This window comes from Spinacia oleracea, chromosome 3 (genome assembly GCF_020520425.1).
Source record: "Spinacia oleracea cultivar Varoflay chromosome 3, BTI_SOV_V1, whole genome shotgun sequence".
In the NCBI taxonomy this organism is placed as follows: Eukaryota; Viridiplantae; Streptophyta; class Magnoliopsida; order Caryophyllales; family Amaranthaceae; genus Spinacia; species Spinacia oleracea.
The window spans coordinates 40,101,269-40,162,216 of NC_079489.1; the positions used below are offsets into that span (position 1 = coordinate 40,101,269).

General features: G+C 35.9%; 1 protein-coding gene across 2 annotated transcripts; it reads right to left on the bottom strand.

Annotated features, from left to right (window-relative positions):
* Positions 1 to 39,164: 39,164 nt before the first annotated feature.
* Positions 39,165 to 57,609, bottom strand: LOC110806031 (metal tolerance protein C2). Of its 2 annotated transcripts, XM_022011668.2 has the most exons (10): positions 57,003 to 57,608; positions 53,799 to 53,907; positions 51,235 to 51,274; positions 50,899 to 50,975; positions 48,177 to 48,265; positions 40,376 to 40,445; positions 40,046 to 40,084; positions 39,799 to 39,949; positions 39,616 to 39,705; positions 39,165 to 39,486 (listed from the first exon to the last, which is right to left on the bottom strand). In XM_022011668.2, exons 1-10 carry the CDS (start codon positions 57,454 to 57,456, stop codon positions 39,385 to 39,387), a joined length of 1,221 nt encoding a protein of 406 aa, XP_021867360.1. In that variant the 5' UTR covers positions 57,457 to 57,608; the 3' UTR covers positions 39,165 to 39,384. The 2 variants fall into 2 exon arrangements, with proteins under 2 accessions (XP_021867360.1, XP_021867361.1); XM_022011669.2 differs by lacking the exon at positions 40,376 to 40,445 and having other exon boundaries at positions 40,046 to 40,079; positions 57,003 to 57,609.
* Positions 57,610 to 60,948: the final 3,339 nt, after the last annotated feature.

Consider the following 60,948-nt stretch of genomic DNA (forward strand, 5'->3'; position numbering starts at 1 on the left):
AACATTTCCCAAGCCAAATCTTGACAGAGTTTAACATAGGAATGTCATTTCCAATAAGTAATATGTCATCGACATATAATACTAGGAAAGCAATTTTGCTCCCACTGACCTTCTTGTATACACAAGATTCGTCTGCGTTCTTGATGAAACCAAAGTCACTGACTGCTTCATCAAAACGTATATTCCAGCTCCTGGATGCCTGCTTCAATCCGTAGATTGATTTCTTTAGCTTGCATACCTTTTTAGCATTCTTTGGATCCTCAAAACCTTCAGGCTGTCTCATAAACACAGTTTCTGTTAAAACGCCGTTTAAGATAGCGGTTTTGACATCCATCTGCCATATTTCGTAATCGTAATCTGCAGCGATTGCTAACATTATCCGAATAGACTTTAGCATTGCAGCTGGTGAAAAAGTTTCATCGTAATCCACACCGTGGACTTGCCTGTAACCTTTTGCAACCAATCTAGATTTGAAAACTTCAAGTTTCCCATCCTTGTCCTTTTCAGTTTGAAAACCCATTTGCTTCCAATGGCTTGGTAGCCATCTGGCAAATCGACCAAATCCCATACTTGGTTTTCTGACATGGAGTCTAATTCAGATTGCATGGCTTCTTGCCATTGCTTGGAGCTAGGGCTCGTCATAGCTTGTTTGTAAGTCGCAGGTTCATCACTTTCAAGTAATAGAACGTTAGAGCTCTCGTTCGTCAAAATACCTAAGTACCTTTCCGGTTGAGATCTATATCTCTGCGATCTACGCGGGGTTACATCTCTAGATTGACCATGATTCTCACCAGATACTTCTAAAGATCTCTGAGTTTCATCTTGAATGTCATCTTGAGCATTCTCTAGAGTTTGTTGTTCGACTCAAATTTCTTCGAGGTTTACTTTTCTCCCACTTGTCATTTTGGAAATGTGATCCTTTTCCAAAAAGATACCATCTTGAGCAACAAACACCTTGTTCTCAGATGTATTGTAGAAGTAATACCCCTTTGTTTCCTTTGGATAGCCCACAAGGATACATTTGTCAGATTTTGGATGAAGTTTGTCTGAAATTAATCGTTTGACGTATACTTCACATCCCCAAATCTTAAGAAAAGACACTGTTGGAGGCTTTCCAAACCATAAATCATAGGGAGTCTTTTCGACAGCTTTAGACGGAGCTCTATTTATAGTGAGTGCAGTTGAATTTAGTGCATGTCCCCAAAATTCTATTGGAAGTTCGGCCTGACCCATCATTGACCTAACCATGTCTAGCAAGGTTATGTTCCTCCGTTCCGACACTCCGTTCCATTGTGGTGTTCCAGGAGGGGTCAATTCTAATAGAATTCCACAATCTTTCAGATGGTCATCAAATTCATAGCTCAGATATTCACCGCCTCTATCAGACCGCAGTGCCTTAATCTTCTTGCCTAATTGATTCTCTACTTCACTCTGAAATTCCTTGAATTTATCAAAGGATTCAGACTTATGCTTCATTAGGTAGACATAACCATATCTACTGAAGTCATCAGTGAAAGTGATAAAGTAGCTGAAACCACCTCTAGCATTTGTACTCATTGGTCCACATACATCTGTATGGATTAAACCCAATAGTTCAGTTGCTCTTTCTCCAACTTTAGAGAAAGGTTGCTTTGTCATCTTGCCAAGTAAACATGATTTGCACTTACCATAATCCTCTAAGTCAAATGGTTCTAGAATTCCTTCCTTTTGAAGTCTTTCCATGCGTTTCAAGTCAATATGGCCTAATCGACAATGCCACAGATAGGTGAGATCTGAATCATACTTTTTGGCCTTTTTGGTATTTATGTTATAAACTTGTTTGTCGTGATCTAATAAATAAAGTCCATTGACTAATCTAGCAGATCCATAAAACATCTCTTTAAAACAAAACGAACAACTATTGTCTTTTATTAAAAAGGAAAATCCCTTAGCATCTAAGAAAGAAACAGAAATGATGTTTTTAGTAAGACTTGGAACATGGAAACACTCTTCCAGTTCCAAAACTAGACCAAAGGGCAACAACAAATAATAAGTTCCTACAGCTAATGCAGCAATCCGTGCTCCATTTGTCACTCGTAGGTCGACTTCACCCTTGCTTAACTTTCTACTTCTTCTTAGTCCCTGAGAATTGGAACATAAGTGTGAGCCACAACCTGTATCTAATACCCAAGAAGTTAAATTAACAAGTGTACAGTCTATAACAAAAATACCTGAAGATGGAACGACTGTTCCGTTCTTCTGATCTTCCTTTAGCTTCAAGCAATCTCTCTTCCAATGCCCCTTCTTCTTGCAGTAGAAGCATTCGGATTCAGAAGTGGGTTGACTGACCTTCCTCTTTTCAGACTTGGCGCCAGTTTGCTTAGTTGGGCTGGCCTTGTTGCCACCTTTCTTAGCATTCCTCTTCTTTCCAGATTTCTTGAACTTGCCCCCACGCACCATAAGCACATCTTGCTTATCACTTTTGAGCGTCTTTTCAGCGGTCTTCAGCATACCGTGAAGCTCAGTGAGCGTTTTGTCCAGACTATTCATACTGTAGTTCAGTTTGAACTGATCATACCCGTTATGAAGAGAATGGAGGATGGTGTCTACAACCATTTCTTGAGAGAATTGCTGATCTAGCCGACTCATATTCTCAATGAGTCCAATCATTTTGAGAACATGTGGACTTACGGGCTCGCCTTTCTTAAGCTTGGTGTCAAGAATTTGCCTATGAGTCTCGAATCTTTCAACTCGAGGCAGATCTTGGAACATGTTCTTCAACTCACTGATGATTGTGAAAGCATCTGAGTTGATGAACGTTTTCTGCAGATCTGCACTCATGGTGGCGAGCATTAGACATTTCACATCCTTGTTGGCATCAATCCAACGATTGAGGGCTGCCTGAGTGACCCCTTCGCCTGCGGCTTCGAGCATCGCCTCTTCCAGGACATACTCCTTTTCTTCCTGCATAAGAACTATTTGCAAGTTCCTTTGCCTGTCAAGGAAGTTTTTCCCGCTCAACTTCTCCTTTTCGAGAATTGATCGAATGTTGAATGAATTGTTGTTTGCCATAATTAAAAATACAATTGAAAAGAATAAACAAATAAATAATCATTCATAGTTTCTCTTAAATTCTAGCATACATGCATAATTCAATGTTCATTAAGCATTTTATTCAAGTTATGTGTTCCGGCAGGTATGAATAAAATGATTCCAAGATCCTAAAATCCATTGAAGAATTAAGCACATTATGTATTTAGACTCAATTCTAAAATCTTTTAGGTAAGCAAAAGCCTTTTGCTAATAGTCTAGAAACTACTCTTGGTTGATAGGTACGTCTAAGAACTTATTAGGTAAACCTATCGATTTTGCCACGATATAAAAGGACTCCTTACTTATATCGTTGAGTTTCACCAAAACATGTACTTACAATTATTTGTGTACCTTACCCCTTTAGTATCGATAAGTAACACCTCGCTATGGCGGAAAACTATTACTAAGATCGATGAAGAAAGGATATCCAAGTAAGTGTTATTTTGGCATGGCACCTTTTAACTCAATTTTTAAGTTTGGAACTTAAGGCTCTTACTATGTTGGTTAGATTTTAAGTGAACTAAAATCCTTAATCATGCAACATAATCAAGCTTTGATCTCATGCATATTTAAGACATATTTAAAAGCAATAAATAACTTAAAACATGCATAAGATAAATGTGATCTAGTATGGCCCGACTTCATCTTGAAGCTTCAACTTCAAAGTCCGTCTTGAAAATCTCCGTGGGAGGCGCCATTTTCTTCAAATAGGATAAGCTATAATTAAACTAATTACAACTATTTGATGGTACGCAGACCATATTTGAATTGAAAAACTATTTTGGTACTTTAGACCAATTACATTCAAATTAATGGTACGCAGACCATATTTTCTATCCTATTTGGGCCATACTAGTCACTTCATAACCTGCAAAACAGTACATATACAATATATACCATTCACCCATTCATTATCATGAATGGCCCACCTAGCTGGTTAGTAAAACACGTTATGCATCACATAAATATTTGCAGCAATTAATCAAGGGCACCAATAATCTACCAATTATTCAGTCCTTATTAATTCTAATCAAGTTGTTTAACCTTAAAGGATTTGTAGACCTAATCAAGAGTTTATGACTAAAATTGCTCCCACTTAAACCAATAACTTTATATGCTTTACTAATTTTAAACATAAAAATGTATTTCTAGTCTAACCGGAAACATACAAATTTAATTAAAATTTAAAGCTCATATAAATTTATAATCGAATCCATTAATTAATTTATTTCAGTTGAATTAAACGAATTTAAATTAATTCAAGATTTAACTTTAGTAAAATAATTAGTATAAATAAAATTTATAATAATTATAATATTCAAAATTAAAATCCAAGAAAACAATTTAAATTTCGAATTTTAAAATTAATTAAAATCGTTTCCAAACTGAAAATTAAAATTAAAATCGCGCGCCCCGCTCGATTGATCGTAGCACAAAGCACACACAGCCACACGCCACAGCTGGCCACGCTGCACGCAGCCTTGTGCTGTGTCGCGTGTTGCTGCGCAGGCCAGCGCGCGCCAAGCGAGGGATCGCTCCCTGCTCGCGCGTTCTGCTTGCTGGCTGGGCGAGCCAGGCGCGTTGTGGCGCGGCAGTATCGCTGCCCACACGCGTCTTGCTCGTCGCTTTTGCCTTGCATTGTCGCCCTCGCCCATCGTATAGCACATACGGCACACACGCACAGGCTCCCTTGCCTTGTGCGCGCGCCATGCGCTATGTTGCTCGCTGCATTCGTACCGCACGGGCGACGAGCTCCCTTGCTCGTCGTCGCGTGCCCGCACTATACAACACCCCTTAAGGGTAACACATAGCTTCCATTGCTTTGTGCTTGCAACATTAATGAGCGTTTTCATAAAAATTTTAAATTTTTAATTCAAAATTAATGATAAATTAATAAAACATATTAATTTCATAATTTTAGGGCGAAAAATCGAAAATTTATTAATCAATTAATTTCCGATTAACATGGATACAAATCTAGGTCATAAAAATTAAAATTTTAACATAAATTAACAATTTTTATGGTGGATTTTAATCATAGATACCTAATTAAACTATTAATTAATTATGAAAATCAAATTAATTCTAAATTATTCGAATTTCAACAAATTAATCATAATTACAAATTAGGTTGTATAATTAACAAGGCTAGGCATTCAAACTTGTTAAACATATACTGTAGGTCAATCAAAAATTCAAGATTTATCAACAAGAATCGCAAATACTTAATTTAACATCTTAAATTTACAAACTTTTGCGTTCGAAAAACTAAAACCTCCGAAAAGTCATAGTTAGGCTTCGAATTTGGGAATTCTGGGTTCGGCCGAAAAATACTGTTTTTGTCAAAATTTTAGAATGCCTTTTACATGCGGAATTGACACAAAAATCACTCGATTTGGATGAGTAACGAAGAAACTGCCGAAAAACTGCGTACATATAATTAAATAAACGCAATTTGCAATTAATTAACAATTACGAAAATTAATCACCCCTTTTAATTCCTTGCATATTTGTGAAATTTAAACATGTTTATGCAATTTAGATTATAAAAATAATAAGAGGCTCGTGATACCACTGTTAGGTTATGATTCATATGACAAAACATAAATCATGCGGAAAAACCATAAAGCCAGGAAAGCATATTATTTACACATAATCATTTAGCATAGTTTAGGTGCATACACTTTGTTGCATGCCCTCCCTAGCTGCGCCCGAACCGAACAAGAACAAGTCTTTAGGACTCCAAGTGTCGTCCCTCCGTAGATAGTCCACAGCACGTCCGGATCCGCCTCAAGATTGACCAACTAGAATCGCCCTTAAGGTACTTGGATTTTCGGCTAGGTTAGACCAAGTGTATGGCTGAATTTTTCTTTCAAAAACTTACCTTTTTGAATACTTCAATTTTTTCTATAAATAATGACCCTAGGCACTTAGTTATAGAGGTATGGAAAAGGAACTGGAATCCTATTAGGATACTAATTAATTAATCTAGAATCCTAGTAGGATCTGACTTAATTAATTTATCCTTTTAGGATTAGGAATTTAATCATATCTCAAATCCTAATAGCTTTAGGATTTGTGTACGAACACAAACACATACACACGCACGGCAGCCCACGAGGGGCGCCTATGCGCGCGCGGCCTATGAGCTCGCCGCCCACGCCACGAGGCCCGCACGCTGCCTTGGCCTTGGCGCGCGTTGGGCCAGCCTTGCGGTGGGCCTAGGCGCTGCCTTGGCTTGGGGCGTTTGTGGCGCGCTGGCTTGCTGGGCGATGGCCCGGCTTCGTGCTCGGCCTTCGTCCGGCAGGCCTCGTCCGATGCTTATTCGTACGATGCGCTTCCGATTAAATTCCCTGTTCCGGAATTCATTTCCGATACGAACAATATTTAATATTTCCGATTCCGGAATTAATTTCCGTTTCGAACAAATATTTAATATTTCCGTTTCCGGAATTATTTTCCGATTCCGATAATATTTCCAATTCTGACAATATTTCCGTTTCCGGCAATATTTCTGATTCCGGCAATATTTCCATTTCCATTAATATTTTACGATACGTACCATGTTTCCGTTTCCGGCAACATCTACGACATGGATAATATTTTTATTTCCGATAGGATCCATATTTCCGTTTCGACAATATCATCGTTTCCGGTGTATTCATTTCTTGCTTGTGGCGATCTCAGCTCCCACTGAAACCAAGATCCGTCGATTCCAAATATCCATAGATGGAATATTTAATGCCATTAAATACTTGATCCGTTTACGTACTATTTGTGTGACCCTACGGGTTCAGTCAAGAGTAAGCTGTGGATTAATATCATTAATTCCACTTGAACTGAAGCGGCCTCTAGCTAGGCATTCAGCTCACTTGATCTCACTGAATTATTAACTTGTTAATTAATACTGAACCGCATTTATTAGACTTAACATTGAATGCATACTTGGACCAAGGGAACTATTTCCTTCATACGCAACATCCAGGCGTGTACATATCATAGCATACATTATTGAACCAATTAATGATGCATACGGAATCCCATTTATTCGTCTACGCTCATCAAGTGTTTTTGGGCACTGAGTCTTGCTTAGAGTTATTCCACGAGACATGGGTAGGTAGCCTCTCTTGGAGTCTGCCATTTTGAACCTATCAAGCACCTTATTGATATAAGTGCTTTGACTAAGTCCAATCATCCTTTTAGATCTATCTCTGTAAATCTTGATGCCCAATATGTACTGTACTTCTCCTAGATCCTTCATCGAAAAACATTTCCCAAGCCAAATCTTGACAGAGTTTAACATAGGAATGTCATTTCTAATAAGTAATATGTCGTCGACATATAATACTAGGAAAGCAATTTTGCTCCCACTGACCTTCTTGTATACACAAGATTCGTCTGCGTTCTTGATGAAACCAAAGTCACTGACTGCTTCATCAAAATGTATATTCCAGCTCCTAGATGTCTGCTTCAATCCGTAGATTGATTTCTTTAGCTTGCATACCTTTTTAGCATTCTTTGGATCCTCAAAACCTTCAGGCTGTGTCATAAACACAATTTCTGTCAAAACGCCGTTTAAGAAAGCGGTTTTGACATCCATCTGCCATATTTCGTAATCGTAATCTGCAGCGATTACTAACATTATCCGAATAGACTTTAGCATTGCAGCTGGTGAAAAAGTTTCATCGTAATCCACACCGTGGACTTGCCTGTAACCTTTTGCAACCAATCTAGATTTGAAAACTTCAAGTTTCCCATCCTTGTCCTTTTCAGTTTGAAAACCCATTTGCTTCCAATGGCTTGGTAGCCATCTGGCAAATCGACCAAATCCCATACTTGGTTTTCTGACATGGAGTCTAATTCAGATTGCATGGCTTCTTGCCATTGCTTGGAGCTAGGGCTCGTCATAGCTTGTTTGTAAGTCGCAGGTTCATCACTTTCAAGTAATAGAACGTTAGAGCTCTCGTTCGTCAAAATACCTAAGTACCTTTCCGGTTGAGATCTATATCTCTGCGATCTACGCGGGGTTACATCTCTAGATTGACCATGATTCTCACCAGATACTTCTAAAGATCTCTGAGTTTCATCTTGAATATCATCTTGAGCATTCTCTAGAGTTTGTTGTTCGACTCAAATTTCTTCGAGGTTTACTTTTCTCCCACTTGTCATTTTGGAAATGTGATCCTTTTCCAAAAAGATACCATCTCGAGCAACAAACACCTTCTTCTCATATGTATTGTAGAAGTAATACCCCTTTGTTTCCTTTGGATAGCCCACAAGGATACATTTGTCAGATTTTGGATGAAGTTTGTCTGAAATTAATCGTTTGACGTATACTTCACATCCCCAAATCTTAAGAAAAGACACTTTTGGAGGCTTTCCAAACCATAACTCATATGGAGTCTTTTCAACAGCTTTAGACGGAGCTCTATTTATAGTGAGTGCAGCTGTATTTAGTGCATGTCCCCAAAATTCTATTGGAAGTTCGGCCTGACCCATCATTGACCTAACCATGTCTAGCAAGGTTCTTTTCCTCCGTTCCGACACACCGTTCAATTGTGGTGTTCCAGGAGGAGTCAATTCTGATAGAATTCCACATTCTTTCAGATGGTCATCAAATTCATAGCTCAGATATTCACCGCCTCTATCAGACCGCAGTGCCTTAATCTTCTTGCCTAATTGATTCTCTACTTCACTCTGAAATTCCTTGAATTTATCAAAGGATTCAGACTTATGCTTCATTAGGTAGACATAACCATATCTACTGAAATCATCAGTGAAAGTGATAAAATAGCTGAAACCACCTCTAGCATTTGTACTCATTGGTCCACATACATCTGTTTGGATTAAACCCAATAGTTCAGTTGCTCTTACTCCAACTTTAGAGAAAGGTTGCTTTGTCATCTTGCCAAGTAAACATGATTCGCACTTACCATAATCCTCTAAGTCAAATGGTTCTAGAATTCCTTCCTTTTGAAGTCTTTCCATGCGTTTCAAGTTAATATGGCCTAATCGACAATGCCACAGATAGGTAAGATCTGAATCATCCTTTTTGGCCTTTTTGGTATTTATGTTATAAACTTGTTTGTCGTGATCTAATAAATAAAGTCCATTGACTAATCTAGCAGATCCATAAAACATCTCTTTAAAATAAAACGAACAACTATTGTCTTTTATTAAAAAGGAAAATCCCTTAGCATCTAAGCAAGAAACAGAAATGATGTTTTTAGTAAGACTTTGAACATGGAAACACTCTTCCAGTTCCAAAACTAGCCCAGAGGGAAACTGTTAGGTTATGATACATATGACAATTCATAAATCATGCAGAAAAACCATAAAGCCAGGAAAGCATATTATTTACACATAACCATTTAGCATAGTTTAGATGCATACTCTTTGTTGCGTGCCTTCCCTAGCTGCGCCCGAACTGAACAAGAACAAGTCTTTAGGACTCCAAGTGTCGTCCCTCCGTAGATAGTCCACAGCATGTCCGGATCCGCCTTAAGCTTGACCAACTAGGATCGCCCTTAAGGTACTTAGAATTTTCGGCACATATAGGCAATCGTATGATTGAATTTATGCTCTCAAAAATCACTTTGAATACTTGAAATCTCGATTTAAATTATGAGCCCTTAACTCATATTTATAGACCATGGAATAAGTAATCGAATCCTACTAGGATACGAATTAATTAAATTAGAATCCTAGTAGAATTCTTATTTAATTAATTTATCTTTTAGGATTAGGAATTTTAATCATTAAACAAATTCTGTACTCTTTAGGTTTCGTATGTGAACACAAACTCTACACGAGCATGACCCGCAAGCGTGCAGGCCATGCCCGCACACAGCCCACACGGCCGCTCGGCCCACGCGAGCTACAAGCCCACGCGAGCTGCAGCAATGCTCGCAGCCCACTGCTCGCAGCTGCGCGCGCTGCCATGGCCTGCTGGGCCTGGCCTTGCGCTGGGCCTGGCGTGGCCTTGACTGTTCGTGTGGCGCGCTTGGCTTGCTGGGCGATGGCCTGGCTTCGTGCTGGGCCCTCGTCCGGCAGGCCTCGTCCGATGCTTATTCGTACGATGCGCTTCCGATTAAATTCCCGGTTCCGGAATTCATTTCCGATACGAACAATATTTAATATTTCCGATTCCGAAATTAATTTCCGTTTCGAACAAATATTTAATATTTCCGTTTCCGGAATTATTTTCCGATTCCAATAATATTTCCGATTCTGACAATATTTCCGTTTCCGGCAATATTTCTGATTCCGGCAATATTTCCATTTCCGATAATATTTTCCGATACGTACCATGTTTCCGTTTCCGGCAACATCTACGACTTGGATAATATTTATATTTCCGATACGATCCATATTTCCGTTTCCGGCAATATCATCGTTTCCGGAGCATTCATTTCTTGCCTGTGACGATCTCAGCTCCCACTGAAACCAAGATCCGTCGATTCCGAATATCCATAGATGGAGTATTTAATGCCATTAAATACTTGATCCGTTTACGTACTATTTGTGTGACCCTACGGGTTCAGTCAAGAGTAAGCTGTGGATTAATATCATTAATTCCACTTGAACTGAAGCGGCCTCTAGCTAGGCATTCAGCTCACTTGATCTCACTGAATTATTAACTTGTTAATTAATACTGAACCGCACTTATTAGACTTAACATAGAATGCATACTTGGACCAAGGGCATTATTTCCTTCAGTCTCCCACTTGTCCTTAGGGACAAGTGTGCATTTCCTAATTCCTTTGTCGCTCGATGCTTGCTCTTGAACATAAGGTAAGAGTTGTCATCCTTATTATGTCCAGAGGTGTTCCTCGGTTTCAGAGTTCAACTGATCAAATAAACAGATAATCATAGCCCATGATTCATCTGAGCATGGCCATGCATTTCACAGTTTCTAGCTCTCCGAGTGGCCTTGTACAACTTTTAAGCATCTCATCCCGATTTGTGGGAGGACAATCCCAATCTTGCGATCTTGAGATTAGACTTCGTTTGATAGGTGATTACCTGAGCGTTGCCTTTATAGCCTCCTTTTACGGTGCGACGGTTGGTCAACGTCAAAGCAACCAGTTCTCAAACAAGTAATCTCAAATCACTCAGGTATTGAGGATTTAGTGTCTAATAATTTTAATGAAATTTACTTATGACAGATTTTCATCTCTTACAGTAAAGTTTCATAGGTCTGTCCGATACTAGTCTTCCCAAAGTAAGTATCTATGCAAATGATTATGACATTGCCATGTCCACATAGTTCAAGAAACAGAACTACTAGTCATCTTGCATTCTAGTCGTCTAACGTTTTCTATGCGTCTAATTTTATAGAAAACTCCGACTAGGGACCATTTTCAACCTTTGACATTCAAGTTCACTTGATAGACATTTCTTAGTCACAGGACTGGTCCTGACAGTCTATCTTGAATATATCGTCAAATTGAAGGGACTCATCATTTAATACTAAACCAAGATTAAATGGAATATGAAAAATACATTTCATATATGATAAATGTTCAACCCTAACGTTTTACAACCATGGGCCTCTAACCCATCTTTAAAACATTTCATGGAATTCAAAGCTATGCTTGATTTCCAGTGCTACAATGTGAGTGTTGCTTCTCACTTGTTGTATAGGTTTAGTTATCATGCTTTGCTAATCTTAATATCCCTTTCATCGAATGTTTTTCGAGATAGGATGATAAGATCTTTTGAGTTTGTTTATTATGTGATTTAGTCTTTCTTACTTAAACAGTGGTTCTACGCATTTTGCAATGAAGAACCATCAAGTCAGCAGACATGTGATCCTGCCAAGTTCAGTGAAGAACTTTTAATGTAAACAACTCAGTTTTATTGCTTCTTTAGGCAATAAGTACTTCTACTTCAATTGTATAGGTTGCTAGTGATGCTTTGGTTTGGATTTTCTTATCCAAGCAGTTCACGGATATGTGGAAGACTTTCCAACTGTATCTTAGAACATAGAAATTAATATTTAATTTCCCACGCAACAACTCATGGTCTTCAATCCATGTTGCCATTTCAAAACACGATGCTCTTTAGCTCGTCCTTGTCAATGGTTAACTCCAAAGGGTCTTGCTTGATCCTTTGCCAGTGTTTATGCGTGTAGCATCAATATTTAGCATATCTTTATTTCCTTGAATCAAGAACTATTCCTATGTGCCTTTTCAAGTACCATAAGTGTTCTTGATCTCAATCTAGTTGATCTTCACTTAGATCAATAGAGATTGGTATATGTTCGTCATGCCTAAAGTCATACGATACGTTTTTGGCGATCCTCATATTATATTATATACATGATAAATTATTTTGCAGAATAATTCCCAATTGAATTCTATTCATGTAACTCTAGCTCATTCAGTTACAGTAGATACTGAATCCAACTAAATTCTTTGACATATAATATAGGTGAAGAATCTCATTAGATTCTTTGATGTTTAACTTAGTAAATGCTTATACATAGTTCAAACATTCATTACTTAGATTTATTCATATGGATCGAATATCTCCAATGGAGTCTTTCGTGTTTGATTTAGTAAATGCCATTACTAAACAATATCATAAGATCTTTGTAAATAGATCTTAATACCCAGTATGTACTAAGTTTCGCCTTGGTCCATCATTGATGAATAATTTCAAATCTAAGTCATTAGCATTTGAATGTTAATTTACAATAGAGAGATATGTGTGTGATACACACAGGACCAGTTAAGTTTTTATGTACTCCCACTAAACTTCTTATATATCTATAAGAATCATGTACATTTTATGAAACTAAAATACATTTCTAATTCCCAATTGCTTTGCTTAAATCTGTACTTAGATTTCATAAGCTAGCTTTCTTTTTCAAGCATTTATTTGGATCCACAAATCCTATGACATACCATGTACATAGTTTTCTTCCAACATTTGATTGAGGAATATGTTTTGTCATCCAATTGCCATATGTACCAATATGCAATCATTGCTTGATTTATAGACTTGAGCATTACGATTATGCATGAGGTTTCAACACAATCCATGTCATGAATTTGCTTGTAACCTTTAGCAACTAATCTAGCTTTGTGTGTGAACACAATTTCATGTTTGATGGTTTTTATCCTTAAAACAAACTTTGCAACCAATAGGTGTGAAACTATTCTTGCAAATCAACAAAATTTCAATTTTGTCATCAAAACATTGAGTATGTTTTATGGCCTCTAACCATTAAAACATTTGAGTCTATATATGGCCTCTAACCATTTTAGGGAATTTGGGTTTCGTCATAGCTTTCTTACAAGTCACAAAGTTTAGTTTGACTGCAAGTTGTAGGTTTCTTCACTATCTAACAGAAGAATTGCATAGTTTCAGTGACCTGAACTCCATGTTTCTTCACTATCTAATAGAAGAATCTCATAGTTTCAGTGACTTGAACTCTATGCCTACAAGGGTATAGAACATCAAACAACAGAATATCAATAGCCACTTAAAAGTCCTTTGAATATTCTGTTCTCCTTGAAGCACTTGTAAAGTCTTCTAAGAGATGTCTATTCTTTAAAGCCACTTCTAAAGTCCTTAAAGAATAAGTTCGGATTTTCTGAAGCACTTCGAAAAGCCTCCGGAATGTCCGTTTATGTTTGTTGTTCGCCTCGAAGACTTTCGAGGTCTATTTTCTCCCACTTGTCATTTTGGAAACAAATCTCCAAAAGGACATTATTTCGAGCAAATAAACATTATGTTCTCAAAAATTCGTGGTAGAAACAATACCCTTGTGTCTCATTTGAATAAATCACAATGAAACATATATCTATACTTGGGCCTTAGTTTGTCGAATGACAAACACTAAGCTCCCACTGAGTTTTGCAACTCTCTAGATATATTTTATGAAAAGTTATTCTGAAATTACTTTTCAATAGCTTTGACGAATTTGGTTTAGTTTGGTGGTAGTTGAGCATTTTGTTTTAGAAATTATAGGAAAAGTCCTTATGATTCATCATTAATCGAATCAAGTACTAATTGACTTCGATTATTCCAACTAAGATATGCCATATCTTATGGACCTAGATTGTGAAATTACAACACACAATTATTGATGATCATATTTGGTCTCAAGTAATCATCAACATGATCTAACCTAGATCTTTATGATTTCTTGCCAAGTGGATTTTATACTTCTGAATCTTTGAACTATCCAAACAGATTCAACTTATATCACATTTGAGTAAATAAACCTATATTCACTCAAATCCATGTGAAATAATAAAGTCATAAAATCTTCTTTAGCTTTGAACTCTATTGTCTAGGCGTTCTAACAATAGTTCATATCTTTTGTTACTTTCAACAAGTAAGACTAGTTGTCTTAAAATGATCTAGAAATCAATCAACTTTCAAAAGTCCATCAAAATAGAGCTTTTGAATGTTAACTTGTTGATATGGTCTAAGCAACAATGCCAAAGATTAGTGGAACTCAAATCAAGGGGTTGATTTGAACCTAGTAAAGTTCTTTAAAGAGTTGTTTGTTTTAATCAAGCATATTGACTCAACCTGTAATTGACCATTTCATTCAAATAAACAAACAAACATTGTTTTTGTTTTTCTTGAATGTGAGTCTTTCTGTGTTTGAAAACAGAAATTTAGGTATGTTGATTATGGAACAAAATAGCCATTAAGTTCCAGCCTTTGAAAGGACTTAAAACAAACTAGATGACCCTACAACTAATGTAGCATTGCCATGCTTCATTTCCCACTTGTAGGTCATTAGTGTATCCTAGCTTCCATTGTTTGAGTTATTACCGAAGTAAGAACCTCAAGCGGTATATGATACCAAGGAAGTTTGATTTCTAGGTCACTTCTCTTTAAACATAAACTTATAGGTAGAAACGGAATCGTAAATTCCTTTCATTTGTTCCTCGTTTTCCTATTTCTTGTACCCTTTCTTATAGTCTTAAGAATTGAATTCTTTAGTGTTGACTTTTATACTTTGTTAGACATGTCCAATGTCACCAACAAGGTTCTTTACCATTTTAATTTATGTTGAATATTTTGTTTCAACTAGATGATCTTACTAGAAGCTTCTAAAGTTCTCTAAGCATCGATCTACTCGAATGTCTAGGGACTAGACTCATTCGAGAATTAAATGGAAAAAATATTTTAGGTTGTTAACCATTGGTAAAGCTGAGCGTTTAAACTCAATGCTTTATGATCTCAAAACTACATTGTATTTTGAATTCACAAGCACCAATCGGTTTGCCATTCGACTTTGATACTCGAAAACAACCATAAAAGTCGATATAAAAAACGTACATTTTAAATTGCTCACTTTCTCTCATTTCTGTGAATCGTTCTTGGATTCATTACCAATCGAGGAAATTTACTGTTACCTTTCTAAAAGGATTTATTGCAGTGCAAGATATTTAATTATAAACAATAATTAAAACATACATTGAAGCATGCAAAGTCTAAACATTTATCATGAATAATAACTTGAAAATGAAAGCAATCATGCAATTTAAACAAGTCATTAGCATTTTATTCGAATTATGTGTTCCGGCAGGTGTGAATAAAATGATTCCAAGACCCTAAAACCATTGAAGAATTAAGCACAGTTTGTCGACTCAATTCTAAAACATTTTAGGTAAGCAAAAGCCTTTTGCTAATAGTCTAGAAACTATTCTTGGTTGATAGGTACGTCTAAGAACTTATTACGTAAACCTATCGATTTTGCCACGACATAAAAGGACTCCTTACTTATATCGTTGAGTTTCACCAAAACTAACATGTACTCACAATTATTTGTGTACCTTGCCCCTTTAGGACCAATAAGTAACACCTCGCTGAGCGAAAACTATTACTAGATTGATGTAAAGGATATCCAAGCAAGTGTATATTTTGGCATGGCACCTTTTAACTCAATTTTTAAGTTTGGAACTTAAGGCTCTTACTATGTTGGTTAGATTTTAAGTGAACTAAAATCCTTAATCATGCAACATAATCAAGCTTTTGATCTCATGCATTTTAAGACATATTTAAAAGCAATAAATAACTTAAAACATGCATAAGATAAATGTGATCTAGTATGGCCCGACTTTATCTTGAAGCTTTAACTTCAAAGTCCGTCTTGAAAATCTCCGTGGGAGGCACCATTTTCTTCAAATAGAATAAGCTATAATTAAAACTAATTACAACTATTTGATGGTACGCATACCATATTTGAATTGAAAAACAACTTTTGTACTTTAGACCAATTACATTCAAATTAATGGTACGCATACCATATTTTCTATCCTATTTGGGCCATACTAGTCACTTCATAACCTGCAAAACAGTACATATACAATATATACCATTCACCCATTCATTATCATGAATGGCCCACATAGCTGGTTAGTAAAACACATTATGCATCACATAAACATTTGCAGCAATTAATCAAGGGCACCAATAATCTACAAATTATTCAGTCCTTATTAATTCTAATCAAGTTGTTTTAACCTTAAGGATTTGTAGACCTAATCAAGAGTTTATGACTAAAAGGGGCTCCCACTTAAACCAATAAATTCATATGCTTTACTAATTTTAAACATAAAAATGTATTTCTAGTCTAACCGGAAACATACAAATTTAATTAAAATTTAAAGCTCATATAAATTTATAATTGAATCCAAAAGTTTAATTTAATTTCAGTCGTATTTAAATTAATTCATGATTTTAATTTTAGTAAAATAATTAGAAGAAATAAAATTTATTATAATTACAATATTCAAAATTAAAATCCAAGAAAATAATTTAAATTATCAATTTTAAAATTAATTAAAATTACGTAAACTGAAAATTTCAAATTAAAAATTTCAAAATGATCTAATCGCAACGCAACAATCTCACGCATCGCACGCCCATGGGCCACACGCACACAGCCATCGCTGGCCATATGCGCGCAGCCCATGCGCTGCGTCGCATCGCTGCTGCTCACCATCGCAAGGCATCACGCGAGCTGGTGCTCGCTGCGCGCCAGCGCTCGACGCACGAGCATGCTGCCGCAGCCCATCGCTGGGCGCAGCGCTCGTCGCACGTCGCAACAAGCAAGTTGCTTGCCATCGCTGGGCGCAGCGCTCGTCGCACGTCGCAACAAGCACGCTGCACGCCATCGCTGGGCGCAGCGCTTATCGCACGCACAATAGCGCTCGCTGCGCGCGAGCGATCGATGCTGGGGCGTAGCACTCGTGGCACGCGAGCTTGCGCTCGCTGCACGCGAGGCTCCGCACGCTTGCGCGAGGTAGTGCGCGTTGTGGCGCAGCTCGCTTGTTGCCCACACGCGACTGCTCGTGCCTTGCTCTCGCCCTCGCCCATTCGCCCATCGCACACAGCCCACGACACAAGGCAGGGCTGCTGCCTTGTGCTCGTGCACCATGGCCTTGCTCATTGCATTCGTACCGCATGGGCGACGAGCTCCCTTGCTCGTCGTCACATGCCCGCACTATACAACACCCCTTAAGGGTAACACGTAGCGTCCATTGCTTTGTGCGTGCAAGTTATATGAGCGAATCGCATAAAAATTTAAAATTTATATTCAAAATTAATGACAAATTAATAAATAATATTAATTTCATAATTTTAGGGCGAAAAAATCGAAAATTTATTATTCAATTGATTTCCGATTAACATGGATTCAAGTCTAGGTCATAAAAATTTAAAATTTAACATAAATTTACAATTTTTATGGTGGTTTTTAATCATAGGTATCTAATTAAATTATAACTAATTATGAAAATCAAATTAATTCTAAATTATTCCAATTTTCAACAAATTAATCATAATTACAAATTAGATTGCATAATTAACAAGGCTAGGCATTCAAACTTGTTAAACATATACAGTAGGTCAATCAAAAATTCAAGATTTATCAACAAGAATCGCAAATATTTAATTTAACATCTTAAATTTACGAAATTTTGCATTCGAAAAACTAAAACCTCCGAAAAGTCATAGTTAGGCTTCGAATTTGAGAATTCTGGGTTCGGCCGAAAAATATTCTTTTTGTCAAAATTTTAGAATGCCTTTTACATGCGGAATTGACACAAAAATCACTCGATTTGGATGAGTAACGAAGAAACTGCCGAAAAACTGCGTACGTATAATTAAATAAACGCAATTTGCAATTAATTAACAATTACGAAAATTAATCACCCCTTTTAATTCTTGCAAATTTGTAATATTTAACCATGTTCATGCAATTTAGATTATGAAAATAATAAGAGGCTCGTGATACCACTGTTAGGGTATGATACATATGACAATTCATAAATCATGCAGAAAAACCATAAAGCCAGGAAAGCATATTATTTACACATAATCATTTAGCATAGTTTAGATGCATACTCTTTGTTGCGTGCCTTCCCTAGCTGCGCCCGAACTGAACAAGAACAAGTCTTTAGGACTCCAAGTGTCGTCCCTCCGTAGATAGTCCACAGCACGTCCGGATCCGCCTTAAGCTTGACCAACTAGGATCGCCCTTAAGGTACTTAGAATTTTCGGCACATATAGGCAATTGTATGATTGAATTTTTGCTCTCAAAAATCACTTTGAATACTTGAAATCTCGTTTTAAATTATGAGCCCTTAACTCATATTTATAGACCATGGAATAAGTAATCGAATCCTACTAGGATACGAATTAATTAAATTAGAATCCTAGTAGAATTCTTATTTAATTAATTTATCTTTTAGGATTAGGAATTTTAATCATTAAACAAATCCTGTACTCTTTAGGTTTCGTATGTGAACACAAACTCTACACGAGCATGACCCGCAAGCGTGCAGGCCATGCCCGCGCACAGCCCACACGGCCGCTCGGCCCACGCGAGCTACAAGCCCACGCGAGCTGCAGCAATGCTCGCAGCCCACTGCTCGCAGCTGCGCGCGCTGCGCGCGCTGCCATGGCCTGCTGGGCCTGGCCTTGCGCTGGGTCTGGCGTGGCCTTGGCTGTTCGTGGGGCGCGCTTGGCTTGCTGGGCGATGGCCTGGCTTCGTGCTGGGCCCTCGTCCGGCAGGCCTCGTCCGATGCTTATTCGTACGATACGCTTCCGATTAAATTCCCGGTTCCGGAATTCATTTCCGATACGAACAATATTTAATATTTCCGATTCCGGAATTAATTTCCGTTTCGAACAAATATTTAATATTTCCGTTTCCGGAATTATTTTCCGATTCCGATAATATTTCCGATTCTGACAATATTTCCGTTTCCGGCAATATTTCCGATTCCGGCAATATTTCCATTTCCGATAATATTTTCCGATACGTACCATGTTTCCGTTTCCGGCAACATCTACGACTTGGATAATATTTATATTTCCGATACGATCCATATTTCCGTTTCCGGCAATATCATCGTTTCCGGAGCATTCATTTCTTGACTATGACGATCTCAGCTCCCACTGAAACCAAGATCCGTCGATTCCGAATATCCATAGATGGAGTATTTAATGCCATTAAATACTTGATCCGTTTACGTACTATTTGTGTGACCCTACGGGTTCAGTCAAGAGTAAGCTGTGGATTAATATCATTAATTCCACTTGAACTGAAGCGGCCTCTAGCTAGGCATTCAGCTCACTTGATCTCACTGAATTATTAACTTGTTAATTAATACTGAACCGCACTTATTGGACTTAACATAGAATGCATACTTGGACCAAGGGCATTATTTCCTTCAGAAACGACAAATAATAAGTTCCTACAGCTAATGCAGCAATCCGTGCTCCATTTCCCACTCGTAGGTCGACTTCACCCTTGCTTAACTTTCTACTTCTTCTTAGTCCCTGAGAATTGGAACATAAGTGTGAGCCACAACCTGTATCTAATACCCAAGAAGTTGAATTAACAAGTGTACAGTCTATAACGAAAATACCTGAAGATGGAACGACTGTTCCGTTCTTCTGATCTTCCTTTAGCTTCAAGCAATCTCTCTTCCAATGCCCCTTCTTCTTGCAGTAGAAGCATTCGGATTCAGAAGTGGGTTGACTGACCTTCCTCTTTTCAGACTTGGCGCCAGTTTTCTTAGTTGGGCTGGCCTTGTTGCCACCTTTCTTAGCATTCCTCTTCTTTCCAGATTTCTTGAACTTGCCCCCACGCACCATAAGCACATCTTGCTTATCACTTTTGAGCGTCTTTTCAGCGGTCTTCAGCATACCGTGAAGCTCAGTGAGCGTTTTGTCTAGACTTTCATACTGTAGTTCAGTTTGAACTGATCATACCCGTTATGAAGAGAATGGAGGATGGTGTCTACAGCCATTTCCTGAGAGAATTGCTGATCCAGCCGACTCATATTCTCAATGAGTCCAATCATTTTGAGAACATGTGGACTTACGGGCTCGCCTTTCTTAAGCTTTGTCTCAAGAATTTGCCTATGAGTCTCGAATCTTTCGACCCGAGCCAGATCTTGGAACATGTTCTTTAACTCACTGATGATCGTGAAAGCATCTGAGTTGATGAACGTTTTCTGTAGATCTGCACTCATGGTTGCAAGCATTAGACATTTCACATCCTTGTTGGCATCAATCCAACGATTGAGGGCTGCCTGAGTGACCCCTTCGCCTGCAGCTTCGGGCATCGCCTCTTCCAGGACATACTCCTTTTCTTCCTGCATAAGAACTATTTGCAAGTTCCTTTGCCAGTCAAGGAAGTTTTTCCCGCTCAACTTCTCCTTTTCGAGAATTGATCGAATGTTGAATGAATTGTTGTTTGCCATAATTAAAACTACAATTGAAAAAGAATAAACAAATAAATAACCATTCACAATTTCTCTTAATAAACTTAAATTCTAGCATACATGCATAATTCAATGTTCGTTAAGCATTTTATTCAAGTTATGTGTTCCGGCAGGTGTGAATAAAATGATTCCAAGATCCTAAAGACCATTAAAGAATTAAGCACATTATGTATTTAGACTTAATTCTAAAATCTTTTAGGTAAGCAAAAGCCTTTTGCTAATAGTCTAGAAACTACTCTTGGTTGATAGGTACGTCTAAGAACTTATTAGGTAAACCTATCGATTTTGCCACGACATAAAAGGACTCCTTACTTATATCGTTGAGTTTCACCAAAACTAACATGTACTCACAATTATTTGTGTACCTTACCCCTTTAGTATCGATAAGTAACACCTCTCTATGGCGGAAAACTATTACTAAGACCGATGAAAAAAGGATATCCAAGTAAGTGTTATTTTGGCATGGCACCTTTTAACTCTATTTTTAAGTTTGGAACTTAAGGCTCTACTATGTTGGTTAGATTTTAAGTGAACTAAAATCCTTAATCATGCAACATAATCAAGCTTTGATCTCATGCATACTTAAGACATATTTAAAAGCAATAAATAACTTAAAACATGCATAAGATAAATGTGATCTAGTATGGCCCGACTTCATCTTGAAGCTTCAACTTCAAAGTCCGTCTTGAAAATCTCCGTGGGAGGCGCCATTTTCTTCAAATAGGATAAGCTATAATTAAACTAATTACAACTATTTGATGGTACGCAGACCATATTTGAATTGAAAAACAATTTTGGTACTTTAGACCAATTACATTCAAATTAATGGTACACAGACCATATTTTCTATCCTATTTGGGCCATACTAGTCACTTTTCAATAACCTGCAAAACAGTACATATACAATATATACCATTCACCCATTCATTATCATGAATGGCCCACATAGCTAGTTAGTAGAACATATTATGCATCACATAAACATTTGCAACAATTAATCAAGGGTTCCAATAATCTACCAATTATTCAATCCTTATTAAATCTAATCAAGTTGTTTAACCTTAAAGGATTTGTAGACCTAATCAAGAGTTTATGACTAAAAATGCCCCCACTTAAACCAATAAATTCATATGGTTTACTAATTTTAAACATAAAAAATATATTTCTAGTCTAACCGGAAACATACAAATTTAATTAAAATTTAAAGCTCATATAAATTTATAATTGAATCCACTTATTTAATTTATTTTCAGTCGAACTTAAATTAATTCAAGGTTTTTAATTTTAGTAAAATAATTAGAATAAATTAAAATTTATAATAATTATAATATTCAAAATTAAGATCCAAGAAAACAATTTAAATTATTAATTTTAAAATTAATTAAAATTATATGAACTGAAAATCTCGAATTAAAATTTAAAACTCGACCATCGTAACTTGACGAGCACTTGGGCTTGTGCCCAAGCCCCGTCGTGTGCATGACCTATCGCTGGCCCATGGCTCATCGCAGCAGCAGCCACGCGCAAATGCAGCAAGCCAAGCCACTCTTGCGCGCAGCCTACTTGCCCGCATGCATCGCAGCAGCTACGATGGGAGCGCTCGCTCGCTCGCGCAAGCAAGCCCTCGAGGCCACGCGTGTTGGTGCGCGGAGCAGCGATCGCTGGGCGACTATCTCTCGCCCTCGCGCGCGCGCGCGATTCTCCTCGTGCCACGCCTTCGCCCTTCGCTCATCGCCACAGCACACAGCACACACGCACAGGCTCCCTTGCCTCGTGCGCGCGCCATGCGCTAGGTTGCTCGTTGCATTCGTACCGCACGGGCGACGAGCTCCCTTGCTCGTCGTCGTATGCCCGCACTATACAACACCTCTTAAGGGTAACACGTAGCTTCCATTGCTTTGTGCGTGCAACATTAATGAGCGTTTTCATAAAAATTTAAAATTTTTAATTCAAAGTTAATGACAAATTAATAAAACATATTAATTTCATAATTTTAGGGCGAAAAATCGAAAATTTATTAATCAATTAATTTCCGATTAACATGGATTCAAATCTAGGTCATAAAAATTAAAAATTTAACATAAATTAACAATTTTCATGGTGGATTTTAATCATTGATACCTAATTAAATTATTAATTAATCATGAAAATCAAATCAATTCTAAATTATTCGAATTTCAACAAATTAATCATAATTACAAATTAGGTTGTATAATTAACAAGTCTAGGCATTCATAATTGTTAAACATATACAGTAGGTCAATCAAAAACTCAAGATTTATCAACAAGAATCGCAAATACTTAATTTAACATCTTAAATTTACAAACTTTTGCGTTCGAAAAATTAAAACCTCCGAAAAGTCATAGTTAGGCTTCGAATTTGGGAATTCTGGGTTCGGCCGAAAAATACTCTTTTGTCAAAATTTTAGAATGCCTTTTACATGCGGAATTGACACAAAAATCACTCGATTTGGATGAGTAACGAAGAAACTGCCGAAAAACTGCCGAAAAACTGCGTACATATAATTAAATAAACGCAATTTGCAATTAATTAACAATTACGAAAATTAATCACCCCTTTTAATTCTTTTAAAATTTGTAACATTTAACCATGTTTATGCAATTTAGATTATGAAAATAATAAGAGACTCGTGATACCACTGTTAGGTTATGATACATATGACAAAACATAAATCATGCGGAAAAACCATAAAGCCAGGAAACATATTATTTACACATAATCATATAGCATAATTTAGGTGCATACACTTTGTAGCGTGCCCTCCCTAGCTGCGCCCGAACCGAACAAGAACAAGTCTTTAGGACTCCAAGTGTCGTCCCTCCGTAGATAGTCCACAGCACGTCCGGATCCGCCTTAAGATTGACCAACTAGAATCGCCCTTAAGGTGCTACAATTTTCGGCAATTATGGGCAAGAATGTGACTGAATTTTTGCTCTCAAAAATCACTTTGAATACTTCAAAACTCGTTATAAATTGTGAATCAAAGCCACATATTTATAGGGGTATGGAAAGAGAATTGGAATCCTACTAGGATACGAATTAATTAAAGTAGAATCCTAGTAGAACTCTTATTTAATTAATTTATCCTTTTAGGATTAGGAATTTAATCATATATCGAATCCTGATAGCTTTAGGATTCGTATAGCACGTACACGAGCATCGCACGAGCACCGCACACTCGCGCAGGCCTTGCGGCCCACGCTGAGCGCACAGCGCTCGGCCCATGTTGTTGCCTGTGTCCGCGCGCGCGCCCAAGGCCTTGGCTGGGCCTGGCCTTGCTCTGGGCCTGGTCGAGGCTTGGCGTGTGTTGGTGATGCGTGTGGCTTGCTGGGCGATGGCCTGGCTTCGTGCTGGGCCATCGTCTGGCGAGCCTCGTCCGATGCTAATTCGTACGATACGCTTCCGATTAAATTTCCGATTCCGGAAATCATTTCCGATACGAACAATATTTAATATTTCCGATTCCGGAATTAATTTCTGTTTCGAACAAATATTTAATATTTCCGTTCCCGGAATTATTTTCCGATTCCGATAATATTTCCGATTCTGACAATATTTCCGTTTCCGGCAATATTTCCGATTCCGGCAATATTTCCATTTCCACTAATATTTTCCGATACGTACCATGTTTCCGTTTCCGGCAACATTTACGACTTGGATAATATTTATATTTCCGATACGATCCATATTTCCGTTTCCGGTAATATCATCGTTTCCGGAGTATTCATTTCTTGCTTTTGACGATCTCAGCTCCCACTGAAACCAAGATCCGTCGATTCCGAATATCCATAGATGGAGTATTTAATGCCATTAAATACTTGATCCGTTTACGTACTATTTGTGTGACCCTACGGGTTCAGTCAAGAGTAAGTTGTGGATTAATATAATTAATTCCACTTGAACTGAAGCGGCCTCTAGCTAGGCATTCAGCTCACTTGATCTCACTGAATTATTAACTTGTTAATTAATACTGAACCGCATTTATTAGACTTAATATTATATGCATACTTGGACCAAGAGCACTATTTCCTTCACAGATAACGAATTTCAGAGTTTTAGTTAAGATACACAATTTTAAGCATTGAAACCAATTAGTTAAACAATTGAATCAATTAGTTAAAAAATGAAACTAATAAGTTAAGCTTCTGAACTAATTAGTTAAGCAATGTAATAAATTAATTAAGCATGTAACCTATTAGTTAAACGATGCAACCAATTAGTGAAACACTAAAATCAATTAGTGAAGTGCGGGAAGCAGTTAGTTATGCAATGGATTTAATTAAGTTATACCACTGGAACTAATTAGTTAAGTTTGAGATTCAATTAGTTAAGCACTGAAATCAATTAGTTAAGCATTGCAACTAATTAGTTAAGATTTTATGAGTTTTAGTTAATAATAAGTTTGTTTAAAATTAATAACTATTCGCCTCATAAGTTTAACTATTTGTTTTTATACCTTAACTATTTTGTTATTCAATTAATTATGATTTTATTACTTTTAGTTATGTTTTACACTAGTTTAGTTAGTACCCAAAAAAAATTAAAAACTTTAATGTCGAAAAAAAATTCGAAAACAAATTTGAACTGAAAAAAATAAAAATTAAGCCTGAAATCCAATTAGTTAAGCTTGAAGTCCAATTAGTTAATCCTAAAGTCCAATTAGATAAGCCTGAAAAAAAAATTCAAAAAACATTTTTCGAAAAAGAAAAAAATACAAATTTTTTTTTTTTTTTTAAAGTTACAAAAATTTATTACATGTTGAGGTCAGCACATACGCCAACGGGGCTATCAGCAAGACTGCCAACAAGGCGATCTTTCCTGTGAGGCGGTCTCACACAAAAGTTTCTCTTACAAACTATTAAGTTTTACTTATATTTTAGTAATCACCCCATTTTTCTTGGTAAAAAGTATGGTACATAACAATATTGTTTTGATTTTTTTTTAAGGAGTTCTGAAATATTTTAAGTGGCATGACATTTATTATGTCGCTTATTTAACGACTTAACGTCGATACAATCATATTTTTTTGACGCGTACCGCCTACCACTACAACATAAAAGTGCTGATCAAAAACTTTTATTATGAACTGCTAAAATTCCTCTTATTGTCCATATTAAGCGGCTAATGAAATTCGAAGAGATAATTAATGAATGGTATTCAGTATTAACGACTTAACGTCGATGCAATCATATTTCTTGTAACTTCCTATCCCAAGAAAGAACTTACAAATTGATCACTTCATCATCCCATTTGATAGGAATTAAGAATTAGAAAACTTTTCAATTGATAGGAATTAAGAATTGAGTGATGATAAAGGTCGCAAGTTGCGACAACTAAAATGTTGTCGCAATATTACGTGTTGAAATTTAATTGGTATATATAGGCGACATGTAGGCTATGAGTCATCATCATATTTTACCATCAATGCAATATTTTTACTGTGAAAATGTGTAAATAAAGGAGTCGATCTAAAAAAGGAAACAAATTAGAATATTAAGATTTTCTACCATTTTTTGAAACATGTATAATAGGATATATATGTTAAATATTTTAGTTTCCTAATCATGACACAAAAGCACGCTATGTCATCATTGTGACACGGCATGTTGCGACCTTTATAATTTTCGTTAAGAATTAGAAAACTTTTTAATGGAACGATCACACCATTTAAATGTTCATGTAAATCTCATACATAGTACTAAATTCACTCGATAATATGTGAAGTCTGCTGCTACGTTTACTAGTTTTGTTGATAGTCATCCACTTTCTCATCTTTCCTGATGTTAATAACAAAATAACTTAGCTTAATTTCTTTCTATTTAGGTTCCGACTCAACTCGAATCTAAATTGTTAAAACCTAGTAAAGTTCATATATCGGGTAAAGTCACGTTATTTATGTAGGAGACAGGGGCGGAGACAATGTAGAAAGAATGGGGTCAATTGACCCCACTTGAATTGTGAAAATTTAAAAAAATTCTTTATATTTTTAAGATTTTCTTCAAAATTTGTTATAAAATTAATTATTTGAACCCACTAAAGTTTGTAATTTCTATTTTGCACCCACTAAATATTTTTTCTAAATCCGCCACTGGTAGGAGAAAATCATTCTCATTCACTATCCCAACCCTCACTTGATCAAACTATTTACTAATAGTAGAAATTGAATGTAACTAAGTGGGAGCAACAAAGTGTAAAATCATGGGAAGTTGTAAGTTGTAACTAGTTAGACAAATTCATTGGTGTTCCGTTGTCTTAGGGAAAGCAACACAACTTTAGTTTAGTGGGGAATTGAAGAAGGAGAGAGTTGCAATTCTTTAAAAAACACTAAACTTGTAAGTTGTCATCAAACACTTATAAAGTCACAACTACCCGTTCAAATCAAAGGAGATAAAGGTACGGTTCCCATTTTTCCCAATATCAATAATACTCACTTTTAGCAATAATAAAAAGGAGTATCTTTTCTTGATTCTAATTTGAATTAACTATTTAGCTAAAAAGAATTCCAATTTTAGGTAATATATTCTTAATGATTCCAAAGTCAAGTTCTTGTTCTAAGTGGGTTCATTACTATGGAACTTTAAGTAGGGAAGAAACTCGTCGCATTAGGAAGGCAAATTTGTTAAAACAACATTTTATAATCCATTTTTTGAGAGAAATAATTTTTTATTTTTTTTTAAAAAAAAGGACCTTAATTTAAAATAAACTTGCGAGAGACAACCTTTATGTCTTTTCCGGCGTTAACTACTCATTTCCGGCATTGATTTCGCCGGTTTTGCTAACCTCACCTTTTTTCCCGTGAAACCAAAGGCAAATTTGCCAAAACAACCTTTTACTCCCTCTGTATTTTAAAAAGAGATACACTTTTCTTAAACGGCTGTATTTTAAAAAGAGACACACTTTTCTTTTTTGACATGTTTTGGTCCACACTTCCATTATAATTAATATTTTCTTTTTCTTGTGGTCCTCACACTTACTCACACCATCTTTTTACTACAATAGATAATTCACCCACTACCCTACTTTCATCTTATTTTAATAAATTCAACTCACTCTCCTAAAACTATGTGACGGTCAAAGTGTACCTCTTTTTAAAATACGGAGGGAGTAGAATCCATTTTTCGCGAGAAACAACCTTTTAATTTTTTTTTGCGAAAAAGGACCTTAACTAAAAAAACTTGCGAGATGAACCTTTTTGTCTTTTCCGGCGTTGACTATTCATTTACGGCATTGATTTCGCCGGTTTTGCTAACCTCACCTTTTTTTCCCTTAGAACCAAAATCCAGCCAAAAAACACCCGAAACTTCATTCTCTATCTGTTCTTCCCCAGCTACGCCAAATTCACTTTGCTGCTTCCAAGGTAGATTTTATCTCAATTCAATCATTCTCGGCACTCTTCATCTACAATATGGTAAGTTTTGTTAATTAATTTTGTGTAATTCCTATGTAGGAATGTTAGAAATTTATCCCAATTGTTTGAATTGAATCGAATTTCGGGATGAAAATAGTATTGAATCAATTCCTAATTGTTTGAATTGAATCAAACTAGAACCCAAATCATGTTCTATAGCACCTTTTACTCCTCAGCATCCGTTGCCCATGAACATCGAATTACGCCTTAACTAGTGAGTGCATGGTATTAAGGTTTTTTACTCTTCTAAAAACATCAAGGATATTGTTAATTTGATTGGAAAAGGGTGGTGAAATTAAGTGTTTTTTCTTGTATGCGGAGGTTATATGTAAAATGCTAAGCAATGTATTTTTGTGTTGCGGAGAGGCAAGCTTGAGATTATCTCTACCATATGCATGAAGTTTGTAAAGGTAAGAGTTTCGAAATAATGAGATATCTAAGTATACCATTAATCAATTGTAATGTTCTTTTTAGGTTTTAATCAACTAATTTAATATGAGACAATATGGAGGGTGTAGACACCTAAATCGTGTCTCCCCATTGGGATGATGACGATACCATTATCCTTGCTAGGTGGTCGGAACAACTCCGTGCGGAAGTCCCAATTGCTAAAACATATTCCAAAATCCAAGATCCAAAATCCAATGCCCGAGACCATTCCCATTACGGAACTCGGTACAAAATTCAATTTCCAAAAATCAATTTCAAAATCCAAGTACAATCTCACCCAATGGACCACTCCATTGGTTTCACAAGACGTTTTCCAGTCAAAATGACACTAAGCAATCCAAATTCGGGCGCCGACCCACAAAACCGAGCAAGTCGGGCCTCGTCCCGCAAAACCGAATTCAAAAACCCGAAAATGGCTAGTTTTTAGTCGCAAACTTCCTTAACCCCCAAGCAAAGCTACGTGCCAAAATTCGTGCATTTCGTACAAAGGTACGCTCACTACAAGCCAAACGCAAGGACGGCGTCATCGTCCTTACTTGGCATCTTCTGTGCCACGTCAGCGGTGCTAGGCGTCGTTGCTGCGCTGGGCGCAGCTGTCATCTGGAGTTTAGCCAACCATTTTTCTGTTTAAACCCTGATTTTCCAGCAATCAAGGGCAACAAATTACAATCAGAACGTCGTAATTATGAAATTTTCCCTCAAAATGAAATACAAAAATCTCATACAAATCTTAAACTTTCAAGCAATTGGGAGCTCCAAGAGGAATTCTAACCTAAACCTAACTAGGTAATTCTGAATCCCAATCCTAATCTACCATGTTTCAATAATTTCTCTCTCAAATTGATTAGTAAAGTTGGCACTTTTACTCTTAAAAGTGTCACTTACAACAATCACATATTTTTACAAAATCAACACTTTTTATGATTCAAATACAAAGTTATGGATTCCATGATGTTTAAGGTTGTTTGTAATCACTTAAACTAGAATCATTTTCAAAACATGGAGTAATCAATGGTTGAGCCCTTTTTAATGTTTAAAGGTCTAATCTTTGAGGTTCAAGACTCCACTTTTCAATATTCAAGTTCAAGTTTCATTTTCAAGATTCAATGATGTTTAAGGGTGTTTGTAATCACTTCCTTAAACTAGAATCATTTCAAAATATGGAGCACATCAAAGGTGAAACTTTTTCAACATTAAAAGGTCTAATCTTTGAGATTCAAGACTCCTCATTTCAATATTCAAGTACAAATCTCATTTTCAAGATTCTATGATGTTTAAGGTTGTTTGCAATCACTTCCTTAAACTAGAATTATTTCAAAACATGGAGCATATTAAAGACGAAACCTTTTCAATATTAAAAGGTCTAATCTTTGAGATTCAAGATTCCTAAGTTCAATATTCAAGTTCAATATTCAAGTTCAATATTCAAGATTCAATATTTCAAGTTCAATTTCTATGTCCAAAATCTAAGACACTTTTGGATGAGCAACTTGTCATAAAGTTGAGATTTTTAGACTTGAATCCGTGTCGGACGCACTTATTATTAAGAAGTCGTTTGGCGTTCGGATCTCAAATACAATAGTTCAATTTCAATATCGCATATTTTCAATTATGCACTTCAATACCACAATTTCAATAATGTCTTTCAATTATGCACTTCAATATCGCAATTTCAATAATGCCTTTAAATATTGCACCTTTCAATTTCGCATTTACTATTTATGCAACTTTACTTGCCTAGTCCTAGGCAATGTGGTTTCCACCTAGTTCTTTTCTAGGTGGTGATGTATCTTTACTAATCCCGCATTTATTTTCTATTGTGATGTTGCTTTACTTGTTTATTGCTTTCATCACCTCACATGCTAAATACAACAAAATGCAAAGTTACACCACGCTTAACAAAGATAATTTCTTGGACAAACCGGCCTTAGGTTCCCTTAAACTAACTTTAAAGAAAAGTGGTCACAATACAAAGTAGAAATTCTATGTGCTCAAATTCTAAATTCAAACCCACATAGTGTCATGACAAGGGTTATTCGAAAATGTTTTATTCCATGCATTCGGATACAATTTTTAAGGCTCGTGGAATAAGCATCTCGTTCCCTTGCCCGGATCTCACCCATCCGTTTCTAAGATTCAATGCCTTATCCAATATAGAGTCAACTTTGGTCTTTCCAAACGGGACCCTTAAAATTGTTTGGTGGCGACTCCTTCGAAATCAAATAATATACAATGCTCCAAGTCCAAGCCACTCTCGTAGGGGAAATACAAAAGAGTACGAGAGAAAAATACCCCCTACAATTCTGGCGACTCAACTGGGGAGTTCCTGATTTCAAATTCGATAGTGCGAGCATGCTGTGAGCAACAAGCCACTACCATGCTCAAGTTCTGGATGCCCCTGCGCCAGACGCCACTGCCTGCATCCAGCACAGTGGCTTCCAGTGGCTGGTTGCCCATGCTGCTCAAGTTTTCGAGTGGGAGTCAGTGCTGTTTTTGAATTTCGAAGAACACTCCTAAACCTCGAAAAACGAGCCTTTCAAAATACAATATTCGAATGCGATTTTCAATTTTCAATTTCTAGGCATTTCATGCATATTTCGAAAACCATATTTGTGCAAAACGAATTTCTACCTTGCCTAATACGGATGTGTTCTACATTCTGGCTAGCCCCGGGGGCAACGAAATGGTAACTCTCCATACGGTTCCTGGCCAAAGTGTGTGACCATTTCCGCGCCTGGCATTTGCTTGACATTCCCGATGTCAAGCATGGAGGTCTTCTGCCGACACACACGTCCCATAGGTGGATGTGCAAGTTGTTGTCGGATCCGCCTCAAAGTTAAGTACCGTTTTGACACCTAAAGCCGACCACTTACATCATACAAAACTTATATATATATATATATATATATATATATATATATATATATGTATATATATATATATATTTATATATATATATATATATATAATATATATATATTATCAAATAATTTTTAATGACTAAATGTTTTTTAGGGTTATACGTTATCTTTATACATTAGCCTCGTTCGGTATCGTTTTTTGTTTCCAGTTTTCTATTTTTAACAAAATTAAAAACCAAATTATGAAAACCACAAAAAGTAGTTTTCAGTTTTCAAAATCTACATGATTACTACATGTTTGACTATTTTTTAGTTCATGATTCAATCTAAATCATATGACTTACAAAACCAAAAAACTGGAAACTGACCGTGATATTGAACGGGCCTTAACTTTTATTAAAAAGAAAAAATTATAACTACGAATAAACAACATGTATATTATATCGGCTTAACACCACTAAAAAATATTTATATATCGGCTGAACTTTTAAACATTTTCAGGTAACCTACTTCTACCTTAAAAGATTTATTGTACCCCAAATGTGTAATGAAGAATTTGTGTTTATCAATAAGCTGTTGCGTGTCTAAAATTGAAATAAGATTCTTGCAATAAGAAATTGTAATTTTTCATACATTTGAATAGTTAGTGCACCACATACGCTATCACACTCCATCTTAGATTCTTTAGTCCTTCACGAATGTACCTTTTGTAGGTACACACCGGAATGTACAATGAATTTGCGCAAAGTAGTATCACAACTCTCTCATCTCATCAACGTGATTCTCGTGAGTAACATTCATTGTCCTTAGTCGTTATGGCAACTAAAAGATCACCACTAGGAAAGTAGGAAAGCAATAGTGCAACTTGATGGCCACTGTGATTGCTCTCCGATCGATCATCTTATATCAGAAAACGAAGAAACAAAAACTGGTGGCAGACTAACTACATGGGCAACCATTAGACAAGAAAATGGGAGCCCAGGTTTTTTTCTAAAAAAACATTTCCCTGGTTCGGGTACTAATCCGACCCGTACATATTCAAAAAGGCAACTTTTATGGTTCTCAGTTCTCGATCGAATCCAAACAAACAAGCCTAAGGCAGGTCCGGTCCTGACATTTTGAGGGCCCTAGGCCAAATAAGAAATTTGCGCCCCTTCTAAAATAATACGTCTTTAACTGAAATAATATCTTTTTATTTTTTGTGAAATCCATTATATTGTTGAATTCAAATCAATAAAAACTTACTATATCTCCTTTGTAGGATCCTAGAATTTCAAAATCCGGTTCTAGTCGATTTCTTGAAATATTTCAATAAAATAAATACTCACTTAATTACAAGATAATTAATATGCGTAAAGAGATATTTTTTGAAAATAAAGGTTCATTTTGAGCATATAAAAATATCAGTTAATTTTGTCTTCATTAAAATGTTTATCTATTTTAAAACTTACAAACCCATAGTCCATCAAATAAGCATTTTTTGCTCACATATAGTTATATCAATTAGAACTGAGTACTAAAAGTCAAATACTACGTACATAAACTCAACGTAAAAACAAAAATAAAAATATTGACAAAGTTTAAAAAAGAAAAGAAAAGAGTTAGTAAGGGGAGAAGACCTCTTAGTAAATATCAAAACTTTAGAACCTACTTTCTACCAATGAACCAAGGAAATAACATGTGTATTTAATGTGTTGTTTATTACTAGTACTAAATTACTGGATATACAATTATTTTGGGCCCCTTTCCGCCTTGGGCCCTAGGCGGTCGCACTCCTCGCCTACCAATCGCTAACTGCTGCACCCGGGTACAGCCAGCTCTGGCTGTAGCCCCCAAAAACGACGCGCTCATATTGTTTGTTCATTCTTGTCGACTGTTTGTTCTTTTTTATTGTACTGTTTGTTCATTTTTCTTGTATTGTTTGTTCTTTCTTGTTGTACTGTTTGTTCTTTCTTGTTGTACTGTTTGTTCTTTCATGTTGTTTTTTGAATTCATCATCAAATTTTCATAATTGTTGTATTTTTTGTTCTTTCTTCTGGAATTTAATGTTCTTTTTTATATTGTTTGTTCTTTCTTGTTTATTTGTTTGTTTATAATAATCATATGGTTAATGTTCATAATTAAACTCTTCATTAATCTTTTATTATTTCTTTTTGTATTGTTTGTTCTTTCTTGTTGTATTGTTTGTTCTTTCTTGTTGTTTTTTAAATTCATTCATCAAACTTATTGTTGTATTGTTTGTTCTTTCATGTTGACTTTAAAATTCATCATAAAATTATTCATAATTGTTGTATTGTTTGTTCTTTTTCTGGAATTTTATGTTCTTTTTTATATTATTTGTTCTTTTTTGTTGAATTATTTGTTCTTTTTTGTTTATTTGTTTGTTCATAATAATTATCTGCTTTATTGTTTGTTCTTTCTTGGTGTATTGTTTGTTCTTTCATGTTGGCTTTAAAATTCATCATAAAATTGTTCATAATTGTTGTATTGTTTGTTCTTTTTCTGGAATTTTATGTTCTTTTTTATATTGTTTGTTCTTTTTTGTTGAATTATTTGTTCTTTCTTGTTTATTTGTTTGTTCACAATAAATATATGGTTAATGTTCATAATGAAATTGTTCACTTCATTGGTCTTTTATGTTTTTACAAGCGTCTATATTGTTTATTTCCAAATAAATAAATAAATAAATGTTCATTTCCAAAATAGTAAATGTTCATTCCAAATAAATAAATAAATAAATGGTCATTTCCGAAATAGTAAATGTTCATTTTTGTAGTTTATTTCCAAATAAATAAATAAATGTTCATTTCCAAAATAGTAAATGTTCATTCCAAATAAATAAATAAATATTCATTTCTGAAATAGTAAATGTTCATTTTTGTACCAGTATATTAATGTTCATTTTAAACAAGACAAAACGACATTGTTTTGGATGGGGGTACAGCCAGCTTTGGCTGTACCCGGGTATAGCCAAAATTTTGCGCCTCGCCTACCCCCTGGAGCCGGGCCTGGCCTAAGGGAATGTTTGATGCGAAGTATGTTAGGATGACGGATATGCATGCTTATTATTAAAAGAGGGATGAGATAGGGATAAAATTAAAGTTTTAAAAAAAAATTACTCCATGAAATAATAATCTAATATATATCTATCTATGACTATATACTAAAAGACACACCAGGAATGACACGTGTCACGTCCTGGTGAGTCCTTGGTTTTTTTTTTTTTTCAAAAAAATATGTTAATTTAAGAATCTTTTGAAATATTTAATTTCCTGATTTTATTTTTTATTTTTTATTCTTTCCTTCTACTTAATTAATATAATAGAAGTATATATGAAAAAAAAATTATGATTTCATGTATTACGACAAGGATAAAAAAAATATACTCCCTCCGTCCCAGATTAGTTGTTACACTTTCCTTTTTCGTCCTTCTCAGATTAGTTGTTACACTTCTAAATTAGGAATGACCCCACAATTATTATATTGTCTCTCTCTTCCCACTATATTCTTTTTGTCCCCACACCCTCTCTCATTCAATTAAAAAAATACCCCACTAACTCCTATCACATCTACTTTTTAAATAAAATAACAATTGATAACCAAACAACCACTTATCACCTAAAACTTTGTGCAAAGGTAAGTGTAACAACTAATTTGGGACGGAGGGAGTATAAAATTACTGATTTGAAGAACATATATGTTAGGAATAGAAAAAATCATAGTTTTTTTTATATTACTGTTCATATAATATACGTAATAAGCTATTACGGAAACTCTGTAAAAGCAAAATATTTTTTGATTTTCATATAAAATATTCAAAAAAAATGCATTACACTCTTAACCTACAATAGTTAATAAATAAATAAACAAATTACATTGAAATGTGTTACTATACGACCATACCCAAACAAAAAATAATTATTTATTTTTTATTTTATGTAAAACAAGTGTTAAAAAGTGGGTCCAAAAAATTACTTATAAACCTGAAAGCATGTATATACCCAAATCTAGAAAATAAGGTATTATTGATATGGTTATCAAATCAATACCATAACCAAAAATTTGGATAGATCGAAGGTACGGGTATGGTTACGATACGTTACGGATATTTATTCAATTCTAAAAGAAAATGATATATAATAATTGTCTGATAAGTTTTTTTTTCTTATATTTTCCCAACTTAAGTATTTTTGTCGAAACGCTAAACTCCTAAAATCGCACTAATCACTTTACAATCCAAATAAAATAATAATTTTCTCTGATATTCCCAACATTCGTTGGTAAAATTTGATTTTATTTTATTAAAAACTTCTTTTAAATAAATTATTCAGAACCGAAAAAATAATTTTTAGTCTCATCTGTGCGTTGCACGGGACCTAACCTAGTATATATATAAAGGAGGCATATTTGCTGAATTATTAGAGCGTCACGCAGGATTACTAATAGTTTTGGCCAACGAAAAATAAGATTTTCAGTTTAGTTTTGAATTAAAAAATTTGAGTGCCACATAGATAATTAAATAGGTGCCACGTAGATATCTATACTACTATTTAATAGCAGGGAGTTTGGAGTGCCACTTGTCATCTCCTTATTTTTTCTAATTTAATATTATTTTCTTTGAAAAAACTCCTCAATAATCTTAGTAACTAACATTTTTCAAAGTGTCCTTTCATGAAGCAAAAGATAATTAGCAACGCTCATACTTTCTTTCTTCCCTCTTTCATATTCCATAATCTATCTTAATAATTTAAAACAGAAATATTTGTGTGCCCACTTGTCACCACCTTAAATTCTCTTTTATTTTTATAAACTTTAACTTATTTTGTACAACTATCCCAAAATATATACGGAGTAATAGAAAAACTTTTAATATTTTTAAAACTCCCAATTAATCAATACTTTATTATTTAGTTAATTGCCCGGCCTTCAACGTTTATATCTAACATTATTATTTAATTTTATTAAAAAAATATATACCGTGCGTAGCACGGGCAAAAAAACTAGTTTTAATTAATTAATTACTAATACATACAACTCCATCTAAAATCAAACACTCTAATAATTAAAAAATAAATCTAAAATAAAATTCATCCAAAATCAAAACCTAATCTAAAATAAAATAAAATTCAATCCAAAATCAAACATTAATCCAACATTAGAGCACCACGTAGGAAATATAATGGTTTAGGCCAATGAAAATAAGATTTCAAAATTAATTTTGAATTAAAAAAAGTCGAGTGCCACGTAGATAAATAATTAAATGCCACGTAGATATTTTTATTAATTAATTATTAATATTACGCATATACAATTTCATGCAAGATCAAACACTCTCATAATTAAAAAATAAATCTAAAATGAAATACACTCCAAAATCAAAAATTAATCTAATCTAATATATAAAATTGGTATATATAAGAGTTTTATTTAAACTTAACAATTTAATAAAATTCGTGCATCGCACGGGCTAAAATCTAGTTGTGATATAATGATACGGCTTACTCTAATACAGGTCTCAAGTACTCATATATATAATAACATCGTACAGTAGTACAATTATAAGTACCCTTAGTATCCTCCATTACACCCTCTCAATCTGTGCAGAGGGAACCACGTGCAGATTGAACCTTAAAAACTCAAAACGCTGATCAGACAAACCTTTCGTAAATATGTCAGCAATTGGTAACTCAGTAGGGACATAATGTACAACTAAATCACCATGAGCAACACGCTCCCGAATAAAATGATAATCTATTTTGATATGTTTGCTACAATCATGTTGAATCGGTTTTACCGCAAGATAGGATGTAGAAACATTATCACAAAAAGAGCTTCACGGGTGTGCGGATGACGATTCCCAACTCAGCTAACAAGGAATGAATTCATAGAGTATCTTGCACCGTGTATGCAACATCGCAGTACTCTACTTAAACTTGTATTTTACCACCTTAAAAAAACTTAACTTGTTTTTTACCACCTGGAAACGGAAAAAAGAAAAAAAAAAAAAATTAAATAAATAAATCGTTATGTTGGGCTCACTAATTCAATTTCCCTCCAATTGTTTACACTCCCTCTGCGATTTTCTTTAATTCTTTACCCTCATCTCTTTATTGACATTGAATTTTGTCAATTTTGTGAATTAATGAGAGGAAAAATTATATGAATTCATGGAAGAGAATGAAGTAGGGGAAGAGAAGGGAGTTAGATACATGAAATCGTGGAAGAAGAGACATAAATATTATCGTTATTGTGACCCCCACATAACAGTTTCATCTATTTTATCCATTTTCGGGCGGTAAAAAACAAGTTTTAATTTTATTTTTCAGGTGGTAAAATACAAGTTTTAGTTTTTTAGGTGGTAAAATATAATTTTTCGATTTTTTTAGGTGGTGATTTTTTTCCCCTTATTAATAATGTTGTCAAAATCATGTGCTAATGTTGGTTTATTTTTAAATAATCTACTTATAAAAGTCTATTTTTTTCTAACTAGATATCATATCAGGTACCCAATATCCGATCCGAAAGTTTAGGTACCCGAAATTATCTACGATTCATGAATATCAATTTTAACATGCATTATTATAGATTACCCAATCTGATAATGTTACGTTCGGTTATCCGACTCATGCTCCACTACTATAAATCAACCGAATACGGAATTCATGGATGCCCGCAAGTTTTCTATGAAGAAGTGCCATATTATGTTCGTATATCGTACTCTTTTTCTCTAGCCTTTTCTCCTCCACAAGCTAAACACGAACACGTAAATAATGTTTAAATGTCCGTTGGTTAGATTTCAATTTAAATCTCATGTACAGTCAGTGGCGGATTTAGAAAAAATATTTAGTGGGTGTAAAATAGAAATTACAAATTTTAGTGGGTTCAAATAATTAATTTTATAACAAATTTTGAAGAAAATCTTAAAAATATAAAGAAAATTTTTAAATTTTCACAATTCAAGTGGGGTCAATTGACCCCATTATTTCTACATTGGCTCCGCCCCTGTGTACAGTGGTTGGTGCTAACTGTTGAAATCAGCTTTATAAGCTGCTACTCCGTAAATTTGATCAGCTAGTTCAATTAAGAAATGAAAATAGACATCTTTTGTCTTTCACTCTTCTGCTCTGAATTCTGTGTCTCTTTCCTTACTCCAGAAGCTCGGTCATTTTCTCTTCTTCTGTTCTTGACTTGCTCAAGATCAATTATCGGTCTGTATTCCATAGTGTATACTAAAACATTTGTGATTCTATAGATCATTCAAACAGATTATAGAAAGAATTGGCCAATTTGTGAATCTAGATAGGTTAAGAAACATGCTTGCATTCTAATCAAACGGTCCACCTGAGTTTTCAAGTTTCACAAGTTACAAACATGATTAAGCCCTTTGCAAAAGATAATCGATTGTCTGAACAAGGGTTTGGATACCTTGGATTGTTTCACCTGTTTTTATTCAGATATCCCAAAACAATATTTGTCAAACATTTACAAAATACTAGTACGGCGTCGGCATCATTAGTGAATTTTCTTACCAAGGGAGGTTCCCTGGAATTTGGATTAAGCATAATCATGAAATCCAAACATAAAAGTTAAAAAACTGATACTGACATACTGTTAAACAATCACGAAGACAATAATTTATATTGATTATTTTACAAGGAATAAGAAAACTCGGCCTATAAAGATTAAAGAATGTCTAAAAAGCCTGTAAAGAATGTTTTCGAGCCTATGCTTGGTTTAAACGAAAAGGCTTATAAAATCTTAGTAACTTGAGCAGGAACAGACAAACAGTCAATGAAGATTTCAGACATAATCAGTCTGTAATGTCAAGTCCTGGACACCAAGATCATGGTATAATCCATGCACAAACTGCAGAATCGATCGGTCATCAGCCCCCTTCTTTAACTGCCAAATGAACAGATCCGATCAGTAAATCATGCACACAGAGGGCCATCCAACAAATCAAATGAAATTTAAGAATTTCAAGGCATAAATAACAATAAAATATTTATCATTCATGTATGTAAATACCACCTGCAGGGAGAGTGAACCAACAAGATACCCAGGTACCAATTCCCAGAAACGTGCTGCATAAACTTCTGTCACATCTTCAAGAGCAGCAATCTAATAACATCCATACAGTAAAATAAAAACCTGACACAGACACGAGATCACCCAAGTGTTGTAGAAATTCGCAAAAATAATGCATCTAATCACCTGTCTAGAACATTTGGTAATTGCTGAAGATGAAATGCTAGGTGGGGACATTTGCAGCAAAATTCCACCTGTTGCCTTAAATAGTGGCATTACAAGCATAAAGACTGTAACTGAAACTAGTCCCATACACAAAACTTCAGCATTCTGAATCCTGAAATGCAGACAAATATAAAGAGAAGCAAAGAGTTAGAAGAATGACGGACAGAGAGGAGAAGATTCACCACGATTCACAGAGAAAAGTTAATACCCCATAGACAAAAGCCAAGACGCCAGAATCAAACCTGCACTGAGAGAAAGAAGGTATAGCTTTAAGAATTTTCAGAGTGTGGGATAAAACAGATGAGACAAATTCCACAAAAGGTGAAGGAATTCACTCGAGAGACGGGACTAACTGTTACATATTGAACAAATCGTTGGGAAAAAATAATGAGAACAAAATTGAAAAAGTAACAACCCACCCTTTACCTTCATTTCAAGGCATCCCAAATCTAGATTTATGAAATATGGAGTATTTCGTATAAGATTAAAGGGAGATGTACATGTCAGAAAAGGGGAAGAAGGAGAAATAATGTTAAACCTGCGAATTGAATCAGCAATCACATGGAGGCACACCGAGTGATAATTCATATCTTCTGCATTTCTGTAGGCTACGAGAAGAAAAGTTCTTCAGAACTCAGAAACTTAAAACCTTGAGCAAGAAAATATAATTCTCTTCCATTTCTATACAATAAGCAACTTAAAAGGCAGAAGGAAGAAGAAAACTGACTAGTAACCACGAATTTATAAATAAATTATGGCACTCACATTCCTCTAAACATTAAATTAGTCAGCAATATTTTTAGTTATTCTAATGCAAAGAAATTGCGCCTCTTCTTTAAACCGCCCTATCTTGTTTTCTTATTCCCTATTTTCCGTGTCTTGTTACCGCAACTTTACTTTCTCATTTTTGTGTTTACTCTCTTTAACATAACCTTTTATTCTTCTTACTTCACGCTCCATAGTCTATTCCTTATGACGGTTCATGTTAGCCGACCCCAATAATTTAGGGACTAAGGCTTGATTGTTGTTGTTGTTGCTATGCAAAGAGAGTATTGATTACTCCCTCCGTCCTTTTTAATCTTTAAATTTGGTAACAATTTATTAATGTGGATAAAGATTCATTCTTTTTATTACTTATACAATGCAAATTTCATTTTTTTATGTTTTCACTTTTATCCAAAATCTGACATTGGGAAAGTGTGAGAGATTTAATGTCTCAATGGGAAAGTGTGAGAGAATTAATGCCCCAATGGGAAAGTGTGAGAGTTTTAATACCCCAAAGAATTTGATTGACTAAAATAATCACTTGGCACGACTTTTGACTGAATATTAGGGTTATGTTATAATATAAAAGGAAATATTCTAAACGGAAAGAACAAAAAGGGACACCTAAAACAAAATTCGTAAAGAAAATAAAAGCACAGATGAACTAGGCTCTAGCAAAAGGTAAAACAAGACCTCGTCAACTAAAAGAAAAGAGATATGAACTGACATCCATATGCTACCACCTTGGATTTCATCTTCCAAATATTGATGAAATCACTATACTTGGATACAAAAATATACAGAAACAACGACAACAACCAAGCCTTAGTCCCTAAATGGTTGGGGTCGATTAACATGAACCATTATAAGGAACCGCGTGCGGAACGTGAAGTAAGAGAAATAAAAGAAAATAAAAGGTTATGTTAAAGAGAGTAGACACAAGGCGCGAAAAAAGAGGGAATATGAAAAGAAGATAGGCCGGTAAATAAGAGGCAAAGAATATATTCTGAAAAAAAACACAATAACTAAATAAAAATAAGAAAATGAGAGAAGTTTGCAACGAAAATAGAAAAAAGAGAAAGAGATGGAAAAGAAGTTATGTTGAGTCGTCGGTATGTATTTTCTCCTTCCGCTCCGCCTTATCTAGCGGCATATTTTCCTCAATCCCCAATAAACTCATACCACTCTCAATCACCCTCTTCCATGTTTGCTTTGGTCCTCTCCTACTCATTACAATTCCATCCATTTGTCACTCTTCAATTCTTCCGGCCAGGGGACATCTCCCAACGCAAAAAATCAGTCGAAGGAGCGAAAGCACCTTAGTCGATTCTCCCTCATCATGTTCTTTGTAACACCCACTTTCTTCTTAATCACCTCATTCCTCAACCGATCCTTTCTTGTATGGCCACACATCCAACGCAGCATATGCAACTCCGCACATTCATCTTATGAATGTGACTTTGTTTCACAACACAACATTTTCCCTTCAATCTAAGGGGAATTCTTGGATCACATAGAATAGAAACCCTGAAACACTCTTCCACTTCAACAAACCTGATTTAATTCTATGGGCGTCATCTCCATCCAACACCCCATTTTTTTGGATAATAGAAATAATAAATCCTATGTAACGAAAGAAATCTAAACCTTCTATTGTCCTCTCATCCAAGGTGATCGTCCCTGCCTCTCCGCTTCTATCACCACTAAACTTACACTCCAAATATCTTGTCTTACTTCTGCTCACGTAAATCCCCAAGATTCTAAAGTATGTCTCCATAATTTCAATTTACTATCAGCAAACAACATGCACCATGGCATACTGAACTCGTCACTTCACCCATTACTATGGCAAAGAGAAAAGGGCCAAGTGTGGAGCTTTTATGTACTCCAATTGTGATAGGGAACTCCTGCCTTTCCAACACTAGTCCGCACACTCGTGCTAGCACCGTCAAACATGTCCTTAATGATGTCCGTATATTTTTGCAAATTTCCTTTCCTTGTTAAAGCTCACCAAAGTACTTCCCCTAATCCCCTCAGTACCTTATCATACGCCTCCTCCAAAGCAATGAAAATCATATGTAAATCTTTCTTTTATCCCGATAGTTCTCCATTAATTGTCTCATGAGATGAATGGCCTTCATAGTTGATCTTCCTGTCATTAAACCAAATCCGTTAAGATACCACACGGAAAGTTCCGACAGTCATAGCCTTATGGGTGTATCTGTGTTTGCTAATTGTGTTTTATCACATCACTGCTATGAACTAGTATATCTATGAACTAGTATATCTGAACAGAATTGATGAGAGGATTAAAGGAGAAGATAATAATGATTAATATTTCTGGGATATAGAACAATTGATAGACAACTACAAGCTTTCGAGTGGCTTGTTTCACTCCCAAAGACTCCGCATCCCATTCTCTTTGCCTACTCTCCTTTATTTGGAGCAATTTTTTGATTTCATTTCCCTCTGACTAACCAACTATATCATTCTTCAAGCTACCTTTAACAAACTAACTATCTACTTCCTCCTAGTTGACACAGTTTGACTTTAGCGAAAATTCACACCCTCCTCTGACCGGATTTTGTTATTTATGCATAAGGCAAATTATAGTCATATAAGATCTTGTTAAATTCGTTTTGTTAAATTTTTCAAAATATCAATTTTTATATTTTTTTTCTTTTACATAATTAAATATATTAATGATAAGAAAGGTGCATTGGAAAACGTGATAAAGGAAAAGTGTCAACTAAATAAGAATGGAGGAAGTAAGGTATCAGCCTAGGTGTCAGATTCTCTCATCCTTCAACACGGCATGATACCATATGTATAGTACCCTGTATGAATTCATTATGAATTTACCCTCTGATCCCTTGTCGATTTGTCGGATACGACACCCAAATAAGAGTCTAATTATGTAATTATGTAATACCCACAATACCCCTACCTGTTAAGCCAACTCTTTATAGTCACACCCATGGTAAAAATATCTATCTTAATGTTTAAACAAAAATTTGACTTCGAACATTTGAGACTTGAAACAGGTTCATTTCGCAAACGAGTCAAATCGGGTCGGGTTCAAATATTAACGGGTCAGATCGGTTCGAGTTAATAAACCACGGGTTCAAATCAGGTCGGGTTTACATCGGATTATAATTGGATCGATTTATAGTCGGGACGGGTAAGGTTGGGTCGGGTTGGAACTCAACGGTTTGTAAACGGGTTTAGCCGTATTGTAATAGGTTTGAATTCGGGTCGAGTTCATCAGATAACGGTTTGAAATAGGTCGGGTTGAACAGGTTTAGCCGGGTTACATCGGGTTCGGGTTCATATCGGTTTAGGGTTCTTAACAGGTTTAGCCAGGTTACATCGGGTTCGGGTTGTACTTCGGGTTGTACTTCGGGTCAGGTCAATTCGGTTCCAAATTACAAAATCACGATATCAGGTTATTACTAAAATCACAATTTTCAATTAATTTATAAATTATACTCCCTCTGTCCCGTAATACTCGAAACACTTTTCTTATAAGGCCGTCCCGGATTACTTGCAACATTTCTAAAAATGGAAACTTTTATTAAATATTATATCAATTTCTCATTTACCCAAGGACTCACCTACATGGCTACGTCCCTACTTCCTAAAAAGACCATTAAAAAATTTCACTACCCCCATCCCCACCCCCTACCACTTTAAAAGTTTGACACACATCTCACTACCTATATTAAAAAAAATACCTCACTACCATCTACCATCTAATTAAATAATAAATCAATTACTAAACTTTGTGCCGGTCAAACTGTTTCGAGTATTTTGGGACGGAGGGAGTAATATTGAAGCCTTGATTAGAGGATAAGGGAAATAGCTAATTTTTTAAAAGTGTTAAGAATTTAAGATCAATAGTGGGATTAAGCAAGTTACGGATTGTAAACGGTTCGAATTAAAAAGGTTACGGGTTATAAACGGTTCGGATTAAATAGGTTATGAGATGAAATAGTTCGGGTTGTAAACGGTTAGGATTAAACGAGTTTTCCTCGCAGGTTATTAACGGGTTTCTGATCCATTCGATTCGTATTGAAATGGATCGCGTTCCTACGCACAGTTTGTTATCGGGTTCATCGGGTTCAGGGTTCAGATCTTAATCGGGTTAATATGTTCGGGTCGGTTCGGGTTGAATATAATCGAATCGGATCGGCTTTGGGGTTCCAGCTTGCGGGTTATTAACGGCTCGGGTTATTAAACCTATGTTTTCATCCTCTTCCATTAATTAGGAGCCTCTCCAAATGCTTCATCAAACATTTACACATGTTTGGATAGAGGGGTTTCGAGAGAAAGGGAGGAAGTTTTTCCCATGTTTAAATAGCTAATCATGAGGGTGAGGAAATTGGAGAGGAATGGAATATAGGGAATTTCTTTATGTTATTGTTTAAGAAACAAATCCCTCCACAATTGGAAAGATTTGGAAGGGAAATTAAAATATATAAACTGAATCAACCAAAAAGAAGACACTTTACTAATCCTCAATCACATACTCATGGCTTTCTTTCTATGAAGCATGGGTACGCCTCCCAATACGGGTACGGGACGGATTCGCATGGTACCCAGAACGATTCCAAAGGGTCGGGTACACGGGCTACTTTTGGGGACTGCTAAGGTGAAGTTAAGGGCGGGATGGGTACGTTTTTTAGGAGGAAGACACGTACCCAACAACCCAAATTCACATTTCAAGGTTTTACTTTTCAAAATTCCCCAATTTCACTCTCTAACTCACCTGAAGTGCGAAAGTGCAAAGTACTCGCCGCCTCGATACCCGGAACGTGGTACGTTGCCTTGGTCCTTGGTGGTCGGGAAGTGCTAGAGAACCAGAAAAAATGAAAGGGGCGGATGGAGATAACGAAGAGAGACTTGAGGAAGTTAAGAACCGAGGAAGACGAAGAAAGCGGAAGAAGAAGAAGAGTAGAAGATGCTTTTATTTATTTATTTATTTTCTTTATATATACTTACAGCTGCTTTTATTTTCTTTATATATTACTATGACTTACAACTATTTTTAAGTCATAACTTACACTTGTCAGTATTTCAGTAGGCCCGTCTCTTTACATATTTATTTTTTTAATTTATTATAGCTGTTTTTAAGGGGTTATACTCCATCTGACTAGGGTATAAAAAAGTTACGGTAGATTTTTTTTTTGTCTCTTTACTCATTTTTCTTTATTCATTTTTCTTTATTGGTTTTTATTTTTACTTATTGTAAAATTATTATTATGTAGGATGTTTAATTTAGTTAAATTTCTTGTTTTTTTTTGCCGAAACCATGCCGTACCCGTTTTTTGCAATTTTGATTTTGCCTTTTTCCGTCCCCGTACCCGTTCCGTGCAACCTAGCTTTCTCTCCCCTCCTGTGATTTTCTCTCTCCTCTGCTACACTTCCCTCAAAATTGATCGCCAACGGAACCCCAAATTTTCCCCAAATTTGAAGCTAGGGTTTGGTTGGTTGCTTCTCTCATTCACGACATCTTGGTTTTCTGTTAAACATCATCATAGTTCTCAAAGCCAGCAGCTTCTGAAACAAAAGTAGTCCAAACAATGGCATTTGCATGGGCGTAGGGTGTTACAGCGGTAGAGGAGGCATAGGGGTTTTTGTTGAGATTGGAAAGAGGAAGGGGGATAAGGGATCATGTGGCGGTGATTCAGTCTCCATTGATGGTGGTTAAGGAACACAACAGGCAAAAACCATCTCAGCAATTATAGCTTCCCATCTTCCCTTCACATTGCTTAAACCTTCAAAATTTCCCAGCCTCCAAACTCTGTATTCAATAAATTCAGAACATATTCTCTAAACAAAAACAAGAATCATGGAAAGGTCGAAAGACAACAAACTACATATTCTCTAAACAAAAGTAGAATCTCGACTCACGCATATACGAATGCATGTACACCACACATCATTAGAGAAACTATCCAAAGGGGGCAAGATGGTAACACATGCTCGATAAAGGAAAAAAAGCTCAATTAGAGGCAAGAATTTCATGATAGTTCTGGTACTTTGAATGGGTATGAGATCGCTTCTTAGTTTCATTAAACTAGCCCACATAGCTCTAGAGATGAATATGCGATTAACCGCATTCAAGTTTTGTAATCTCCGAAACATAGTTTGTGGGGGCGTGGTATGAATTAACGTCGCTTCAACATTATAAATGGCAGATTGTAAGGAAGAAGATGAAGATTCGAATAATAAGATGGAAATTACAAAAGACGTTAATGATATTTAGATTTCGAGAGGCTTGATTCTCTCCCAAATGAACTATTAAAAGCTCACAAATCACTGATCATAATTCAACATGCTATTCTCTAATATGCTCTATATAAAGTGACAAACTCCCTAGCTTCTTCCCAAAGCAACCCTGTAACTAAGAAACTACCTAGAGTACCCCTTCCCTTGTATTAGTTCATCCCAGGGAGTGAGAGAATGCAAATCAAATTCAATGAAGTATTTCAATCTTATGCAAGGAGCCCAACAGTGTTACTGAAAACAAAAATTGTCATAACCTAACAAAAAACCAACTTGGAATCAAGTACAGTTCTGGATGTGACCGCAGACCAGGACTGACGGGTAATAATAGCCTAATAGGTTGAGGCTTTTCATGCAGAACAGTTTTAAAGATGTTCACATGGTAAGTGGAAATTTCCACCAAACAAATTGGAACAATCACAATTCACGAGTATAGAGTGTAGGTTCTCAGAGAGAGAAAGGATGAAAGCGTGAGCTACTCCCTTGATAATTATATAATCCTGCATTTGCAGTTTTCAATAAGCTGATAAATCAGATTACATTCAGAATCGGTAAGCCTTAACAATTAGCATTCGGGATTGGCTATTAACAGATGCATTATGCTTGGCCCGTTAAGGAATTTTAATACACCTGCAGTGATTCATGTGATGTTTCATATTCTAAACTTAGTGTTCTTCCAATAGAGCTGAAATATCAATTAATACTCCGTATTTGCTTTTCGTTTATAATGGACTAAATCAAAATAAACAGTTAGTACTTGTTTCTTCTTGAGACTCTTGAGACTTGTGAACAGCAAGCAGTCATCGCGTTACAGATTAGGGTTAATTGGAATCGCTCCTCAATTATCACATGGGAACAGTTACAGATCCAACAACTCTTAGCCAGCTTCGCATCAGCCTCTTAGAGGCATTGTGCTGTTATGTTTTATCCAGAAATTCATCTCTCTCATCAAGCCGGCAATCATCATTCGCAGTTCACAACTTTTAATAGTCATGGAAAGGAAACTACTTTTCATTAAATCAAGATAAAGACGGAAATGAAGAATGAATTGCTCTATTTATAGGCTATGAACAGCACATGGCTAATCAAACTTTGGTTGCCATGCATGCTGTTCCAAACTTTATCCCAAAATATCGTACTTTTGACAAGATGTACTAAATATGGAACTTTCTGGATTCCTGAATGGCCCTAAAGACAAGAATCTGACACGGAAAAGACAAGAAACAAAAATCTGACACGGAAAAGAAAAGAAACAGAAGACAACTGAAAAAGGATGGTAAAATTACCAAGATTTCTTCGAGCATAGTTCCTAAAGAACCAAACACCAACAAGATTCACCAACAAATTTGTCACTGCTGAAACAATGAGATAATGCCTACAAGGAAAGAAATAAAATGATCACTACGACATAGATACAGCACAAAGCATATCAGTTTAAATGAAGCATCTTACTTTGTGGTCTTTGAAGGGATGGCTCTATCAATAACATGCAAACAAATTGGACCTACAAAATCTTAGTTGCTGCCACTGACGAGAAAACATTTGAATAGCGATAAAATGGTTTACAAGCAGCATAGGACCGCAAACATCAGGGCTGAGCGCATTTTGAGATTGTATTATTTCTGAGACACATATATATACTTGCTATGAGACTGTATCAATTATAAGCATTAAATGACCTGATGTCACACCAAAAAGCAGCCCACCTTTTCTCTACTTACAGCCTGGGATTATTATAACATTTCTGAAATCAGACAAATCATCCAGAGTCATCCAGTTTTCTTTTTACAACATGTACTCAGATTATGAAACAAGCCCATTAATTTTTTTTATGGACACTTAAAAATTGAAGTAATGAGGTCCTAGTCAAGACCTAAAATGATACAAATAAAAGCCGCAAACTCAGTAGGTTTTCTTAGAAAAGTTACAAATATACACAAAAATCTCATAGACAAAACACTCGATTTTCCTCCCAGAAAAAGGCGAAATCACCAAAGACATAACAGATTGTCGAATGGTTTTCTTTAGTAATGAACCAAGTGTAACGGAAGGGCATAATAGGTAATGAGTAATATTAATTAGAAGACAAATTAGGTATAATGGTTATAAATAAGGGCTCAGTAGGTTATGAGGGGGATATTGAGAATTCGGTAAAGCTTAGGCTTTGGAGAGTGGTGACCTCAAGTCACTAAACCTAGATATTGGTGGCCTCAAGTCCCTACCTTTTGTATCCCATTTTGTGTTTATCATCTTTCAAGCAAATTAAACATATTTCTGTCATTAATTTTCTGCACAAATTATCAGTTCATCACACCAATTTTCTGCACAAATTATCAGTTCATCACACTTGGTATCTGATTTTCTGAGTTTAAAAAAAAAAACAATGGAGTTAAGCAAATCTGGTAAGAAATTCAATGGGATGAGATATTCCAAAAATGTAAGGAAGAATTCGTGAAAAATATTATGGAAGGTCTTTCTCCGATTTTCTCTTCGTTTCAGCAAGAATGGAAGGAAATTAAAGAGGAGATTAAGGAAATGATAGAGATGAACATTATGTTGATCCGGAGGTGACTGATGTACAAGAGAAAAGGGAAGTGGAGAAATATGGGGGTGAATGTTTTTCACCAGATCAGTTTGGAGGAAGGGGTTCAAATGGTGTAAAATATGCTAGGAGACGATGGTTTCAGAGGCAAATCAGGTGGCGAACCAGACAAATTCACGAAGGGTGGGGTTTTTGAGGATGGCGGTGCCAGTGGCGGATCTGGTAAAAGTCATGGTGATTTTGCAGGTGGATTCACCGGTCTAGGTGTTAGTGGTAGCATAAGTGGTGAATCTGGTATACCAACTGTAGTATTCGAGCGAGGCGGTGCTGGTGGTTGCAGATCAGGTGGTGGTCCAGGTTTTACTTATGGAGGTCAGTTGGGTTTCTTGGTAGAAAAGTCTCGAGGAAGGGTTTCGGGCAGTGGTCTTACTAGTGGTCAGAGAGGGTCGGTGGAGTTAACGAAAAGTGTTGTCAACGGTGGTGGAGGATATTTCACCAATAGATCTTGTGGAGCATCTGGGAGCCACCTGTTGGTGGTCAACCCCCAACCCTCTCACTTACAAGTTACAACCCATTCGAAAGAGGAGCATTACAGCCCACACATGCTAATTCTAAACCCAACCATCCTGATCCCACCCATTCCCCCAATTCCACGTTTGACTGCTCTCACTCAAGACCCACGTTCTCAACATATAATCAGTTCAAGCTACCTTCAAAACCAGACCTCACTCACTTCATGACTGCTTTCCACGATTTTCATGTTCATTTCACCTTACCCTTGGAGTCACCAAGAGACATACTCAACCAAGACCTTGAGCTCCAGTGGAAGCCAGGCATTAGACCTGGGAACGATAAAAGTGATTACTACAAAGGTCGGGAATTCAATGATTATTACTACCCACCTTGAGGACAAGGTGGAAGTTTAGGGGGTCGGTATTGTAATGAACCAAGTGTAAGGGGAGGGCATAATAGGTAATGAGTAATATTAAGTAGAAGACAAATTAGGTATAATGGTTATAAATAAGGGCACAGTAGGTTATGAGGGGGATATTGAGAATTTGGTAAAGATTAGGATTTGGAGAGTGGTGACCTCAAGTCACTAAACCTAGAGATTGGTGGCCTCAAGTCACTACCTTTTGTATCCCATTTTATGTAAACATATATCTGCCATTAATTTTCTGCACAAATTATCAGTTCATCACACTAATTTTCTGCACAAATTATCAGTTCATCACATCTTTCCTTCTTTTTATCTATACCAATTCTATTTCCAAATTTAGCTCCCAGCCCTTGAATGATGATTACACAATAGAACATGTGTCAATTGCAGAACCTTTCCCGAGCTTCTTCACACAATGCAATTTGTCATCAAGAGTAATAATAATAGCTGGTTATGGAAACAAATCTTAACAAAATAACCAACTGATATTCACAAGCAAGACCACATCATATCTCTATGAACTTACTTATGCTCTGACTCGTCTTGTATGTATGCGTGAAGCGCTTCCACAGCCAAAGAAAAAGACAAAAAGAGAAGAAACAGCTGTCTACAAATGCAGAGTAAATCCGTGTCAGACAAGACTTGAGAAAAATTAGCTTGAATAGACATGATAACAGTAGAATAAAAATAAATAAATGAAAGTACGTCTTAAAACATCTTTGCAGGCTCCAATTTATTAACCCTCTGCTCTAGGAATTTAACCCAACCAACATTCAATATAATATTGAGACGAAAGGAAAATAAAACATATTACGCGAGAAGTATAGATCTGACATAGATGTCTGACAAATTCATAACTTACAGCATTTGTGAAGGCAGACAAAACTTCAAGCCTCTTATACCTGAAAAAGACAGAAACTCCATTAACATAATATGAAGGAAGATCCTGAAAATCAGCCAAAACCAATTGTTTACTGTTACTAAATCCCTATTCACTGAAATCAGAGTTTAGACCTAAGCAAGAAGAAATTTAGCAGATAACATAGCTTAGAGGCCTTAGACATTTTCTTATCAGCAGGTCAATAACACTCCATAGTACAAACAACAAACCAACAACAGCAATGCCACTACACACAGATTTCCCATATTCAGGAAATCAGGACTAGGAAAGGCAACAAGAAACTTATTCCAATTGCATGGGGCCGGCTGCATGAACCAAGAAATTTACTCATATGTTCATCCACAAAGCTTCTTCCTCCATTCACGTCTAAGTTCTAATTAGTGTTGCATGCTCTTGCAAATTCATTTTTTCTTGTCATACTTTATTCCCTCCTCCAGTCTCCTTCAGCTTATTCTAAAATCCCCATCATCTCAACTCTCACATTCGTTACCAGTGCATCTTCCGAACCATACATGCCTAACCCAACATAGCCAGTTCTCCCTTATCTTCTACTCAATAGCAGCAACTCCAACTTTCATCAAGAGCTTATGTACTTTCAAGGACAAAATATTGCATTAAGAGCTTATGTACGTTTTTTTTGGTTAAAAGGCCTAACTTATGTATTTCTACAAGGATATATCACAGACTAGGCTACAACCAAAAATTAAACTTCCTCCGTTTCAATCAGGCCCGGCTTTGGGGCGGTCCAACGGGACCTACAGCGCAGGGCCACAAAATTTTTGGGCCCGAAATATTTGCTAGTTAAAACCCCAAAACTTTACAAGGTTATACAATTCCAGCTGCTTTGTAGCACTGTATATGAACTTTGTCCTAGTTGGTAGGGAGGCAGATGCGTGGCAGATGGCACCAGGGTTCCTTTTTGCTTTTCGCTTTATTCTTCTTTACTAAACAATCACCCTTTTTCATTTCTATCAAACATTTTCATTCATTTTCTCAAACCAACCCACATAATACGTTAAACATGTTATTAATTTGACTCTATATTTTGTATAAACAAAAAATATTAGTATTTTACATTAAATAATTGCCCGAAAAAATTTATAGGGAATATATGTCCCGAAAATTTTTTGGGACTAAGGCTTTGTTGTTGTTGTTGTTGTTGTTGTTGTTGTTGTATATGTATTCAGCACAGGGCCTCCAAGTAATCGGAGACGGCCCTGGTTTCAATACTGTTGCACCATTTACAATTTTAGGAAGTTTTACAAATATTGCACCATTTCCATTTTAGAAATAAAATAGTTGCTTTCACACTACAAATACCCAATATACCCTTACATGTTAACTCTTGCTGATTTAGTTAATAGTTCAATCACATGGGAAAATTTGTATTTTTGTCTTTGTCTTTCTTTCTGTTTCCACTACAAAAAATCTAGTGCCTAACACACATGATGCAATAAATATGGAACGGAAGAAGTATTATAATAAGTACAAAACGGTTTTAACCTTATTTCAAGTCTCAAGATGTCTATATACATGTCAGGGTATAAAATATTAGACACGGATACTTGGCGCATGTTTGGTATAAATTTTGGAAAGGGAATGTAAAGGAAACAAATAAGAAGGGGAAATGGTAATGTTAATTATTAGTTTATTACCAATATCAGTTGTTTGGTATAACTTAAGAAATGAATCACTTGTATCAAAGTGGGATTGAGGAGGGTAAAAAATTTGTTACCATGAGTTGGGAGAGGTAATAAATGGTGGTAGTGTTCCCTTATGAAATGGATTGCATTACCACATCTCGCATACCAAACATTAGGTAATGAAAATAGTTAAGTGATTCCATTTCCATCACTTAAAAACTCTAAACCAAACATGCTCTTAGGATGAAACAAGTACTCTATGTAACCTGGACTATCACATATTTAACCCATGTCTTCCTTTCAAGTTGAGTGCTCTATAAACAGAGAGCCACATGCTCAGTTCCACATGAGGGTTTAAAAAAAAGCCATATAATATTTCAGAAGCTTCCTTTGTCATCAAATTCAGTTCCATTTGTTAAATAGAAGTTGGAGAAGCCAAAACCTTTATCTTTCTTTCCTTCTGTCATTTCCAGAATCCAGAGTGAACAACGGAATAGTGGGGTTAAGTGGTCCTTTTGTCACTTTTGCAGCAACAGGTCAACTCAGAAGGCTGTCTCGTTTTGTACTTGAGTGTTTAGTTTGTCACAAGGAACAAAGCAAATATACAAACTCCCAAGTTCTATTCAAATGCCATTAAAGAGAAGTATCCACATTCCAGATTTCCAGACCAGGGCCACCAGGCCAACTATTTCTCCACTGCCAAGTGGCAAGCAGACCCAATAACCCCAGAACATAAGAAATGGAAATGTAGAAAGATAAAGGAACACAAGATTACAAGACACATATACTTTTGTATTTTATTAAGGATGATACTCTCATCAGTTTTCAAGAACTGAAAGTCATAACAATTCATCTGCCAAGGAAGTTGGAGATGCATCTTACCCATAAGTGTAGGCTCGGTCTGGCTTTCTCCTAGATGCAGTCATTGCAAATAATGAAAACGTCAAAAGGCCACATCCAAAAGTCAAATGAAATGCATCAGATATCAGACCTGGTAGGGCAGAAGAAACACACGATAGAATCAATTCATCGCAACAAAGGAACTATTCAGTTGATAACATTACAGTAGGAAAATCATTACATTCCTTCATGGAGAATGACAAAACATAAGGCGCACTCTACGCAAATATCGAAAGATATGATAGGGGTAGAGAAACTACACTTCACGGAAGATGTATGTTTAAAACTTTAAATACCAGTATGTTTTTTATGGTAAAACTATCACATTATTGCTAGTATAAAAACAGAAATGTTAGCACTAAGGCCCAAGATCTATAAAGTAAGCTATCTCAAAAGCCTCTTGATATCAAAGCCTCCTTTGTTTGGATCTTTCATAATATATAAGAACTTCATAGTTATTAAAAAAAGAAATATATAATACTGCAATCCTTTGCGACAAGAGAGCCATCAGAGAACGAATGTCGATTCATTTAGAGCCAACATCTTTCCTGATACACAGACCCAAAAGGAACCTTCCAGTTCCATTCTAGAATTCCGTAACAAGATACTTTCTCGACCGCACAACAGTAACAATGTACTGTTTGAGAGTTTTCTATGTTATTCACGAAAGAAAAAATATTGCAATATTTTCCGTTCCATTATAATTGTCTTTTAAAAATAAACACATGGAAGGAGTTGTTAATTACTCCATAGTACTCACAAATCATATTGCATTGGCATTCTAAATTGAAAAGTAATCATCTATTGATGTATTAAGTGAAAGTTAGTTAAGCAATCATGTAATATAAAATGGAGAGAGTTCTATACCAGCCAAAAGCATTTCATACTACACTTAAACTTTTATGTAATCCTAGAACCTTTTGAGCCGATCCACACTCAGTTGAGCAAAAGCCACAAACCAAGGTTAACTTTGGAGGTTATAGAAAGTATCATCCTTTCTAAGATTGAGAGTCATGTATCGAGTATCCAGCCAAAATTCATATTGGGGTTCAAATACAACATTCAACTCACTAAAGCTAAACTTGTAGAAGTAATTAGGGATGCAATTGCTTGACTTTGTTGACCTCATGGTTGTATATATATTACATGAGTAACGCTTAATTTAACTTAGATATATTTGCATGGATTTAGGAAATCACAATTGATTACAATTAATCACCAACAATATAAATCCTAAGAATATAACTCCTAAAAATATACTCCCTCTGTCACAAATTAGTGTTTACACTTATCATGATTCATGACACAAAGTTTAGGAGATAAATTTTTGTTTGGTTATCAAATACTATTTTATTGAAAAAGTAGATGTGATAGAAGATAGTATAGTACTTTTTTTAATTGAATGTGAGAGAGTGTGGGGCCTAACTTATTGGTAGTGGAAAGAGAGAGATATTAAAATAACTGTGGGGTCTTTCCTAAAATAGAAGTGTAAAAACTAATTTGGAACGATGAAATGAAAAGTGTAAAAACTAATCAGGGACGGAGGGAGTAACTCCTAAAATATATCCTAACACCCCCTTCAAGTTGGAGCATATAGATCCAAGATTTCCTTAGTAAAGAAGCCCGCCAATTGTGTCGTTGTAGGAACGTAGGAAGGAGCAATTAAACCATCTATCATTGCATCACGAACAAAGTGGCAGTCAACCAAGAAATGTTGCTTATTTGTTTTCCATGAAATAGGAGACTAACCAAGAAAACGGGACAACCACTAAGGGTGCGTCTTGTGACGGGGCATGCTGCCCAATCCAAGTCACACCATCCCCTTAAAGTAAGTTCACTCTCTACTCGTAATAAGATACCCTGACTAGGAGTTCCTTTCAAATAACGAATAACACATAATGCGGCTTCCCAATGTTCAATATGAGGCTCCTGCATAACTGAGATAGAATATGAATAGTGTATGCAAGTCGGGTTGTGTGACCGCCAAATAGATGAGGCGCCCAACTAGTCGGTGATATGCCCCAATGGTTAGTGTATAGCAAGGCCGAGCCTATGATTTTGTTCAATTGGAAATCACAGTTGGTTTTGCACCCAATAAACACGCTTCAAAAATAATGTACAAAGTATACTTTCTTTGACACAAAAATAAACCCGAGGAGCTATGCACAACCTCGATACCTAGAAAATATTTCAATGAACCAAGATCCTTTATTTTGAAGCAATCACCCAAATAGGCCTTAAATGCCCGTAAAGTAGCGGAATCATTTATAGAAACAATAAGATCATCAACTTACACAAGCACATTCATTTGAATCGTTACTTTGGAGAACCATTTGTCTTTACGATTTAGTAATTTTAGTAATTTTAGTGAAGGTAAACAGGGAACAATCAGAATAGGGTAGCAGAAAGTCGTACCCTTTCAAAGTCGTGACAAGCTTCTCAAACCAACGCCTAGGAGCTTGTTTTAGTCCATAAATTTGGGATGAATTGTTTTAGGAGTTATATTTTAGGAGTTATATTTTATGAGTTATATTGTTGGTGATTAATTGTGATTGATTATAATCACTTATGATATCCTAAATTCATGTGAATGTATCTAAGTTAAATTAAGCGTTACTCATATAACATATACAGCCAAGAGGTCAATAAAAAAAATCAAGCAATTGAATCCCTAAATACTTTTAACATTGTTGGGCCCACGACTTGGACCTTGGACCGTTAATACTCTGAGCCAAATTGAAAATGGCACGTGTGAGGGGGAGTGTCGATAAATGTGCTCCAGCCCACGAGCTCCAGGCCACAAAATATCACCCGTGGCTGAACTTAAAAGAGAGATAATCACTTAATAAGGCTAAGAAGTTACTCGTCTTATTGTCTATGTGTTTTAAGGCAGAACCACCTAATGTCTTGTTGTTTTTAAGGTAGAACCTCCTCCAGTCTAGGCACGTATTTCAAAACTCCTTACAAATACTACGGAGTACATTTTATCATCAAACTGGAATTTAAAGCTTGATAACTGGAGTATACATTACACAACTAATCTTGGACGTAAACATGTTTTATGAACATCCCCCTTATATAACAGAAAAACCACAGAAAATCGTCAATACAGAAATGATAAACGCACAAACTAACAGTACAACTTTCCACATAACATTTATAAAAAAAAAAGCTCAGAATTCTTACCAACACGACCCGAGAGAAGCCCGATGAATAGCTCGGCAGTCGAATACGCCACATTAAGCGAAATCAACAAAAATAACCTCTTCATAGGCCGATTACCAGTCCTCAAAGCTCGAAAAACCGATGAAATCAGCTCAGTCGACGATAATTTCCCCTCCGATTTAGGAGAATCTTTCCACAGGCTGTAATCAATCTCATTTCCGGGATGAAATCCTGGAGGAATATCAATGCTCGAAATACTCCGGGAAAACGCTGGCGTCTGTGAGTTGTTGTTGTTGGAGATTACCGTCGTCGGAGTTCGCGGGTCGGGAAATTGTTGTAATGAAGACTGACGATGATATGCGTACCTCCGATCTGATGAATGTGGAGTTTGCTGCGAATTGTAGTTGAATGATGTGCTCTTCACGAATTGGGATTGGAGATCGGAAGATCCTCTTGAAATCCTGGAGTTGTCCATGATTTATTTTGGGAAAATAACCTAATTTTGATTCAAGAATCGAGTTCTAAGAGTAGTTTGGGAGAAAGGTCCACATTGGATAAACTCTGTTGTAACGTAGACTAATTTTGAGTCAATGAAGTGAGGCCGGTGACTAGAAGGCACTTTGTCGGAGAGAGAAGTAAAAATGACATGCTCTGAGGTATTTGCAAAAATATAATATCGACAAAGTAATAAAATAGAAAAAATGACAAAATTTGTTGCTATCATATTATAAATGATACTCCCTCCGTCTCAGAATAGTCGTTACACTCTCTTGGGCACACAGTTTAATGCGATAAGTAGTAGTGTGGTTATCAATTATTATTTTATTGAAAAAGTAGATGTGATAGGAGTTAGTGGGGTATTTTTTTAATTGAATAAGAGAGGGTGTGGGGACAAAAAAAATTAGTGGGAAGAGAGAGATAATATAATAATTGTGGGGTCATTCCTAATTTAGAAGTGTAACAACTAATCTGGGACGGACAAAAAAGGAAAGTGTAACAACTAATCTGGGACAGAGGGAGTACTACTTGTTAAATGAAAATGGGTATGTTTTAAATAAGAATGGTACTTGTTAAACACAAATGATACTCCATCCGTTCCTAAATACGTGTCCAGTTCCCTTTTATGTGTCCACTTTCCATTTCTGGACATAAAATCTTTACGAATATACCCCTAAATTTCTAAATAATTACAAACAATACCTAATTCTCCCAATTATTTAATTTGAAAAATATTAAAATAATAAAAAAAATTGAATTTTTTTTAAAAAAAGGGGGGAAGTCAGACATGGGGAGTTGGGGTTTTTATGGGGAACATTAATTGTCCCCCCATATAACCCCCCACCCACCCCATTCTCACCCGTATTCCTCTCTCTCTCTCTCCTCTCATTTCTTCATCTTCCTCTCTCAAATATTCACTCTGTTTCTCTGGTTTCTCTCCTTCTCTCTCTAGAATTCGAAAAAATCTCTTGAGTTTTTTGGGTTTTCTGGGATTAAAACCTAAAAAAAAAAGTGGTTTCTCTTTTGATTTTGATGTTTTCTTGCTTAGATCTCTCTGAAAAATTGTTTGCATGTGCGTTTATTGGGTTGTTTTCTAGCTTTTGATTGAGTTTGGTTGAGTTTCTTTGTTTTCTGGGTTTAGTTGGTTGAAGATCTGGAAGATCTAGGGTTTCTGGGTTACTTTTGTGATCTGAGTTTTCAAAAAAGTATTTGCATGTGCGTTTTTTTGGGTTTTGATTGAGTTTCTGGTTTTTCTGGGTTGAAGATCTTGATTCTTTGGTTGAGTTTCTGGGTTTTTCTGAGTTTTTTTCGAATCTTGTTGAGTTTCTGGGTTTCTGGGTTGAAGATCTTGATTCGATCGTTGAGTTTTTGCGTTTTTCTGGGTTTTGATTGATCTTGGTTGAGTTTCTGGGTTGAGTTTCTGGGTTTGGATTGATCTTGGTTGAGTTTCTGGGTTGAGTTTATGGGTTTTTTGGTTGCGTTTCTGGGTTTTCTGATTATTTGATTGAGTTTCTGGGTTGAGTTTCTGGTTTGATGGGTTCCAAAAAAACGGAGAGTTTTCATGGGTTTTCCTCTTCCGATGATAACGTCGGCAAGACGAAGTCATTTGAGTATCAGTGCACCGATGAGCACTGCGATCTTAGTGAGTATTGTGAAGGCGATCACAGCTATAGTGGTGAATATCTCCATTATTTACGCCAAAGATATGATTCTTTTTGTGCTTCTCCTTCCACCGGATCTGAAAAAACGGTGGAGGGTAAACCGCCACCGCCACCGTCCCCTGGCGGATCTAAAACCCTAATTCCTGATGATGAAGTTGATCAACCTCCACCTAAGTCCCCTGATGGTGTCGATGTTGGGGGGTCTGAAACCCTAATTGCTGACAAAGGGAAATGCGATCCCGATGACAGTGGCTCAAAATCTGATGGTGCATGTTCGAGGTCTTAGCTTCGTTGGTGTTGCATTTCTACAAGGGGAACTTTTCTCTTCTTCCCTCTCTCTCTATTTATGGCTTTCCTTTTAGAATGCATGTTTAGTTGTTGATGATTGTAGGCCAGCAAGTGTGATCTCTTGCTGGCAAGGGTTGGATTTGTTGTTGTTGAAGGAGAATGTGTTAATGCATGTGGAGTTTGGAGGGTTTTATTGATTTTTAATCATTATTTTTTTTCCCTGTTTGTTTGATGCATGAGAAATGATGTTTACATGATGTTTACTTGATGAATTTGGCCCTATTTGATCTTGATGAAATGAACAAATGATGACAAATGATAAATGGGTCCCTATTTGATCTTGATGAAATTAACTTGATGAAATGAAAAAATGATGATGACATGATAAATGATGAAATCATGAAATGAATTGATGAAATGAAATGATGATATGAAATGATGAAATGAGTTGATGAATTTGTCCATGTTTTAGCTTGTAAAAATGTCCCTGTTTGAGATTTACTTGATGAATTGGTCCCTTTTTGAGATTTTCTTGATGAATTTGTCCCTGATGTGTTTGGTCTGTTGTGTTAACCATGAAGAAATGTCCCTGATGTGTTTGGTTTGTTGTGTTAACCATGAAGAAATGTCCCCTGTTTGACCATGTTTGACCCTGTTGTGTTGATTAATGACGAGTCTTTCAATTTGCTGAGAAGCCAAGATAATGTGCTTCAATGAGGCTTGGGGATACCTAAGATCCTTAAACTGATGTGTTTATGTTTTCTATCTTTTGCCAGTCTTTATGTATTAGGAAACGAATAGTTTCGTAACACATATAGACTGGCATTAGATAGGAAAACCTATTCATTTCTATGTTGATTCCTAATTGTGTCCCCTTAATTTGTCCTTGTGTGTGATCAATGATGAGTCTTTCAATTGCTGAGAAATAAATCCAATTAACTTCAAACAATCGTGCTGCCATTAGTATCAATTACGATGCTTCTCCGGCGCTAAGTGTTTGTAGTTTGGATTTGTGACTGTGATGCTTGGGGACATTCTGAGATCCTTTTGTGTCACAAACTGTGATTGAATATGTTTGACCATGTTTAACTGATTTTTTTAGGTTTTTGATCTTTTGCCAGTCTTTATGTCTTAGGAAACGGATAGTTTCGTAACACATATAGGCTGGCATTAGACCGGGAAACCTATTCATTTCTATGTTGAATCTTGATTGTGTCCCCTAAATTTGTCTTTATGTGTGATCAATGATGAGTCTTTCAATGGCTGAGAAATAAATCCAATAAACTACAAACACTCGTGCTGCCATTAGTATCAATTACGATGCTTCTCAGGCGCTAAGTGTTTGTAGTTTGGATTTGTTACTGTGATTCTTGGGGACATTCTGAGATCCTTTTGTGTTACAAACTGTGATTGAATATGTTTGACCATGTTTAACTGATTTTTTTAGGTTTCCGATCTTTTGCCAGTTTTCATGTCTTAGGAAACGGATAGTTTCGTAACACATATAAACTGGCATTAGA

Coding starts and splice junctions, on each gene's coding strand:
- LOC110806031 (XM_022011668.2), bottom strand. CDS start 57,456: ATGGACAACTCCAGGATTTCAAGAGGATCTTCCGATCTCCAATCCCAA. Junction 53,908..57,002: donor GCTTCTCTCGGGTCGTGTTG/GTAAGAATTCTG, acceptor CTGCCCTACCAG/GTCTGATATCTGATGCATTT. Junction 40,446..48,176: donor CTATGCTCGAAGAAATCTTG/GTAATTTTACCA, acceptor TTCTTCTCGTAG/CCTACAGAAATGCAGAAGAT.